Source organism: Bidens hawaiensis, unplaced genomic scaffold, assembly GCF_021521415.1.
Source record: "Bidens hawaiensis isolate Kalapana, Puna unplaced genomic scaffold, B.hawaiensis_p1.1 tig00017578_1, whole genome shotgun sequence".
Taxonomy (NCBI): domain Eukaryota; kingdom Viridiplantae; phylum Streptophyta; class Magnoliopsida; order Asterales; family Asteraceae; genus Bidens; species Bidens hawaiensis.
Window position 1 is genome coordinate 97,660 of NW_027492661.1, and position 72,089 is coordinate 169,748.

Consider the following 72,089-nt stretch of genomic DNA (forward strand, 5'->3'; position numbering starts at 1 on the left):
TTAATTTGAAACATAAAATTGCAAATAAAATAACATACCTTCCTTATTCGTGAATCCTTAGGTGATGGAAGGTTGTTCATCGATTGACATGGTAGCCAGATTCAATTCGTAACCCAGTTGTATATCCCGATTGTATTCGTTATATGATGTACCGGTGTATTGTTGAACATTGATAATCATGAGCCGTCATTTAAGAATCATGGATGAAGAATACGAATTACAACAAACATAACCCTGAGGCGTTTCTCACCTAAAAATTCTCCCATAACTCTACAAACACTGCCCCCTCTAAGCCCCCTCTAAGTGATGAGGTAAATTTTGGCAACGAGAGCTCTCCTCATCTCTTCTAGCCAATCAATTTTTTTTCCCCACATTTATTTCTTTTATTTATATTAAAAAATTTGAAAAAAATTAAAAATATAATAATTGTTTAATGATTGCTGGAGAACTCTAAGGCTTTTTATCACTACACCATTTTTTACAAAACTTTTCATTGCTGACTAGGATGACATGTGTCACACAATGCCTATATAAGAAGAGTTTTGACTACACATGGTCTAATTGTGAAAAGGCTTGGCCGGAGAATAATAATTTTATTTTATACTATTAATATTAATTAATAACCCGTAGAAATCTAAAAGTCTAGGCGGGAAAATAAAGATCCATGTCATTGAGGAGGGGACACCTGTCCAATATTAGTTTCCTTTATTATATAGGTTAGACTAGGTTAGAACCCGCGTGATACACGAGTTAGTAAAAAATATATAATAAAAAAATACATGTAGTACACAGAGTAATAATGAAGCAAAAACGATAAATAAATGATAATATAAACATTTACAAACATTTTTGTTAATATTATAAAATTACCAAGCATACACGTAATAGACAATAGTGTTTTGTAATAATTAACAAACATTACAAAACTTTAAGGTTTTCTATTGGTAAGCTTTCATGGAGACTATATATATATGTATATGTATATATATATATAAGCCATGTTGTACAAAGTTATATAGAAATTTGAATTTAACTCTTTTATTTAAAACCAAAGTAATAAAATTTAAGAAGTCCCATTCATAAATTGGATTTAATCAAAGAACCAAAAGGATATAATTAATTTATCGAAATCCATGTTTTTACCAACGAATCTCCTATGAATGTTTTAATTCTGTGTTGCATTCGATAAATTGATACCATGTTGATGAATATTGATTGAAACATATGTAAAAAGAAGAAATCAAACAGACCTTATAATTCCAATATAGAAGACGAATGCAAAAGCAGACGTCGATCGTTAACTGAATATGCATAGTCTAATCGCATTTATACTTTGAATAAGAGTATAATCATTTTAGAATTAGGGTTGAGGATTACATAGAATTGTTAGGTTTAAGCCTGAATGATGGAAATAAAATTGTTTTTGACATAGTCTGGTTGTTTACATAACCTGCTATATGTGAATTGAATTTTAATTTAATGAAAAGGAAAAATAAAAAAAAAATGGCAAAATATCATGTGACAATTTAAAGAGATTTGATGAAAAATATTTTAATGAAAATAAAAAAATGTCAAAATGTCATGTGACAATTTAAAGCAGACGTATTAGGTGTGGGAGAATAAATGAGTAATCGTCTTGTGAAAAACAAGCATGTTGGCCAGGTGAGGTAGGAAGATGTGGGATGTGTGTGTGGAGTTTGATTCGGCGGTTGTCGTTAAAAATTCGTCTGGAAACGACCTGAACCGCCGCTCGGGCAGGAAATTTTTTACTCGAACCGCGTCTCGAGCGTGAACTTCTCTTCCTTGAATCTATTTTTTGGTATAAAAATACTAAAAGATGGTATACAAATGTAGAGGATATAAGAATATAGTTAAAAGTATTATATATGTGGTGTAAAAAATTGTAGATGGTGTTCATTTATAGAATTTTTAAAAATAGTATTTTTTTTCTCCAAACGTTCAAAAGTTTGGATGAAAACCATCGGGTTGGTGAACCCCAAAGGGCAAATCTCTACCCGAGATATCAACGCCGGTGTAGCAGAGTTACCCGATGGAACCTGAGCCCTACCCGATAGTGACCCCAGATACCTATCCTGCGAGTGAATATAAATCCTTGTAACATAATCAAGTTGGTAAGTATAAAACACACGTACCCTTCAAACCTCTTGTCCTTGTACCATACATACATATATATGAGCAGTATAAAACTCTTTATTTTCACATCAAACTTTTTATAAATTACTTATTGACATAATAAGTAAAAGTCTTAAAATGGTAACTAATTTGACTTGGGACCAATCAATTTTACAGTTGTAACCTCATTCACAAACCAACACCATTTCCACCTCCATGGGCAAAACAGTAACTTAACGAAAGCAAAAACATCCCGCCCAGTTTCAAAACATTTGAAATCATCATAAAAAATTACACTTTCTCACTATTATTATTATGACTCAAAATATGATTGAATTTATTTCCAATTTTAAAAGACACTCTTGAATTTTAGTAAAACCGCCCAAATTTCATTTCAAAGTTCGCCTCTCCCAATGCTCTTCTCTTTTTCAATTCATCTTCAACCTCTACAAATTGTTGTTGTTCCATATGAACACCAATACCATCCATTCCACCTAAACTACACCCTCTTAAGGTAAATCCAACTGGGTTTTTTATATTTCGTCAAAATGATTCATTTATTGATTTACATTAGATTCATTTTGCAGATCGGAATAATATTACATATGCCGGAAGCACGAGACCGTCGGACCTCAATCAACAGCGGTCGGAGTCTAGATCTTACCCCCTTTAGGTGGGGTACAACGCCGTTGACCGGTGGTCAACGCCCAGTTGTTACTAGACCCACAAGAGGAGGAGGTGATTCTAATTCCGGAAGAGCTCTGTTTCAGACGCCAATGCCGGCGACTTATAGACGCGGTGGCCGGAATCAGAACCAGCCACCGTCGACAACCAACACTTTCCGGCGAGGCAGAGGAGGACGTGCCGGAGCTCGTAGCGGCGTGTTACCTTCCTGGTACCCGCGTACGCCTCTCGGTGACGTTACTCATGTCGTTCGGGTGCGGTTTCGTTAATCTTTTCAATTGATTAATTTATTACTGTTTTAAAGTGTTAAGATTTTGGGGTTTTATTAATTTGGTATTGATTGAATGATTATATTATTATTAAACAGGCAATGGAGAGGAGAAGAGGGGGTTTGGGAGAAGGTGCAGGCCACATTTTGGGGAGCCCGACACCAATTCGGATGAGTTGGATGAATCGTCAGCCTGCTGATCAAGACGAGTATGAACTTTCATTTGTGACTCCGAAAGCTAAACTTGGAGCGAAGACGTTGAACCAGTCTGGATTGGGGAGAATTCCGTTGATTTTAACCGCCATTGCTAATCAATGTGAAGGGGAATCCGAGTCGAAGACACCGCAGAAGAGGCTGCTAGATTCGATTGAAATCGTTGAGAAGGTAGTGATGGAAGAACTGCAGAGATTGAAGAGAACTCCCAGTGCAAAGAAGGCTGAGCGGGAGAAGAAGGTTCGAATCCTAATGTCGATGCGTTAAAGACGGATCATGGGTTGAGGTTCAATTCTTGTTGAGCAGGATGAAGATGGATGAATGATCATCTGCTTATGATTGGGCTTCTAATTTGATAACTGTTAACCTTTTTTTCTTAAAAGGTTTAGTTTTGTTTCGGTCTAGAGTCTAGACAAATGGTGCTGATGATGATATTTCTCGTATCCATATGACTTTATTTTGTATCGACATTGATTGAAAGTGTTGATTTGAGTAATAAACTTCATAAATGCCTGCCAATTATTCATTTTTGTTCACTTTATAGTTTATACGCTTTTAAAAATGTAACAGACATAGTATTGACAATTCTTCTTGTTTTAAAAGAGTGTTCTTTTATGAGGAAGATGATAGTTATCATAAGTTAATAATCTGCACTCATGGTTGACATATATGGATGGCTACACTACATCATCCTGTTTCTTGTTTTGATCATCTCTATATTATTCATCCGGTCCTTGTTTTCATTTCCCAGGCTTCCACCTGGCCCGTTTGCCCTTCCGATCATTGGGCACCTTCACCTTCTGGCACCGATCCCTCACCAAGCTTTACACCGTTTCTCAACTTGATACAGGGCCAGTTGTTGGGTTCTTTCTCGGGTCGGTACCATGTCTAGCTGTGTCTTCTTCACCTGAAATGGCTAAAGAATATCTTAAAACACATTAAGCGTCTTACTTGGACCGGCCCAGAACGCCACCACAGTTTACTTAACCTATGGGTCAAAAATTTTCATGTTTGCTCCTTAATTATGGACCATACTGGAAACTCATGAAGAAACTGGTTATGTCTGAGCTTTTAAACGGTAAAACACTTGATTTGCTCCTTCCTGTTCGACAAAGCGAGGTTAAACAGTTTGTTAACTCGTTATCACAAAAGGCTAAATTAGTAAATTTGCAAAGCCAGTAAATGTCAAAGATGAACTTTTGAAGTTAACAAATAATGTGATATCAAGGATGCTTATGAGTGAAAGCTGTTCCGAGGAAGAGACCGAAGCAAGTGATGTGAGGAAACTGGTTACCGAGATTTCAAAGATCACGTGCGAACTTAACCTTGCGGATTACATCTGGTTTTTGAAGAATCTTGATCTTCAAGGGTATGGAAAGCGGGTCCGGAGATACACCTCTGCACTAACTATAGAATGGGGTTTAGCAGAACTAATCAACCATCCAATAATAATGGAGAAAGTGGTAGCAGAATTCGACCGAGTAGTAGGGAAGTTCCGGCTTCTAGAAGAATCTGACATGCCGAACCTTCCATATCTCCAAGCGGTAGTAAAGGAAACACCAAGGTTACACCCAACATGCCCAATGATCCCGAGAACTTCAACAGAAGATTGCACGGTTGGAGGCTATCATATTTCTGCAAAAACTACGGTTTTTATTAATGTGTGGCCCTGGGTAAAGACCCAGAGAGTTGGAACGATCCACTGACATTCAACCCTGAAAGATTGAAACATAGTCATGTGGATGTTAGGGACAACATTGTCATATGCTACCGTTTGGGAGCGGGAAGCGAATGTGTCCGGGGACAACTTTAGCTATGCAAATGGTGCAAGTGACATTGGGAGTGATGGTTCAGTGCTTCGAGTGGAAGGCGGGTGAAAAAGGGGATGTGGCTCGGGTCGATACGGATGACGGGCCCGTGATCACACTTCCTAGAGCCAATCCTTTGGTGTGTGTTCATGTGGCTAGGCTTGATCCTACAATGTTTTAAATATATGTTGAAAACTTTGTATTAGTTGTTTATTTATAGGAATATGAAATGTGACTCTAAATCTCTAATATGTAATCTTAGCGTCTTATATGTTAGGTGTAAACTGTCATATATAAAAAAGAAGTACTGCAGTGCATAAGACTCTGGGTTTGGTTTTAATATGAAACCTGATATAGTCTTAATAAACATTATATAATAATAACTTGATAAGACTTACTTTAAAGGTTAAACAAACATTTTACAAAACACATGATTAGTAAAAGTTTAAGTTCAAAAGAAACATAGTGTGCAAAAATTAACATCTTCAAATGGTTATGAATAAAATAGTTGTCAATTTAAGACAAACATAACTAATGTCAAAGTCTGTACTATACTACTATGTTATAATCCACAAGTTAATTGTTTTTTTCCCCTTGGAAATTACTTAAAATCGCACAGCGCATATACGTAGATATTGCTAAGTAAATACTAGAAATGTATACCCAAACAATATAAGTAAAATAAAATTTATAAAATTTGATAATCACCATATGATCATGTGACTGTACATCATATAACACATGAGAACATTTCATTAAGCCACCTATATCTAACTCTTAAATTGACACAACACAACTTTATACAACTACGTAATTCTAGTCCAATGTGATTTGGTTAACAAAGGTTTTCATATTTGAAATCAACATGTGAATCAACTACGTAAGTGAAAAACATAGCCACACGGCCATACTCCATCAATTTTATTAGGATCCAATTTCTATACAAATATATCTGTATCCCGTATAAAAGAATACCATGCTTCTCTATGTTAAATGATAAACTCAACCTATTTAAAAATAAAATATAAACAAAACTCCAAATTTAGTCATAATATCTCCAAAAGTAAGTTTTCAACCTTAAATGAATGATACAAACCTTATGTAAAACCACTATTGATATTCAACATACCAATTTTCGAAGTGTAACCCGTTTGACCATTATAGTCACACTTTAACTTTTATTATTTAGGAATATTGGTTTTTAATACTCCCAACTTTCTCTTATTGATAGATAACACTCCTAACTTTTGATTTGTCACCCACCACTCCCAACTTTCACCATATTTTCCTGTATCATTCCCCGTCTAAATGAACACTAACCTCGTTAATGTTTTGGACTAAAAATGTCATTCAAATTAGTTGAGGGGGTAAAACAGAAATTTTATTTTTAACACACAACCTCCATTTCCGGTGACCTTGTTTTTCCGGCGACCTCATTTTTTCGGAGAATTTGAGTTTTCCGGCTATCTCGTCTTTCAGAATACCATATCCATCATTTCACCGAGCTTCACATATGAATTTGAGTTTTCCGGCGAGTTGCAGGTTTCCGGCGAACACCATATCCATCATTTCACCGCCCACCACCCCAAAACCGCAACCCCCCCCGGCCACCTTCCGGGATCGCCTGCGTGCCGGATTATCGAGTTGCAGGTTTCCGGCGAGCACCATCTTCATCATATCTCCACCGGTACACAATCTTCATGATTTCCATCACCTTTTTACACCTCTGAACCATCTCCATTTTCTGAAAGACGAGATGGCCGGAAAACTCAAATTCGCCGGAAAAAAAGAGGTCGCCGAAAAAACGAGGTCACCGGAAATGGAGGTTGTTTGTTAAAAATAAAATTTTTGTTTTACCCCCTCAACTAATTTGAATGGCATTTTTAGTCCAAAACATTAACGAGGTTAGTGTTTATTTAGACGGGGAGTGGTACAGGAAAATAAGGTGAAAGTTGGGAGTGGTGGGTGACAAATCAAAAGTTAGGAGTGTTATCTACCAATGAGGGAAAGTTTAGAGTATTAAAAACCAATATCCCTATTATTTATTATCACACACTTATATTACATAACTATTTTTAATTATATATGTACTTAGAACAAAAAATAACTAAATTATTTATTTAACGTCATATATATTTATTAAATAACTAATAAAAAATTGCCAAGTCCGGGGACAAGTCAAACTCGAGCTCGAAAACTTTCTAAGGTTATGGGGTGTGATTAAGAGGAGAAAGGGAATGATGTCCTACATGGACAAAATAGTGAAGAATGATATCATTAAACACCACCGCCCTCATCTCCACTTTACACGTGACGTGATGGGCCTGATCACCATCACGCATGTCACAAAAGCCTCACCCATTTTTTGCCTAATCCTTTTTTCCTTTTGAAGAGGTATGTACCCGCCTCAACACCGAGCGAGGCGGGTCAACCCACAAGATATAGACAAGAGGCTTGAAATCAAGACATTATGAAGGCACAAAGCCAAAACCTATGCGCATGGCGCATATAACATATGCTTACGCATATCACATATGCTCATGCATCACATGCTCAGGCATCACATATGCTCAGGCATCACATATGCTCACGCGTATCACATGCTCACGCACCATATATGCTCACGCATATCACATCTGCGCGTGGCGCATATCACATGCTTGTGCATATCACATCTGCGCATGAAACATCTGCGCGTGAGAATAAAGAGAAGACCTCGCGCATCCTCAGGATAGGCGCGTATCACACATGCACATAATCAACCTCGTCCTTATCCAAATCAGGATTAGGGCAACCTTGATTGTGCACGTCAGACAACCTTCCAGAAGGTATCTTTTTAAGGAATAAGAATATGCTGATGTTGACAGCTGCCAATGAAAGGTGGACAACTCAGCAAAACCCATGTGCTACCACGTGATTATAATCAATGAAAAAGCACCAGGTGTCCCAAGGACACGTGGCGCAAAGCAATTGGAGGAGGCCAAAAAGGCCCTAATTGGGTCTGAGCCCAATCATTGGAAACCCTAGCACTATAAATACCACATCAACTCCACAAGGAGAGGTATGCCCTATTACACAGTATTCAGCTATATTAAGCAATACACTCCAACTTCCTTACTCTCAGATTATTATCTTCTCCTACAAATTCTTATTCTCACACCGGAGGGTTACCCCAAAGAGGACCCCTCTGTCCCTTTCTGAGGGGTAAGTTTACGGTGCTGTTCATTTTGTAGGTGGAAGAATCCAGATCCCAGAGAACCATCGGTGAAATAGCATAATCACACCCGAGGAAAGTAGATCGTCTACCAGTGAGTCGATCCACGTTTCTTCATTGGCGCCATCACCTGTTACAACGGCAACAAAATCTCATCAGATCTCTAAAAAAAAAAAAATTTTCACCATGGCTTCTGGTGTTCGTAACAGCGATCAAGTTATGGAGGATATTGAACGTGAGGATGTTAATGAGGGACAGCAGTTTCTGAGGGTGCCGCGTGATTCTACGCGCACCACCAGTAACCATCCCTTCATCACAACTCCTCATGGCCAGACTGAAACTCCTCCAGACGATCTCACGTTCCAAAATCTTACCGGCGCGAAACAAAAAGGACCAATGGGTCCTGAAGATGAAACCAATGACCCTAAAGAATGGCTCATAAACGAGCAACGACGTCTAATGGACAAGTACAATAAGATGGTCAAACAAAAAAAGTTAGCCGACTTAACACAAAGGCTAGCGTTTGATAAGCAAACCGTTCATGGAACAAGAAGGGGGCGCGCGCCGGAAGAGGGTCACTCTGTTCACACTGAACACGCTGAGTTTAGTGATGAAGAAGTGCACAGCATGAGGAGGACGCGAGATACTCATGTAGGAGGCTCACAGCTCCGCGCGCACATGAACATGGCGCCTGGAGCCAAAGCCGATCTGGATCTGCACACACCATACAGCCCACCAGTGAGAGGGCAAGTGGATGTAACCACACCGTATAGGCCAGCCATCTTGGTGAAACATTCAAAATTCACTGAGCGCATCACGATGGCCCCCATTCAGCACAAAACCAAGATGCCAAGTGGTTTGGGCAAATATGACGGCACAACAGATCCAGACGATTTCTTACAAGGTTTTTACAACACCGGAAACCTAGAAAGCTGGACGATGCCAACATGGTGTCACATGTTTGCTCGCTGCCTAACGGGCGCGGCGCGTGTCTGGTTCGAAAGCTTGCCCACTGGGCAAATCGATGGGTTCGAGGAACTATTGGAAAAGTTCCAAGCTCACTTCGTACAACAGCGCAGACACACGCGCGACCCTGATGACATCATGCACTGTGTGCGCAGGAATGATGAAACGATTGAAGACTACATAACTCGTTTCAATCAGGAGTCTCTGGCAATCGGAGGTATCACTGAGCAACTATTGCGCGTGGCCTTTATACAAGGCGCGCGCAGTGATCAACTCCGCCGAGCTCTCGTAAGCAGAGATGGCATGCCAACCACTTGGGCCAAGCTAATGGAAGCATCGCGAGTCTTCGCGAGAAATGAAAAACAAATTGCCCAAGATAGAGCGAGAGAAAGAGGGCATCAAGCAGAGGCACCGCGCAACAATGAAAGAAGGGGCAAACAGAACTCTGTATGGTCCAGGTTGCAACAAACCAGTTTTTCTTCCGCAGAAAAGCAGGCGCAACCAAGCTCACCCCAGCCCCAAAAAGACATTCGTAATCGCGGGGAGGGTGACAAGAGGGAAGGCGGCAGAGATCCTAACAGACCTCTGCCAAGAATTTGGACTCCCCTCACTAAAACGCCTTCACAAGTGTTGAGCACTGAGAATGTCCAGTTCAAAAGCCCCAAGCCACTACACTACAAGGGACCATCAAACAGTGGCAAGTACTGTGAGTTTCACAAGTCCACAGGACACAACACTGATGCATGCCACCACTTGAAGGATGCAATTGAAAAAGATGTGAAATCAGGCAAGCTGGCTCACCTGGTGAAAAACTCAAGACCAGAAAATGAACAACCAGAAGGAGCCTCTGCCAGCAAAAAGTTCAAAAGAATCTGTGTAGCCGAGGGGGGAAATCAAGGGCAAAGATCAAGAAAGAGAAGCGCGCAAATCCAAGGAGATTGGCGCGAGCAACAAGTAATCTTCCCAAGAATCAGGGGAGGCCCTTCTATCAGCAGTCCTCTTGTCATCACTACACACATTGCTCATTATGAAGTGTCAAAAGTCCTGGTAGACACTGGCAGCGAATCAGACATCATGTATGAGCAATGTTTCAGAAAACTGGATCCGGCAGACCAAGCAAGGCTTGAAATTGTGAATGCACCAATCTCTGGTGTTTCAAATGAAATCATTCATCCCCTAGGTCAAATACAATTTGAACTAACCATGGGGGATGAGAAACACAAGCGAGCCGAAGTTGTCAACTTCTTGGTCTTGCCCACCACTTCATGCCACAATATGATCTTGGGTAGGGGAACGATTGCCCAATTCAACGCCATACCGTCGCCAGCGCACGGCGCGTTGGGGTTCCCAACACCAACAGGTGTAACTTTTGTATACCGAGATCATTTGTGTGCAGTGACAAGTACTCCGCGGGAAGGGAGAATGAAACTTCCAATGGCAGACAACGCGCCAGAGGAATGGATTCTCAACCCAAAATTCCCGGAGCAAACAATTACAATTGGCGCTACGATATCAGACGACACGAGGTTGAGAATGAAAAGATTGCTCACAGCATATATGTCGGTCTTCGCGTGGCAACACTCTGATATGACTGGGGTTCCGCGAGACCTGGCGCAACATTCTCTCAACACGTTCAAGTCTGTAGAGCCAATTGCTCAAAAGAAGAGAGTCTTGGGGGATGAGAAGGCGAGGGCCATGAATGAACAGGTTGAGGATCTATTGCGCGCAAATATCATCCGCCCGATACGATACCAGACATGGGTAGCCAATCCTGTGATGGTAAAGAAAAGTAACGGGTCATGGAGGATGTGCATTGACTTCAAGGACCTCAACAAAGCATGCCCAAAAGATTGTTACCCCCTCCCAAACATCGACGCAAAGGTGGACTCCGTGGCGCCATTCAAGCTCAAATGTTTCCTGGATGCCTACAAGGGCTATCACCAGATTCAAATGGCACCACAAGATGAGGACAAGACCGCCTTCAGAACCGACAAGGGTGTTTTTTGTTACACAAAAATGCCCTTTGGTTTGAAGAATGCGGGAGCCACCTACCAAAGACTTATGGATGCCGTTTTCAGCGAGCAAATTGGAAGAAACCTAGAAGTCTACGTGGATGATTTGGTGATCAAAAGCAGGGAGGAAAAACAAATGCTCAAAGACATCGAAGAAACCCTTGGGCGCCTAAAGGAAGTTAACATGAAGCTCAATCCGAGCAAATGCACTTTCGGCGTACAAGAGGGAAAATTTCTAGGTGTAATGGTCACCAAGGATGGTTTCAAGGTGAACCCAGAAAAGGTGGAGGCCATCCTTGACATGCCCTCGCCATCCACCATGAAAGAAGTCCAGAAGCTGAATGGTAGATTGGTATCAATCAACAGGTTCCTAGCGAACCATGCAAGCAAATCTACCCCATTTGTCAACACATTGAGAAATTGCTTAAAGAAAAGCCAATTCAAATGGACTCCTGAGGCCGAGCAAGCTTTCAGTGAGATAAAAGAATGTTTGATAAATCTGCCCGCGCTCACAGCTCCACTTCCTGGTGAAATTTTGACATTGTACCTATCAGCAGGAGAGCGCGCCATCGGCGCAGTATTGTTGGTGGATCGCAAGGGAATCCAAACGCCAATATACTATGTGAGTCGGGTGCTGACAGATCCTGAGACGCGCTACTCCATCATGGAAAAGTTAGTTTTGTCACTAACACACGCGTCGCGCAAGCTTCATAGATATTTCAATGGTCATCCCATTGAAGTTCTGACTGGTTACAACATCCAGCAAGTCTTGCGGCGTCCCGCGCTCTCGGGAAGGCTGACAAAATGGGCGCTGGAATTAGGAGAGCACACGATCGCCTATAAGCCCCGTCCAGCAATAAAGGGACAAGTCTTAGCTGATTTCATCGCGGAAATTCCAAAAGGAAAAATTGAAGAGGCTCAGCGCGAGGTAGACCCACCGCGAGCCAATGATGAAGAAAATGTTTGGAGATTGTTCACTGACGGAGCTTCAAACAACGAGGGGTCCGGCGCAGGCCTCAAACTGGTGGATCCAGAGAATCATGAATATACTTACGCCATCAGGTTGGACTTCAAGAGCACCAACAATGAGGCTGAGTATGAAGCCCTGCTGGCTGGCCTGCGCATCGCGCACAAATTCGGAGTTAAAAAGCTAGAGGCCCATGTTGATTCATACTTGGTAGCAGCACAGGTCAATGGCCTTTATGATGCCAAGGAGAAACCCATGCCTCTATATCTAGAGCAGGCGAAAAAGCTCATCGAGCAATTTGACTGCTTCAGAATCATTCATATTCCGCGCAGTGAAAACAAATCTGCCGACGCGCTGAGCAAGATGGCATCAACCAGCTTTGATCACTTTGGCAAAGATGTCAGGGTAGAAGTAATGAGCAACCCGTCGGTGGGAGCGAAATCTGTTCTTGTAACGCATACAACCCCTTCATCATGGATAACTCCAATAATGGAATTCTTGAAGGAAGGAAAGGTACCGGACAATCGCGCACAGGCGAGGAAGATAAGTCACAAGTCGCAGAACTATGAACTGCTTGATGGTACATTATATCGACGCTCTTATCTTGGACCGCTTATGAAATGCCTAGATGCTGAGGAAGCAAGCTATGTGATCAGAGAGATACACGAAGGAATCTGTGGAATACATGCTGGCCCGCGCATGGTGGTTGCCAAGGCAATGAGCGCAGGTTACTATTGGCCAGGCATGTACTTGGACGCTTTAAAAGAGATCCAAAAATGCAAAGCATGTCAGAGCTATGCGCCAAACACCATGCGGCCAAAGAACAACTTGATTCCGGTGACCTCCGCATGGCCTTTACACAAATGGGCAATCGATATTGTGGGTCCCCTACCGCAAGCGCAAGGGCGAGTAAAATTTTTGGTAGTGGCAGTAGACTATTTCACAAAATGGGTCGAAGCCAAGCCACTAGCAAAAATCACAGCCGAGGCGATGAAGCAGTTTATTTGGAGCCACATCATACGCCGTTTTGGCCTTCCTATGAAAATTGTGAGCGACAATGGCAAACAATTCACTGACAAGAAGATATCCAGCTGACTCAAGGAATTGCGCATCAACCAAATTTTCACTTCGGTATACCACCCTCAGGGGAATGGCCAAGTGGAGCGCGCGAACCAAAGCTTGCTAAATGGGCTGAAGAAAAGGTTGGAGGGAGAATCCCATTCTTGGGTCGACGAGCTACCTAATGTCCTGTGGGCGCACAGGACATTAAGCAAAACCAGCAATGGCGAATCCCCGTTCAGCCTAACCTATGGAACGGAGGCAATGATTCCAGTAGAAATTGGATGCCCATCCCATAGAGTGCTCATGATGAACAAGATTGATAACGAGCGCGAAAGGAGGTTGGATCTCAACTTACTTGAAGGGCGCAGAGAGGCGGCTATCATCAGTGAAGCCAAATACAAGAAAAAACTGGAAAAATATTACAATCAGCGCGTGAAAGAATGCCACTTCAAGAAGAATGATTTTGTCCTTCGAAACAATGAAGCTAGCCGCGCGATACCTCCGGGAAAGATGTCCCCCAATTGGGAGGGACCTTATCAAGTCTCGGAAGAATTGGGAAAAGGCGCATACGCTTTAAAAGATTTGAATGGAAAGAAGATCCCGCGCGCATGGAACGCGGCACAGCTCAGAAAATGTTTCATGTAAAAATTGTCAAGTTTGTAATCAAGGCTTTTTAAGCCATTATGAATAATGATATGCGCTATCTTCTCTTAATGTGGATTCTATTACCTTTTGCATACATGTTTCACACTTCCCTTTATTAATTTTGAGCAATATGACAACATTGTATTGACATCAAAACAAAAATAAAACGAAGTAAAACATACATGCGCGAGCTTCAAGCTCAAATGCGTTAACGAGTCTTAACTCTAAAACGTCAGGGCCTTAGCCCAATAATATGAGCCTTAGCTCAGGGCCTTAGCCCAATAATATGAGCCTTAGCTCAGGGCCTTAGCCCAATAATGTGAGCCTTAGCTCAAATCACTCACTACATCCATCCAACATGCTGCGCAGTCTGACCATAAAAATACCTAAGCACAACTAAGGCAAAGCAAATGCCAAAACATAGTTGTTAAGGTCTCAGGTCGAGGTCGCGCATGAAATTGTAATGGATATCTGAGTAACACATACTGACACGTAAAGGCTAAAAAACTCATAGTTCCCTATAATAAATGCGCGATAACGTCGCGCCAAAGAGGAATAATGAAACGCCAAAGCACGTGTCAACATAGTCAGGATATTGCAAAATCACTTACAATATGACAAGGATTAAGTATAATAATTTCTTTGCAACCTTGTTCTTATTTCAACGTGCAAGCATATCTTATATTCAACAAGCAAACATGCAATATAAAGAGATGAATGGGGAATGCGCAAGATTCGAATAAGGGAAAAACAAAATTTCATTCCAAAGCATTGAAATTTACAAGTTTACAAGATGATGTGATACAAACTACAAATAAAAAAAAGGGCTTCTCAAGTCTCCACGTCGACGTCAGCCTCTTCATCATCCTCATCACCGCCCTCAGCATCTGGCGCAACCCGCTCCTCGTCATCTCCAAACTGACCATAGTCAAGTTGTTCGTCCTGAATGGAGTCTTCTATCACAATAGTGTCAGGAGCGGATCCTTTGGCCACGCCAGAGCCGCTAGCCGAGGCAGCATTCCCCGTGCCATCTTCGCCGCCACCAGCCCCTTCGCACTCGTCAAGTAATTTCTTTAGCGCGCCGAGATCGGGCTGGTCAGCAAGCGCGGATATCTGCAAACCATAAGGAAAAATATGAGTACAAAAAGACTTGGAAAATAAATCAAGGTAATCTCATTAAGGTTAAAATACCTGCCCAAGGATGGGAATGGGAGTATTCAAATACTTCTCTCCCATCTCGGCCATATCCGCGAAGACAACGTCGAGCTGGTAAGGGTAGTCGGATGGGTTCTTCTTCAGTGCGCTATATTCACAACCATCCTTGAACCCTTCAGCTCGACCCACCAAGCGCGAGCCAGCGTTGCAATCCATCACAAGGGCCTGAAACTCGTCTGAATATTTCATCGCATAAGCGCAACGAGTCATACCCTGTGAGACTAGCCATTGGCGATCCTGCGCGAGAGAAGAAACAGTCGTCTCGAGGGCAGGAATCTGAGAGTTTAACAACTCAACAGTTTCCTTGGTCTGTTTCAGCTCCTCTTTGTCGGACGCTGCTGCCGCCAAGGCTTCTTCCTTTTCTGCTCGCGCAGCATCAAGTGCTTCTTGGCTAGACGCTGCCGTCGCCAAGGCTTCATCTTTCTCGGCCCGCGCGGCCGCCAACTCCTTCTTCAGGCACGCAACCTCACTCTCCAATGATGATTTGTCAGTTATAGACTGGACGAGAGCTTGGTCATGCGCCTCCGCATCAAGCTCCAAGTCGCGCACTCTACGCACGTACTTGGTCGCGTCCGCCTCGGCCGCCTGTAGCTTCTCTCGCGCAGCCTGTAGCTCATGCCCGCGCTTCACGAAGGCGGTGTTGGCACTTGCTCTGTTCTCGCTGAGCTCTGCTTGGAGCTTCTCAGCTCTCTCTTGAGCATCAGAAAGATGCCAAGCAGACACTTTAGCCTCTTGCTTGGCTTCCGCAAGAGCATCACGTACCTTTACGTAATCATAGCGAAGCTCTTGGGAGGCAGCAAAGAAAGCCGACCCAGCAAACAGATGATCGTTGAGCAAGTCATCGCGAGCGCGGTCCTCCTGAAACCTCCTTTCAGCTGGAGGCACAGAATGAGCCCAGAAGTCCTCACACACACCCATGGATTGAAATGAGCTGTCCTCAGTAATATTCCATCTCGGGCGGTAAATGTGATCGGCTTCCTGCAAACACAAAGTAATGATCTAAGTCATCAAAACACTAATATGGAAGTCCGCGCAGCGGAGCAAAAACGAACCTATACCTGCGGGGATGAAGCAGAAAAGTCAGCGCCAGCCCCACGAGAAGACTGCGCCACGAAACCTCGTGGCGCTGCAGGGCTGGCGCGGCTGCTGTCGGAGCCTTCAACTTGAACCTCCTCATCCTCCTCTGAAACATGCCTTTTCTCCTGCGACCTTGAACCAAAATCAGTCTCGCGAGGAGGGCTGCGCGCAGGAGGAGGTGAGGGAGGTCTCGACGCTGCCAGGTCGGCGCGTAAAACGGCCTCCTGCTCCTTAGTAATCCCGATGAGGGGAGATTCAGCGCTTGCAGGAGCAGGAGCAGAACCAACGGCGCTGGCACCGGCGCCAGGAGTGCCGCCAGCAGCTTGTACGCCAGCTATGACTCCTATGAAAAAATCAACAAAAATAAATGGTTCATGACTTGATCTAAAAGGAAAAAGTCAGAAAATAAAAGCGCAATACATACCTTGGCGCAACGCCGTTCGCGAGTCAAACATCGCCATGAAGTCCATTCTCCCCTTTTTTGAGGGTAAAACAGGGGACTTCAAAGCGACCTCCGGCGCAGCCTCGGCATCTTGTTGCGCTTGAGGTTGATCCACCAAGGTCGCCGGCTCTACAAACATTTGAGTGAGCAAAGATTCATTAGTAATTCTATCAGAATCAAGCTCATAGAACCATAAAGGATAAGCAAAGTATACCTGTCGAAGAGGAAACGGCAGGCGCAACGCCGCTTCCCTTTTCCGCCGCGCGAAGGGAGGAGGTAGTGGCACCATACCTCGTGTGGACAGGAGGTCTGCCCACTTTTTGAGGCAGGGAAGACAAGGAAAACTTGGTGATAAACCCCTGGGTTTTCTCAAGTCCCTTCGCCTGAGTAGGAGGATCCTGAACAACAGGGGCATCATCTTTCTTCTGTTTCTTACTGGCCCCTGCGCCAGTTTTCCCTTTAGCCTTACGCTTTAATTGGGGCGCCTCAGCCTCCTCCTCTTCCTCCTCTTCCGCGAGCTCCAGCTCGTAGTTCTCAAGCGCGTCTACAATACACGCAACAGAAAGGTTAGCCAAATCTGGTATTATAAAGGCATAAGCATAAGTACAAAGGCTTACCAGGCGCATCGCTGTCAAAGAGAAATCCCAGATCAACAGGGATGAACATGTCATCGAAGCGATCGGGGAAGCCAACCTCCCCAGCGCCCAGCGCGACGGAGCCACCCTCCATATGCTCATCATAGGCGGCGTGGACATACTCCTTGCTGACTGCACAAAACAAGTCAAATGATATCAGCAAAACGAATTATATTCGCGCAGAAGTAAGGCAATGAGATTAACTTACACAAGCCGTCAACTTGGATAACGGGCTCAGTCGCGCTGTCGGCCCACCTCCTGCTCATACCAACCCCCACCAGCGCCTCCTCGCAAATGTTCTTGGCGGGGGATGGTTCGGCAGTCAACTTTTTTACCCAGGCGCCAGTTGGGTTCTTGAAGACACCCACATCCGCAGGCGCAGAAGAGATCGCGCGCATGGTCATGCGGATGGGGATCACACCAGCCCTGATATAGAAAAATCTCTCAGACCAGTCATGAAGGCTCTTGAATGAAACAGTGCAGCACTTGACCTTCTGACTGCGAGGAATAAATGAGAACCAAGAATCTTGGATCTTGGGCTTATAAAAAAAACTGAAAGCGCCGAGAGGTGGGCTCCTCGCGCTGAGATTTGCACATGAACTCAAAGGGAGTCATGCGCACGAGTCCAAACGGATGGACTTGGGATATATGAATCCCATAAAACCTAAGCAGCGCACCCACAAACCTTGTCATCGGGAGACGAAGGTTGCAGTGGGTGAAAAAATGGCAATAAAGGGATATATAGCCGGTAGGCGGGTCCGCCGCCGTTTGCCCGGCCGCCGGCAGCATGCAGCCATACTCAGGGAGAAAACCCTGAGAGGCGATAAGGCTGTCAAAATCGGACTGCCTCAGTTTGCAGGGGATCTCATCCCACTTCTTCACTGTCTTGGTCTTCCCTACATCCTCCGATGAGGCCTCAGCAGCCCTCTTCCCCTTGCCGGTCTTCTTCAACGTAGACATCACTAACGATTTTACACGGCGATGGATGGGGGAGATTGTGTTGTCTGAGCTATCAGACATACAACTATAAAATCGGACAAAGGATGCTTCTGAAGAACAGAGATCTGGAAGCAGAAGACAGGTAATCGGAATAGAATGAAAGAAAGGAAAGCTTTGAATTAACAATAAAGAAGATGAAGGATAAAAAACTCAAAAGGGCTTGCTTTTATAGGCCCAGGAGAGAGAAAATTTGGTACTGATCGGACTTCACGCGCCACCACTCGCAGGTGTAAACCAACGCGAGCGCGACACGTGTCCCTGACACTGTGTGAGGGGACACGAAAAGAAACGATACAGGTGCTGCCAGAGTTCACGCGCCACCACTCGCAGGTACGGACCAACGCAAGCGCGACACGTGTTCCTGACACTATGTGAGGGGACATGAAAGGCAACTGTAGCACCTCGAGCACACGAAAAGTCTGACACGTCTCCATCACTGACGCATGTCAGCAATAACCAACCACGTACAGGGACGATTCGTTTTCAACCAAAAGGATAGAATTTCGCGCACCGATGAGTAATAAGAAGAAAAGACAAACCCTATTAAAAGAGCAAACTATTAAGTCTAATATCTATCTTACCTCGCTCGCGCGAGACAAGACACACATTAGACTGGGGGGGCTTGAAGAGGTATGTACCCGCCTCAACACCGAGGCGGGTCAACCCACAAGATATAGACAAGAGGCTTGAAATCAAGACATTATGAAGGCACAAAGCCAAAACCTATGCGCATGGCGCATATAACATATGCTCACGCATATCACATATGCTCATGCATCACATGCTCAGGCATCACATATGCTCAGGCATCACATATGCTCACGCGTATCACATGCTCACGCACCATATATGCTCACGCATATCACATCTGCGCGTGGCGCATATCACATGCTTGTGCATATCACATCTGCGCATGAAACATCTGCGCGTGAGAATAAAGAGAAGACCTCGCGCATCCTCAGGATAGGCGCGTATCACACATGCACATAATCAACCTCGTCCTTATCCAAATCAGGATTAGGGCAACCTTGATTGTGCACGTCAGACAACCTTCCAGAAGGTATCTTTTTAAGGAATAAGAATATGCTGATGTTGACAGCTGCCAATGAAAGGTGGACAACTCAGCAAAACCCATGTGCTACCACGTGATTATAATCAATGAAAAAGCACCAGGTGTCCCAAGGACACGTGGCGCAAAGCAATTGGAGGAGGCCAAAAAGGCCCTAATTGGGTCTGAGCCCAATCATTGGAAACCCTAGCACTATAAATACCACATCAACTCCACAAGGAGAGGTATGCCCTATTACACAGTATTCAGCTATATTAAGCAATACACTCCAACTTCCTTACTCTCAGATTATTATCTTCTCCTACAAATTCTTATTCTCACACCGGAGGGTTACCCCAAAGAGGACCCCTCTGTCCCTTTCTGAGGGGTAAGTTTACGGTGCTGTTCATTTTGTAGGTGGAAGAATCCAGATCCCAGAGAACCATCGGTGAAATAGCATAATCACACCCGAGGAAAGTAGATCGTCTACCAGTGAGTCGATCCACGTTTCTTCACCTTTCCTTTTCATTAGTTTTGGTTTTTAAATAATATAAAGAAACGGAATATTAGAAAATGATGTAACATGGTTTGAATAATGAAGTTGAGTGATAGAGAAAAGCTAATGTGACGAATGGTGAAGAATGATGGGAGTGAGCCATGCCGTATAGCCTAACAAGCCAAGCTCTAGCTCAAGTTCTTGATATAGAGCTTGATGTCACCACACGGAGTTTGAGAGGTAACTCCGTGACACTTGAGCTTTGCTAAAAGTCTAAAGTTTAGTGAAAAAATAGTCTTAACTCTCCCCATCTAACTGAGCTAGCAAGCTAGGATTGGGCCCTCTTCATAACTGTAAAGTGTGTAACCTGTTAATTGCATAGCCCAATGCACTTAGTAGTTTCTCGGCCCATAAGCGATAATAAGATTTCCTTGTGTTGCAGGCAGAGGTGAAAAAAAACCCGAACCCGAAACCAGACCCGAAATAAAAACCCGGAACCGGTTTTTTAAATACCCGGGTTTTTAATACCCGAACCCGTACCCGACCCTACCCGTAGGGTACGGATAGGGTATGCATTTCGGTACTAAAACCCGAAGCCGAACCGGACCCGATTTGTACCCGGAAACCCGAACCGGTTCCATACCCGGAACCGGGTTTTTCCAATACCCGAAACCGGGTATTTCAAATACCCGATGTATACCCCAAAAATACCTTAAAAATACCCGAAAAAGATCCATAAAAAGTGCAACATTTTAAAAAATCCAATCTATACCTGATAAATACCCGGAAAAAAGCTCAAAAAAACCCACAAATAGGGTTTTTTCAATACCCGAAAAAAGGGTATTCAAATACCCGGACCCGAACCCTACCAAGTTATTACCAATACCCGATTTTCCAATACCCGCTCATATCCAAACCCGGGTATTTAAAAAACCCGATTTATGAACCTCTAGTTGCAGGCTTACAAATTACAACTAATATGATTTTTTATGTAATTACAAATTAAAAAAGTTTAGCATATCAATAATATAAAGTTTATTATTATTAAATTTTCTCTAAAGTTTTTAACATCTAAGGCATACAGGTTAGCTTATTTTTTTTCATTTGCTTAGTTAAGTTTTTACAAAAGTATATTATTATTTTTCTTAGACTGAAATGACTTTATATGTGTAGGTTGAAGGATTTGTAAAGCAATTAAAAGGTGTTGAAGATCATGATATTAGTAAGTAACTATACATTTCTATTCTTTTAGTTTGGTGCTTGTAATTATTATGAGTAACTAGGCGTCCAAAAGCACATCATTAGTTTTAAGATTTTCTATACTGTTTTCTGTTTGTTTGTTGTTACATTATTGATTTATGTACTAATTCTTCATATCTAAAATCATGAATCTTAGTACATAATATTACATGCCCCCAAAATATTAAAGCCCATTACTTTTATCGTTTTTAATATAATTCATTTGAAATATGTACCTTGGGATCATATTTTTTATTTTTATAGTATAATAGTTTTTAGTTTAAACAACCGAAAAAAAAAGACTGTATGCTCAATTGGTAGCTTCATTTTCATGACTATTTGGTTGGCATTTAGTTATACTATTTTCTTATGTTCATATTTATCACATTTCAAAATCAGCATGGTTTTGACTTTTGAGTCAAATGACTAAAGTTTACACTTCAAAATCAACACGATTACTTCATAGAACCTGGAAATTCTTAGTTACAATATTTTAACATCACGATACGCATCTATTTTGAGAATATTGAGGTGCAGGTTTTTGCTATATAACAATTAAACTAGACGAGTGCCCGCGCGATGCAGCGAGAAACACAGATCTTTGTAATTATGTAACAAGTTTATGAGTGTTCGTTGATCGATTTGAAACCAAAAAACGTTCAAACCGGTCATTGGTTTGATTTCACCATTGATTTTTTCATTTACTTTTGGCCGGTCGTTTACCCTTTTCAAATGTTCGTTTCAGTTTTCGACGACAAAAACCGGTTAATAACGATTTAACCCACGGTTTAATTTAAAAACCATCAAAATCAAACCAGATCGCAAATGCCTCTACGTAAAATTTTATTTTTTTTAAATTTAAAAAACTATAACAATATGATAGTCAAATTAAAGAGAAAAACATGCTCGTTTTTATTCTGTAATTTCTTTAAAAAAATATTAGCGCATGAAAAAGTTATTAATGTTTAAAAATCACGAGGGAAGTTGAGTTAAAAATGAAAATAAAAGTCACATCCAAGAGTGAAAGATCAAGGATCATAGTTGTAACAAATTTTAAAATTTACAAAAATTAAGTAAAGTGAAGGGGTTAATGTTGTAAATATTACTTAAGTAACCGCATTTAACTTTTTAGTGGACAAGTTTGCCCATGCTCTAGATGTACTAAAGGTTGTATCATATCTTGAATAATTTGTAAATCCCTTAAATCTAAAGTGTCTTAATTTGCCCTCTTTCATACATTATATATAGTATAGATAGTATACTCTTGATATAAAAACATTTTTCATTATGATCTCTATTTAGATTTTTGAACATTTTGAACTTGCAGGTACTATTTTAAACATAAATTTGTGAACGACCTAGCGAAAGAAAATCTCCAACAATGTTTGTGGGGTGAAGTGAACCAAGTTTGTAAGGACATGCAAGCCATTAGAGTTTTATGAATTATAATTGTAATTACATGTTTCCTATTATATATAACTTTAAATATAATTTATAATAAGTATTTATAGATTTATGACATATTTGTTGTTCTCATTATTCAAATAGTGTAATATGCTGAACTATACAAAATATCATAACGTCGTATACAATAAAATCTTAGATTTATGAGTTATTTATATGTTTGTGAATTATAATTGTATCTTAACATTTTATTTAATTAATCTAATATAATTTTGATTTTTTATAGCGTTAAAATTGTTCTACCTAACCTAGTTAAATAATATAGCGTTTACTTTTCACATGTTTATTGAAATGAAATTGATCATCGATTCATAAGCCAAAACTCTCTTTTTTTTTAAACAAATTTTATTTTCATTAAAATCCTCTTAACTTTGTATAACTTTGTACATTACAGGGATTTAAACTCACCAATCACCATCTCATTTTGTAAGGTCTTGAGTCATAAGCCAAAACTTGATGAGTTGATGTGGAGAAGACATGTGTTATAACACTAGCCCTGTATTTTTATAATATTATTATAACCAGATTATAATATTTGATTTTTTTGGAACGACAAGTAACGCTGGATGCTCTGTACACGGCCCCCCATTGGTTAAAGGTAGCCCGAGCCAGCCACTAGTCCGGACGAATGGAGCCCCTAGCGGTCCACCTATTAAGGGATTCACCGGATAATACCCGAACCCCACGCCCACCAAATGGCACCACAGGCCGGTAAAACCGGGTGAGATCAGGACTCGAACCCTAGCAAGCCATGGTCATCTCTCATATCTCCCATATAAATTAGTTATATAAATTGATGATAGTGAGATTTAAACCCCTATCTCTCACTTGTAAAAATGAGTGCTCTATGGCCACAACCAATTTTAGAATTTTAGATTGTAATATTTGATAAAACTGACTTTAGGTCTACATCTATTACTTTTGATAAGATCAAACATTAAAAATTAGAGTTAATGGCCATTTTCGTCCCTGTGGTTTGCTACTTTCGCCACTTCAGTCCAAAATTTGTATTTTTGTCAATTTAGTCCTCATAGTTTTAAATATTAGCCATTTACATCCTATCCGTCTAACGGCATCCAGCTATGCCGTTAGTTTAAGGGTATTTTTGTCTTTCTCCTTTTTATTTTGAGTTATTGGTCATTTTCGTCCCTGTGGTTTGATACTTTTGCCAATTCAGTCCAAAGTTAGAAATTTTGTCAATTTAAGTCAGTTTTTTTCTATAACCCTAGAGAGCATTATCCAAGCCCAAAACAAGTCTGCATTTACTCTGTCGACAGCAGTAATCATACCCCCTCCTCTCGTATTTAGTTTCTAGACGGTTCCTAAACTCTCCCCCATGGTGGAATTCAATGGTAAAGTGGTCAAAGCAATTCCGTGAAACCGAATTGTACGGAAAAAACTAAAAATCGTTTCTTTGATGAATGCATAATATTTAGGGTTTAGAGATTAACATATCATAACGAAAATCTAGGTCGTAATCAACTATTATACATTAATCAACAAAACAATTTTTAGTTTTTTGTGTATAATTCGATTTCAGGGAATTACCTTGACCACTTTACCATTGAATTCCACCATGGAGAAGATTTTAGGAAATGTCTAGAAACTAAATATAAGGGGGGGGGGGGTATGATTACTGTTGTCAACAGAGTAAATGCATACCAGTATTTGAGGTTGCTCGATGGTTTTGGGCTTGAATTATGCTCTTTAGGGTTATAAACAAAAAACATAAAAAATATAAAAAACTGAATTAAACTGAACATTAAATTGACAAATTTTCAAACTTTGGACTGAATTGGCAAAGATATCAAACCACAGGGACTAAAATGACCATTAACTCAAAATTAAAAGGAGAAAGACAAAAATACCCTTAAACTAACGGCATAGCTGGATGCTGTTAGACGGATGGGACGTAATTGGCTAAAATTTAAAACTATGAGGACTAAATTGACAAAATTAAAAACTTTGGACTGAAGTGGCGAAAGTAGCAAACCACAGGGACGAAAATGGTCATTAGCTCTAAAAATTAATATAAAAATACAACAAATAAACCACCCAAAATAAAAAATGAATTATCCAATGATTCCAATCCACCCTGTATATCCTCGCCCACAGTTTCCTCAATTTCCACCTTCTTTCTTTTTCTCCCATCAATTTCTCCAACCATATATTCAAATTCTATTGCTTTCAATTCCAAATCATAATCCCTTCAAATCCACTCAGCCTCTTCTATTTCACTCAATTTCTCATCTGGGTTTCTCTCAAATTTATCCAATTTGCTCAAAACCCGAACCAAAACGTAAAATTGATGCAATTAATCTATTAATTATGTCAATTCACATCTTCTGATTGGTGGGTCTGCTTCCAAATTGATGTAAATCAATAAAAGTTCAAAATTTTTCTAGAAATTTGTTGTTATTATTATTATTCGATTTCAAGATTTGGGTATGGTGGCAATAAAGATTGAGATGCTTCACTATGTATTGGACCATGTATATGGTGCATTTATGCACAGAACAAAGATAAGCCCACCATTCTTTTCTAGAGGTTGGGGTGGGCCCAAACTTGATCTTTTAGAGAAAACTATTAAGCAGATATTTCCAGCTGCAGCTGAAGGACAGAACTGGCCTCCAAGATTGATTCAACCGATGTGGAAAACTGTTTGGGTGACTAAAAATGCTTGCTTGAGAGAAGGGGTTTTTAAGACTCCTTGTGATGAACAGATTATTAATGCATTGCCTCCTGAAAGTCACATTGCTAGAGTTGCTTTTCTTGCCCCTAAGTTTGTGCCACCTCATAAAATGGCTTGTGTTGTTCATCTTGCAGGTACATTATAAAAAGTTTAATTTTTTATACTTTTATTGGGTATGATACTATGATTGGATTAGGTTACTAGTTTGTTTATTTATAGTGGAACATATATGTGTTGTTTTATGATATTGTAGTACTTGATCTTGGTGTTAGAAGTAGAAACATTAAAAGCACAACAAGCATGTTCATTCAATTCAGTCAATAAGTTCTTAGGTTTGTATAGTGAAAGGAAGATTTAATTGATGGATTTATTCAAGGCTAGTTGGTATATAGCTGCACCTAGATATGTGATACCAAAAATATACTTAATGGGAAAAGCGAGCTATACTTTAAAGATTGTTGCCACTAATAATGATGCCGTTTTGAGTAACTGGCACCATTAACAACCAATCTTGGTTTCTCTAAGCCTAAGAGATAAATAGCAAGATGCTTGTTTTAAAGCATAAGAATGGACTTGTGTGGCTTGATGAAACTATTAATTGAAAGGGAGTAAAGGACCAACATAAATGGTTGTATCTATGATGCCAAGTTGATCAAATTCACAATCTTGAGGCTCACGGAAGTTCTATCTTCCAATATTCTTGTTAGTAAATAAAAGTTGCATGGACATTCAGATTTCAGGCTGGTTGACTTCCATTTAAATTGTCAAACTGTATCTTAGCGGATAAAATAAAGGAGGGAGATTGAAATGGTTTTGGTCATGTGCAGAGGACGCAAAAGACAACACCGATACGAAGTGTGGAGATTCTTACAGTTGATAGGAGGAGGAGCAGATTAGGCAGGCTTTGGTACACTTGTGCATCTTCGAGGACATGATCAGGGACAGGAGTTTTTGAGACGTTGGATAAAGGTTATGGATTCTTAGGAAGGAGTGTAGATTTGTCGTGGATTGTCTAGGTGTCATGACTTCGTCTTCCTCGTTAGTTACTTTCTAGGTGGATTATCTTCTCTTTTTCTGTCCCTTTTCTGTCGTCTTCCTTTCTTATCTCTTCTACTACTAGTATGCAACTATGCACATTATGTTATTTTTTTGTATGTCAAAAAAGAAAAACTAAAGCTTTGTTGAGTCGGGGATTTCTTTTGGGTGCAGTCTCTCTATCTCTTGGGATAGAGGTAAGGTCTGCCCCGTCTCATTCCCCAAACTCGTACCTTATTACACATGTTTGTTAGTTTTTCTTAGCAGATAGACACCATGTATTATTTCTGTAATGTTTTGGGTTGCTGAATTATTGTTGATGGTTATGAACCCTTGCTTATATTTCAGGTACGGGGGACCATAGTTTTGAGCGAAGGTTACGTCTTGGTGGGCCACTTTTGAAGGAAAATATAGCAACCATGGTTCTCGAGAGGTAATAATAATCAAAGCCATAACTGATTCAAGTGCACACATATTATTTTCTTTAACTCTATTTTAATACCATACAGCCCGTTTTATGGACAAAGGCGGCCATTTCTGCAAAGCGGGTCAAAACTGTTGTGTGTGAGTGACTTGCTTTTATTAGGAAGAACCACAATTGAAGAAGCGCGCAGTCTTCTACATTGGTTAGATTCTGACGCGGGTTACGGGAAAATGGGCGTTTGTGGTCTAAGCATGGGTATCTTTTCAATTCTATTGTCTACACTTTCATATAGGCTTGTAAACGAATTGAACAGCGTGTCCGTTCTTCTGACTTTAACCAAACAAACGATCGAACAGGGACAATTAAACGAACAAAGGTCCTTGTTCATGTTTGTTCGTTAAGAAATGAGCGTGTGCGATTGTGTTTGTTCGTTAATAGTAATATTAACGATTCACGAACGTGAACAAACACAAACGAACGAACATAACTGAGCATTGATAAGCGAGCATAACTGAGCAAAAACTAAAAGTAAACATGAACATCAATATGTTGGACCTGAAGTATTAAAAACTACAGTAAAATAGTAAATTGTACTTGTGATACTTAAATCATATAAAACTACTGAATTGTAAGGCACATAAATTTTCTCAATGAATGTATAAACCAAAAGAACATGAACGATATAAATGAATGATTGAGACATGTGTTCGTGTACGTTCGTTTTAACAAAATGAACAAAAAAACTGTCATGTTCGTTTGTTAAACAAACTTTAATGAGAATCACTCAAAATTTTAAGTATACTTGTCAAGATTTTTATGGCATTTAAAATTTGATTCTGTTTAGGTGGAGTACATGCAGCGATGGTTGGATCGTTACATCCTACACCGATTGCTACATTCCCGTTTTTATCTCCACACTCGGCTGTTGTAGCATTTTGTGAAGGTGTATTGAAGCATGCAACTGCATGGGACGCATTAAGACAAGATATTTCTACTGCCATGACACTTCATGAAGTACAAGAGCACATGAGACATGTTTTGTCCCTCACTGATGTCACGCGCTTTCCCATTCCCAAAAACCCAAATGCCGTTATTCTCGTTGCTGCTACTGTAAGTACCAGTTACCTGTTTATAATGTAAATGCATTTTGGTCATTTTATGTATTAATATTGTATTTGGTTTGTTAGGATGATGGATACATCCCTAGGCACTCGGTGTTGGAGGTCCAAAGAGCTTGGCCGGGATCGGAAGTGAGATGGGTGACTGGTGGGCATGTGTCTTCGTTTATTCTTCATAACGGTGAGTTTCGTAGAGCGATTAAGGATGGGTTAAACCGATTAAAGTGGAAGGAATCTCTTAATTGATTAAGCATAATGAGAAGATGCTGCTAACTAACCCTTGTGACTTCCTGTAAAGTTGATACAGCTGTACATCTTTTATTTCATTATATGATTTAATTCTGCAATGATTGTTTTGCATTTTCTGATACAACCGTGTCACCATCATCATATCGTTGTTCGTTCAACATTTGATAATATATATACGTGCATCATTGTATATGATATAAGTTAGGCACTTAGACAATTAGACTTAGTTTTTACTTCCTTGGGCTTGGTAGAAACCAGTGGCTTGAACCGTGCCAGCCTAACCAAGTACCCATGGTCAGGTTATAGGTCTCAAATTTTGTAGAAAAGCGATACATAACTGGACATGAAGGGCCAAAGATTTAGATAGATAACCGGCAACCCAGAAGGTTATGCAGTCTGTATTTCTGTGTATACCAAGATTTATAGACAGATATTGCTTGCACGGTTGGTGTTGAACGGGCTAGCCGAGGTCATGTTAACATGTCCAGCTGGTCCTTCATGTCTGGTTATGGAATAAACCAGAAAACTGATGACTGGATCACATGTGGCCGGTAATTTGTTAGCATGGCGTTATAACATATTGTTATAACACGGTGAGGTTGTTTAAATAGTTTGATTTCATATTCTAGTAATTAGTAATCACTTGATTTAACCTTATTGGTTTAGTTTGTCATGCCCGCCAATCGGTCCTATGGCCTACATTAGAGATGTAAATTAGTGTCACAAGATAGTTTGATGGTGCTTAGGTGGTCTGATTTTGTTGGTCATTAGCATGTTAATTGAGAATGTATATGTTTAAAAGCCTGTCCATTCTACTGGTTTACTGTTCAAATCGATAGAGTCCTGATCATTTAAAAAAATCAAGAAGACATAAGACCGTATAAAAGTCGAATAATACATTAATCGTTTAAACAATTAAACATAAACATGAACAAATCCATAGTCATGGATGTATGTATAGTCATAAACATCAAAGAAATTAAAAATATATACCTTACTCAAGGAAAGAAAAGCATGTTATATTTAATAGTATAAATTACAAGGATCATACATTTTGTTGCATATTATAAAAAATCATTGTTTGCTTGAATACCGTTGCACAACCTAGTTAATCTACATAGCTCTTTAGTGTGCACACCTCTGAATATCTATCTATAAATAGGATTCTTTTAGTTTACATGTCATGCAAAGATGAAGACCTCTTTCTTCACCATCACCATTGTCCTTCTATGCTCAACACTCCCTCTTTCTCTATCGCAAAGTTGCAACGTAAAAGACCAAATTACCCTCCTTCGACTCAAAAACTCCCTCGGTAACCCAAACGTGTTGGCCACGTGGACCAGCAGCTCCGACTGCTGCAAATGGCATTTTGTAGAATGCGACCCTTACAACGACCGTATCAAATCCCTTACCATCTTCTCTGGTGACATCTCCGACACCATCCCCGACACCATTGGCAATCTCCCGTACCTTGAAACGCTCATCCTTCGTAAACTAACCAACCTCACCGGCCAAATACCCGCAACAATCACTAAGCTCACCCACCTCAAAACACTGACCATCAGCTGGACTAATCTCTCTGGTCCCATTCCTTCTTTTCTCAGCCAACTCAAAACCTTAACCACACTCGATTTGTCCTATAATAATTTCAACAGCTCTATCCCGCCAGAGCTCGCTACGCTTCCAAATCTTGAAAGCCTTCACCTTGACCGGAATGAGTTAACCGGGCCCATTCCTGACTCGTTTGGGAACATCACAGGAAAAGTACCAGCCATTTATTTGTCTCATAATCTGCTGACCGGAACTGTACCCAAATCGCTAGCTCAGGTTAATAAGGCCGACTCTAGGCACACAAAAGTACATATAAGTTACCATTATGGTTGTTCGTTTTGACGAAAATTTTAAACCGAGCTTAAGTAGGAGAGTAAACGAGTTGAGCCGAGCTCGAGTTCGACTCATTTCAAGCTCTATTTATAAAGTCCGAGCTCGGCTCGGGCTATAGTCTATTAATCGATATATATACATTTATAGCTATTTTATACATATAGTTATAAATGTATAGTATAACATAATATATATTATTATAAAAAAATATATATTAAATATATATTTAATATAAATAATAGGCTGGTTTATGCTCACAAGTCAGCTCAAGCTCAATAAGCGAAGCATGGGATCGTCTCGTCTGTTAAACAAACTTATTTTTAGTCTCGAGATCGAGATCGTTTAAGTTCGTCTCGATTCAAACCTTTAGCCAGACAGGCTCATTACACCCGAGAGAAAAAAATATAACCCTAAATGGGCCAGTTTTCACGGTTTTATATTTGACTCTTTGGTTTTTGCGGTTTTAGAAAAAGGAATACTTTTCTTAAGGCATAGTTTTGGATTATATTATAAGAATCATAAGGATTATCTATGAATAATATACATACAGATAACTTTACATTTCTAAGGTAAAAATAATTAAATATTAAATCATAGATGTTAAACGGCTGCTGCCGGCTAAAACTGTCGGTTCGAAGTCGCAAACTGTTAAAATCGAACAGTGAACCGGACTGTATATATTTCAAACCGGCCGCATTCTTCTGTTTGGACGGTTCAGTTGGCAATGTTATTTTATTCTGGTTCGGGTAGTGCGCAGGTAAACTTTACTTGGTTAGACTTGTCCAGAAACAAGCTGCAAGGAGACTTATCAGTCTTTTTTGGTACCAACAAGACCATCGAAACAGCTGACTTTTCACGAAACATGTTCGAGTTTAATTTCTCAGCGATGAATGAGTTTCCGGCTAGCTTGTCAGTGTTGGACTTGAACCACAACAGTATATATGGGAATTTGCCTGAGGCATTGACTAGCCTAAAACTACAGGCATTGAACGTGAGCTATAACAGACTGTGCGGTGAGATTCCGGTTGGTGGGAGGTTGCAGAACTATGATAACACAGCTTACTTTCATAACCGATGCTTGTGCGGGTTTCCATTGACTGCATGCCTTTGAAATCATCAACACCTTCTTTAACTTAGTTGTTGTATCTGTTTTATGTTCCTCATTACTTGTGTACTTTTAGTTTGTTGCAGAAATTAATCAAAATTAGCTAAAACATTCAGGTACTGATTTGTTATTTGTTATGGAGGTCAACTTTTGATTAAGTTATGCATTATTACTTAATTAAATGATTGATCAAACATTTAATTTAGGCCTATGATGTTTGGATGACATTATTATTTACTATATTCTTGTAAAATACTTAACATTCAAATATGAAGATGAGAAGCCATAAATTTAATAACTAACATTAAAATAAAACGTTTTGATCACATTCATTCAAACAAAACATAATCAATTAACGTAAAAAAACAAATATGTTCAAACAAAAATTTATCCAACAAAATCGCGTAACAAAACTACATATTCATTCAAAGAGTTTGTTTCAATTCCACATTTGGTCACAATCTTCATTATTCTAAAATTAATGTCAAATTCTTCTAACTGTAGTTCGTGAATGTGAGAATCTTGTACATCCGTTGACGCTCATAAAACTCACAGATGTACACGTGTCAAATATAAATGTCATGGTGCTTGATTACATACTAATTATAATAATATTAATAATAAGATCACAGTTTAACAGCTATATAAAAGCTAATAATAATTATAATAATAATAATAATAATATATGTAAGGGAAATACCATTATGGTATGTGACATAAATAAGTTAAGTCTAAGCCCTAAGATATTCAATTCTCTCTAAAAATCCTTAACTTTAATTCTACTTCTCCACGAATTCCTATCCTCAACCATGTCCTCGGAGAGGTTTAGGTCTATCAAATCACGCCTAATCCTCTCATCCCAGGTTAATTTCGGTCGTCCTCTACCCCTTCTTGAGTCTGTGAGAGACAATATCAACACCAAGAATAAAGGTGAAAGTTGAGTTTATCTTGAGAATATATGCTGCAATGGAAAACTGGTATATATATATAAAGGAGAGAATAAAGATTAAATTAGCATCTTTCTACATACCACTGCTTTTGCTTTTCTTCATTTTATAATAAACTGTATCACCAAAGAGACAACGTTTCATCTTCTGGCTAGCTAGTCTGGACTTTTGTTCTAGCACACCATAATTATTAGTCAAATTATAACTTTAAAAAGCTTAACTTTGTCACAATTTTTATGTAAATATAATAATATGCTGTATGACTTTTTATATCAATGATTATACATAAAAAGCCATAGACTAAATATTAAGAAAGGTATCAATTTACAATGTGGCTTCTAAATAAAACAACTTTAACTAGGTTCTCCTTCCACTACATTTTCAATGGTCTCATATTACACAAAAGGCAAAGATTCACAAGCAACAACTACAAAGCTTGAGTTCACATCATATGTTTCAGTTTACATAAACCAAAAAGAATACTAAAATTGTACACAATTTTGCAATAGGTACTCATCTTTACATAAATGCTACTTACAAATTTATTATCTTCATAAACAATAACTAGCTTTGTTTTTTTTAGGAGGATAACACAATATGGGTTCTAAACCAGCTGCAAAACCGGATGACTACAAAATCAAGGACACGAAGCCACAGCTAGGTGAGCGGTGGCCACATGGTGGCGTACGGGGTGGTAGTGGTTGGATAAGCAGTGACAGAGTCACAAGCACTTACGACCTCGTGGAACAAATGTATTATCTTTATGTTCGGGTCGTGAAGGCCCGTGATCTTCCCATAAACCCGTTAACCGCAAGTTGTGACCCGTACGTTGAGGTTAAACTTGGGAACTATAAAGGAAAAACGCAACACTTCGAAAAACGAACTTATGCCGAATGGAAACAAGTGTTCGCGTTCTCGAAAGATAAGATCCAATCGACGGTTCTTGAAGTTTATGTGAAAGATAAAGATATGATCGCACGAGATGATTATTTAGGGAAGGTAGTGTTTGATATGAATGAAGTCCCGACGCGGGTCCCACCCGATAGCCCGTTAGCGCCACAATGGTACCGGTTAGAGGACCGAAGGGGTGACAAAAAGCACAAAGGAGAGATAATGCTTGCGGTTTGGATGGGAACGCAAGCGGACGAGGCGTTTTCGGAAGCGTGGCATTCGGATGCGGCTACGGTTCATGGGGAGGGTGTGTATAGTGTGAGGTCAAAGGTTTATGTTTCGCCTAAACTTTGGTACCTTCGGGTGAATGTGATCGAAGCACACGATGTCGAAAGCGAAGATAAATCGCAACCGCCTCAAGTTTTCGTCAAAGCGCAACTCGGGAATCAGATTCTCAAAACCAAATTATCCGCAACGAAGACCACGAACCCGTTGTGGAACGAAGATTTGGTGTTTGTCGCAGCCGAGCCGTTTGAAGAGTCGTTAGTGCTTACACTCGAGAACAAAGCCGGGTCGAAAGAAGAGACCGTGGGTCGACTTGTCTTGCCGCTTAACGTGTTCGAAAAACGGTTAGACCACCGGGCCGTTCATTCCCGATGGTTTAACCTTGAACAGTTCGGGTTCGGTTTGTTAGAAGGCGAAAGAAGAATGGAGCTTAAGTTCTCAACCCGAATTCACCTTCGGGCCTCACTCGATGGCGGGTACCATGTGTTAGACGAGTCCACTATGTACATTAGCGATCAACGCCCCACGGCGCGTCAACTATGGAAAAAAGCGATCGGGATCCTCGAGATCGGGATATTAAGCGCGCAAGGGTTGCAAGGAATGAAAACGAAAGACGGGAAGAAAACAACCGACGCGTATTGTGTCGCTAAATACGGTCAAAAATGGGTTAGAACCCGAACCATACTCGATAACTTTAACCCGAAATGGAACGAGCAGTACACGTGGGAAGTATACGACCCGTGCACGGTTGTCACTTTAGGCGTGTTTGATAACTCGCATTTAGGCGGTGAACAAGCGGCGACAGTTAAAGATGCTCGCATCGGCAAAATAAGAATCCGGTTATCCACACTGGAAACGGATCGAATCTACACGCATTCGTATCCGCTTCTTGTGTTACAACCATCCGGGTTAAAAAAAACCGGCGAGTTACAACTAGCGTTTCGGTTCACATGCTTATCTTTAGCCAACATGATCTATTTATACACCCAACCATTACTGCCCAAAATGCATTACCAACACCCGCTAACCATACACCAGCTCGATAGCCTGAGGTATCAGGCTATGAATATTGTGGCGATTCGGCTGGGTCGAGCCGAACCGCCACTAAGAAAAGAAGTGGTGGAGTACATGCTAGACGTGGATTCTCACATGTGGAGTATGAGAAGAAGCAAAGCTAACTTCTTTCGTATAGTTTCGGTTTTTTCGGGTGCGATATCGATGAGCAAATGGCTCGGGGACGTTAGCAACTGGAAGAACCCGATTACTACGATTTTGGTTCATGTATTGTTCTTCATATTAGTTTGTTTTCCGGAACTGATCCTCCCTACGATATTTCTCTACATGTTCTTAATCGGAATATGGAACTTTCGATCACGTCCCAGACACCCTCCGCACATGGACACTAAAATGTCATGGGCGGAAGCGGTGCAACCGGACGAGCTGGACGAAGAATTCGACACGTTCCCGTCGTCGAAAGCGCAGAATGTGACGCGGATGCGGTATGATCGGCTTCGGAGCGTGGCGGGGCGGATACAAACGGTTGTTGGGGACATAGCGACGCAAGGGGAGCGGTTTCAGGCGCTTTTGAGCTGGAGGGATCCTCGGGCGACATGTTTGTTTGTGTTTTTCTGTTTGGTTGTGGCGGTGGCGTTGTACGTGACGCCGTTTAGGATTGTTGTGTTGGTGGCCGGGTTGTTTGTGTTGAGGCATCCTAGGTTTCGGAGTAAGATGCCTTCGGTGCCGAGTAATTTCTTCAGGAGGTTACCGGCTAAGGCTGATAGTATGCTTTGAGTGATCAGTGTTTTATTGTTTTGGTTTGGTTTCATGGTTTTGTTTATATTATGTTTGAGTTTATATACATTAAAATAAGTAGTATCTTGTTCACTATCATTCAGGATTAACATGTGATTGGTTTGATATGAGTTGCCACACACACACTTACTGGTATCTTGTTGAAAGCCCGAAATCGGATTGATCGAATTTGGTGCTCATCAGTCGTACGGTACCGAACTGAGTACCTTAGGTACAACATGTTGAGGTTTCCGGATCGGTACGGTATGATTCGGTACCTTCTATTTTATCGAATTTTTTGTCTTCGGTACTATACCATATTGAACATTTTCAATACTGATACGAGTACTCATTTTTTGCGAATTTTGTACCGGTTCTTTTGATACCGACCCTAGTGGATTGGTAAACAATGGATTGTGTTTGTGGGTTGACTAGTCAAACAAGACATGAACCCACACACACATGTATGTTGGACTTAATTGGATCGAGCAACACGAACAACACCAATATTTTGTGAGAACTCCTCACGACTCTTTCAATATTATTAAGAACGAAAACCACACAAAATATAATAACCCAAAACCATCTATTTATACTAAAACCTTAACTTGCTCACCAAGAAACCTAATTAGACTCAAACTATGAAACTATATAATTTAATAATAATAACCAAAACTTATTCCTAATTTAATAAACTAAACCGACTCAAACTCAAACTCTTTAAACTTTAAACCTTTATCAAGATTAATCCTTCATTCACCCCCTTAATCTTGATATGGACTCGTTACTCTTCAAGATAGTGTTGGATCCAAATCGTCACGAACCAAATTAGTAGCTTTTTCTTTCGGTTTTGGCCCGGGGCACTCATATGCAAAATGACCATACTCAAGACAATTATAGCATCTGATATGAGCTTTACCTCGACCCATACCTTTCTCCTTTTGATTTTCATTGGGTTGGAACCGACCACCTCTACCTCGTCCAACGCCATGTCCTCTACCTCGGCCACGTCCATGGTCACTTTTCCCTCGTCCACAACATTCACAAACATCCTCTTCATTCTTTGAACTTTCCTGTCCATCAGTTTTAGTTAGCAACAACTTACTTTGACCGCTATCACCCGTCTCATCTTGCTCTCTGATTTGTTCCTCATAGGCCTTCAACCTGCCTATTGCTTCTTCGAATGGCATGGTGTCAAGATCTGAATACTGCTCAATAGAAGCAACAATCTGAAGATACTTCTTTGGCACCGAATCTAACAGCTTTCGCACTAATACTTCATCTTCGAGTTTTGAACCAAGACTAGTATACCTTGAAACAAATCCGGCTAACTTTCCAGCAAACACTTCAATCATATCTGTCTCCTTCATTTGGAGTTGCTCAAATTCTCTTCTTAAACTTGCTAAACGTGCCCTTTGGACCCTGTCAGCACCAAGAAACCTTACACGTAAAGCTTCCCATATTTCTTTCACACTTTGGTTCCTTGCAACTTGAAGGAGTATATCCTCTGGTAAGGCTTGATAGAGAATTGCTCTTGCAATCTTGTTCTTCTTTTCATCAACGGCCCCACCGGTTACCGGCTTAATTATCTCCCACAACCCTTGTGCATCCAAAACTGACTCCATTAGAATTGTCCAAGTGTTGTAGTTCGTTGTTGTCAACTTTGGTACTTGAAACGAGGTGTTGTTGTTATCTCTAACCAGGACATTCCCTGCATTGTTTGCATTATTAGCCATTCTTTTCTTCTAATCTTCTTAACGTCACACAGATCGTCCTCTTTGATTGCTCACACAGATACAATCACAGCGAATCACACAGATTTACGCTACTGCTTCTTTCAACGAATCACACAGATTAACGTTGCGTCTTCTTCTTTCAACGAATCACACATATTGACGTTGATTTTTCTTCTCGATCGTTCACACAGATACGACCGTCTTCGTCTCTTCTTGATCGTTCACATAGATACGATCGTCTTCTTCACTGTTTGATTGCTACACTATTGAAATCCGTCTTCTCGGGTGGGTTCGATCTTATTCCTTGTTTCTCTCATCTTTGGTTCGGTTGCTTAACTCTCCTGGTTGCTCGATTAAAAGTGGACTTTTAAGGTTCTTTATTATAATTTTCTTCTACCGAATAAAGTCACATACCTTCTTGATTATTACCCTTTTCTCGATCACCAATCGCACCTACCAACTTTTTTTTAATGCAAGATCAACAGAATATATATTAAAAAAAACAACTTTCTTTAATCACCTTTTCTTATCCTTGGTAATTGCAACTAATAAAGAAAACGTGAACTTTTCTTTTTTTCTTTCTACACAACTTCGAATGATAAATTCTTCACAAGCTTTGATGAGTTGATCTTCATACAGAAAACTTTCTTATGCGCTCTGATACCAATTGTTGGACTTAATTGGATCGAGCAACACGAACAACACCGATATTTTGTGAGAACTGCTCACGACTCTTTCAATATTATTAAGAACGAAAACCACACAAAATATAATAACTCTAAACCATCTATTTATACTACAACCTTAACTTGCTCACCAAGAAACCTAATTAGACTCAAACTAGGAAACCATATAAATTAATAATAATAACCAAAACTTATTCCTAATTTAATAAACTAAACCGACTCAAACTCAAACTCTTTAAACTTTAAACCTTTATCAAGATTAATCCTTCAATGTACATATCAGTTTTAAACTCAAATTGGTTCGGGTTAAAAACCAGACGGGTTGCCCAACTCTTAGTCAGAATTGGTTTAGGATAAAACGAGTCGGGTTGAGAATTGTTTTGGAGACAAGAATGATCAACACGATCAAACTGGTATGGATAAAAAACGATGTTTTTTTACAACTCCAAACTCACACTCAAGGATTCAAAAAGGCAGAAATGATACGTGTATAGAGGTAGGGTACCAAAAAGACCCGAATACCCTTAAGTACCATCCGCGGGTGGGAGAGGAACTCCCCATATACCACCCGCGGAACATATGGATCACCCACACAACATGGTAGAGGAAAAACATCCTTGCACCACACGCGAAAGCATCTAGGCACCCTCAGGAGTCATCCGCGACACAGGACATCTGTCCGCCAAATTGACCGAAAGGCAATGCCAACAGGGCAGCTGTAAATAACTAATTACCTTCTAGAAGAATAATCACGATTGTTACTTGAAGAATACGTGACTCGCTAACCAATGAGCGAAGGACACTTGCCAGGTTGTTATAACCGTGCACATGGCCAAAGTTTGATCCGTCCTATCATAAGGTGACGCGTGTCCAGGTTGTTATACCCATGCACACGGGACGTATAGCTCAACCTATCACAAAGTGACACACGTCCAGGCGGTTATCAAGATCTTCTAGAAGGGGACAGCTGGCCCAATCACCTTCCTACATCCTTCGGCTATAAATACCTTGTCAACCTGCATGAGGTATTCATTCACATTCATTCGCATACTCTCACTGTACTTACTCTGTTTGCTTAGTACTTTCTCTCAAGAACTGTACTGATTCTCACGCCGGAGGGTGGTTACGGGAAGACCCCCCCTCTTGTCCTTCCTGTAACGAGACTCACGGTGTCTGTTTTGCAGGTTTCAATCACTAGACTTTGGGAAGTTATACTTATATTGTGTTGGTTGTTATCATATCCTACCCTGTGGACTCACTAGATCTAGGACCCATATTGGGGATTGGATCGGTGCTTCTTCACTGGCGCCATCCATTTTGGTGTTAGAACAGCATAAGTTTTCGTTGGTTTTTTGGTTCGTTTGAATATGAGTAAACTTCCTGAAGGGCCAACGAAAACTCCTGCACATACTTCACGTGTTACTAATACCGGAGCACCTGAAGGTTTTGCTTCGAGTGTTTTTGCACGTGTTACAGCTCTGGGTTCACGAACTACCGATACAATACCAGGTGGTCGTACCCTCGAGCGTATCGTTGCACCAGTTGAGCCAACTCCTACACGTGTTACTAATACCGGAGCACCTGAAGGTTTTGCTTCGAGTGTTTTTGCACGTGTTACAGCTCTGGGTTCACGAACTACCGATACAATACCAGGTGGTCGTACCCTAGAGCGTGTCGTTGCACCAGTTGAGCCAACTCCTACTGATTTAGGACATGTTACGGCTCTAGAATGTTCTAATCTGGGTGACCCCGGACGAATTATGAGGGAGACTCGCCGAACTCAATCAGTGTTAGATCTGGAAGATGACTCAGGTGATTCTGATATGGCGAGGTCTCACCGTCATAATTCCAGATCTAGGGGACTACTGTCTCCGGAAGAGTGGCTCCGCATCCAGTAAGAGAAATTGACAGCTGAATATGAGCGTAGAGTGCGGAATGCACATTTCCACGCTCGCACTCTGACTTTGAAGAATCTCCCCGGAGATCTCTTTCTCCTTTGCCAACAATGAGAGGAAGTCAGGTCCTTTATAGTCAACAAACAGAACAAGAGTTTGGTGAACTACGAAGGTTGTGCCCTCGTCCTCGTATGGACATGCGGATGCCATCCTACGTAGATGACTATGACAGCCACGATTCAACTTATCACCCGGGAGACCTCAGTTTTTATACGGGTGTCAGCAGGATGAGTTCGCGGGCAAGAAGCAGTCGTCCGCGAGACATAGTCCGCCACACTGAATATCAAAGCGATACAGAGGAGGATTTCACTAAACTATACCGTCCGGCAGCTTTTGCCAAGAAATCGAAGTTTATAGCAAGCATTACTACAGCACCTGTAACATCCCCAAAATTTCAATCAAAATTTGACAACTAAGTAAAGTTGAAGGATCAAAATTATTCCCTAAAATAAGTGTTGGGAAAAATTTAAAGAAAACAAGATCATTCTATAAGGAAATAAAATATCCCATAAATAAAGTTATCTTATGTTAAGGATATGGAATAAAGAAATTTCATCCCACATTGAATGAAATAAGAAAGTGGAAGCATTCCACATGAGTATAAATAAGGAAATTAAAACCCATCTCACATGGAAAGTGGTAAAGAAATGAAAGCTCTTTATAAGGAAGAGATTTTCCATAATAATATTTTTATATGCCTAGCATGCACCCAGTGGTCCTAGCAGAGGGTGCGAAGCACCCGACGCGCACGTGCACTGGCTCGGGCGAAGGGCGTTGAGCACAATGTGGCGCTTTGATGGCGCACTTTGCACTTCACCCGCTTGAGAGCCGCCTTAGTATTTTTGGACAATGGGAGTTAGGCCTAGAAGTGACAAGCTATCAAAGACAAAGGACTAAAAGCGAAAATTTGAGTTCAGGACCCATCGAGCTACGCGACGAGCCCAGAACTCAGGTCATCGCGTATCGCGATGGACCTTGATGAGTCAGCGGACACGTGGCAGCCTCTAGTATGGCGGCGTAATTATTGCGGCGCCGCGATATGCGACGGGGTTACCAAGACCCATCGCGTACCGCGACGGGGTCCAGAATCAGCTATAAAAGGGGGGTGAACGGCATCTCATTTTCTCACACCAAAACCTTTCTCTCTCTAGATTTACTCTCTCACTACCTCGGTTTCCGTACCGACCCGACAATCGTCACCTCGTAATCCGTGCCATACACCGACGATATCTCGAAGTGCGTGCCACCCGAAAATAACCCGACAATCTATATCGAAGTACGTGCACAACACGACGGCCACCATATGTCGCCTTGATTTACGTGCCAAGTATCGTAGTGCGTGCCAAGCTCTAAGGTTCCGACAGTTTAAGCTCCAGTACGCGAAATAGAGTAGAAGTGCTGCTCATACAAACTTAGGTATCTAACTTTGAATACCCGTATAAGGTAAGGGTTCTTACCTAAGTCATTATGGTGTTATTATTATATGGCTTGGACCATAGTCGGAGGTATAGCCCAAACCTTGATCATAATTATGTTTACATAAGCTTTAAACATATAAAGGATTATAATAGTGTTTCTTTACAGTTAAGAAACATCAGTTTTACATTCATAAGGAAATATAGTTTCTTCACGATTAAGAAACATAAGATTTTACATGCATAGCAGTCAATGAATGTTTCTTCTTAAAGAAGAAACAGATTATAGATGTTTCTTCATGAAGAAGAAACTCATCATATGATTTAGTAAATAAACAGAAAGACTACAGATCTAAATATTTTATTCAAACAAATGATCTATCAAGGTTTAAAGCTATTTAAACCAGACTAAAGGTCTATAGCCGGATCAAGAGACGATCCGGATATTTATATACCTATTTTATTATAGGTCAATCAATCAGTCAGTCAGTCAATCAATCATTCATTCACAGTCAAGGTTTCAAACGAAATCACCATATCATTCAGATCAATCACAGGTGAATACGTTCAAACCTTTTATAACGTGAATACGTTAACCTTTTCAATCAGTCAAAATATATTAATACTCAATGAGACGAACGGGTGTTTGTCTTAACGAGTCAATCAATGTCTACATGAGATCATGTGATCTCTAAAACGTTATAATACAAAGTAGAGAATAAAATCACCTCAGACCGAATACGCATGTGTTTGGATCTAAACATAACTGTTAAAGCCCAATCAATCAATCAAAGGCAAAGAAGCCGCGGGATACAACGGTCATGACCAGTTCTCAGTTCAGGGCTGTTTGGCTCGGGGAATACCGTTATGTGTGTAGGGTAGTGGTACATATACCGGAAGTAGAAATGCTTCCGCTGAGATTGTCAAGAAAACTATGTTTGTATTATAATGTCATTCAAATGTTTTATAGAGTCATACGTGTTCACCAGCATATAGTTGATGTATTTTTCCCCACATTTCAGGGAAACATATTAGCACAGGTAGCAAGGAACATAATCATTCATGATGATAGACGATCGCAAGGTATAGATGGCTCAATTTTAAATCATTAAAATATTATAAACAAGATTCAAAATACGATTTATAAATCAAAAACTCGAGTATTTATTATCCGAGAAGTTTTTCAAATAAATTAATATTATATTCAAACCAGGTACCAACTATTGGTCGTCCGCTAAAATAAACCGCAACTCTGATGTATTTACAAAACAGGTACCAACTATTGGTCATACGCCTAGGCCCTAAGCCGGGGTGTGACAGCACCTTTTCCCGTCAACGCTAAGATACCTACATCGGTGGGTAAATACAATGGAATGACTGATCCAAGTGATCACCTTCAAAACTTCGTGGCGGTAGGTGGTGTGAGCGGATGGACGCTCCCCTATTGGTGTCACATGTTTGCATTGACACTAACAGTAGGGAGCGAGAGAATGGTTTGAAAAGTTACCTGACGGTCAAATCTCTAGCTGGGATGATCTGGTGAAGAAATTTTCACAACTGTTCAGCCAGCAGAAGAAGCACACACGTGATCAGTTAGAAATTCTGGACGTTATTCGCCGAGATAATGAATCCGTTGAAGACTTTATTACCCGGTTCAACGACGAAAGTGTGAACATTGGGGGAATCATCAAGGACATGCTTCGTGGTCCCTTCTGCAAAAATGTCAAGTGTGACGCGTTAATCCGCACACTCACTGGTAGGGATGGAATGCCACAAGAATGGGATGATATCATGACCACGGCAAAGTTGTTCGCCAGGACTGAAAAAAACATTGGGATACAATAATTCAAAACAGAAATTTAAGGTTGAGTTCCAAACTCCACGACCCAATAAACAGGCAAAGGGGCCAATCTGGTCAAGACCTCAGCCAAACACGGAGGTATCAAAGACATTCGATGCAAGATCTCTCATTGGTAATAAGAACAAAGGGGGACCCTCGAATCGAGGTCCCAACAGTTGGACTCCTATTTCAAAGACTCCCGCTGAACACCACAGAGAATGTGAATTTTCGGAAACCGCAGCCACTCACAAGGAGGTCATTCCTTGATGCTAAAAAACATTGTTCGTTTCATAATGATATCGGTCATAACACGAATGAATGTAATGCTTTAAAAAGCGAGATTGAGGCGGCTGTGAAATCCGGAAAACTTGGACACTTGGTGAAAGATGGAAAACCCGGGACTAGTAAAACACCCATGCGGGACAACCAGGGCCCGTCCAAAAAGCAAGTCAAAGACTTAAACGTTCATATGATCCAAGGTGGACGTAGGGTTGGGAGAAAGAGGCGAGAGTCCGACGAAGAAGAGTGGAAGAATGAGCCAGTGATCTTTCCACGAATTAAAGGAGGTCCTAGTAACAAGAACCACTTGATCATCACTGCTCTCTTCGGCCACTATCGCTCCCAATATGTTTTCTTTGACACCGGTAGTACATCTGACATCATGTACGAACAGTGCTTTGAACAACTTTATGAGGAAGATAAGGAGAGGCTGAAGCCTATTCATGCTCCTGTATCTGGATTTGGAGGGGAGGTAATGCACCCGCGAGGGGTGATTTCCTTCCCAGTCACTTTAAGTGATGGGATCCACTCAAGAACCGAGGAAGTTGAGTTTTTGGTTCTTCCAGCAACTTCCAAACATGACATCATCTTAGGGAGAGAAGCAATCGATGACTTTAATGCTCACCCATCCACAGCTCACGTCGCGGTCGGAGTCCCAACCCGCATCGGTGTAGCAATAATTCATGTTAATCGACATTGCTTCGCAACAGAAAGCTCAAAGCCAAGTAAGATTCCAAAACAATCTCAAAGGACTGAACCGGAAAAATGGTTTATGAACAAGAAATTCCCTGATCAGACAGTCATAATTGGACCCGCTATTTCAGAAATAGTAAGGACTTTCTTAAAACAACTGTTGACCAAAAATATGGACATTTTCGCTTGGCAACCTGCAGACATGACTGGTGTCCCGCGGACTATTGCGGAACACAAGTTAAGGGTAAACCCGATGTTTACACCAATTTTCCAGAAAAAGCGAAAGATGGGCCCGGAACAGACGAAAGCCATGAATGATTAGGTACACGATTTGCTCCATGTCGGAATCATTCGTCCAATCCAATATCAGACCTGGGTCGCCAATCCGGTTATCGTCCCCAAAAGCAACGGGACGTTGCAGATGTGTATAGATTTCAAGGATTTAAACAAGGCATGTCCCAAGGACTGCTATCCGTTACCTGAAATAGATCTCAAGGTTGATGTTGTGGCCCCATTCAAATTCAAATGCTTTTTGGAGATCTATATGGACGACCTTGTAATCAAAAGTATCGAGGAATATCAAATGTTGAGGGACATCGAAGAAACATTCAAAACTTTGAGGGGTATCAACATGAAGCTAAATCCAGCCAAGTGTTCATTCGGAATGGAAGAAGGGAAATTTTTTGGAGTAATTGTTACTGGTGCGGGCTTCAAAGCTAATCCGGATAAAGTCCAAGCTGTAGCCTGCATGCTTTCTCCGTCCTCCCTCAAAGAGGTTAAGACACTTAATGGTCGATTGGTTGCCCTGAATCGCTTCTTGGCGAATCACGCAGCCAAATCTTATCCGTTCGTTTCAACATTAAGAAACTGCCTCAAGAAAGCTCAATTTAAATGGACCGCGGAAGCAGAACAGGCTTTCTTGGAAGTTAAAAAATGTTTGATGGAACTACCCATATGACAGCAACTTATGCGGGGAAACCTTTAACGTTATACTTGTCAGCATCAGACATTGCTATCGGGGCTCTATTCCTGACAGATAGAAAAAACGTTCAGACGCCGATCTATTACGTCAGCAGAACATTGTCAGACCCAGAGACTAGATATTCAATGCTGGAAAAACTTGTCTTCGCATTGGTCTATGCCGCCCTACGCCTCCGCAGGTACTTTCAAGGGCACCCCATTAACGTGTTAACCGGATACAAACTCAAGAACGTTCTCAGTAAGCTGGAATTGTCTGGGCGACTGGCAAAGTGGGCCATCGAGCTAGGTGAACATGCGATAGAATATAAACCTAGGCCAGCAATCAAGGGGCAGGTGTTTGCGGACTTCATCACCGAAGTTCCGCAACACAAAGAGAGAGAATGTTTGATCGAGCAGCAACCCCAAGCACCTCCTGAGCAAGGACAAATTTGGTCATTGTTCACGTACGAGGCTTCAAGCAGTGAGAGATCTGGCGCAGGCCTCAGGCTAGTCAATCCCGAAGGCCATGAGTTTACATATGCCATAAAGTTAGACTTTAAGAGTAATAACAACGAGGCAGAGTATGAAGCTTGGCGGGCTTACGGATAGCCAAAAAGCTTGGGGTGAAACACTTGGAAGCCCGCGTGGACTCCATGTTGATTGCGGGACAAATCAATGGCACTTACAAAGCAAAGAATGACGTCATGGTTTCATACGTGTCACAGGCGAAAGATTTGATGCTTCAGTTTTCCTCGTGCAAAGTAATTCACATAAAACGAAGCGAGAACAAGTCAGCGAATGCCCTTAGCAAACTGGCTTCAACAAACTTCGAGCACTTCGCTAAAGACATCCGCATTGAAATATTGGATCGCCCATCTGTCCCGCAACATCAAGTTCTGGTAATCCAAACCGGAGTGCAATCTTGGATGACACCCATTATAGCATACTTGTCATCAGGAGCCCTTCCGGAAGGAAAAACCGCGGCCTGGAAGATAAAACACAATGCCTTGAACTATCAACTGCATGACGGTGTTTTATACCGACGTTCCTTCCTCGGACCACTACTTCGATCTGTGGATGCCGAGGACGCGAACTATTTAATCAGAGAAGTTCATGAAGGCATCTGTGGTCTTCACGCAGGCCCGCATATGGTCGTAGCAAAACTAATGAATGCCGGATATTATTGGACAGGAATGCATCTGGATGCTGTGCATGAAATCAGAAAATGCGATTCATGCCAACGTCATGCTCCTAACATGCTACGACCAAAGAACGAGCTCGTTCCAGTCACTTCAGCTTGGCTGTTCCAGAAATGGGCTGTCAACATAATGGGACCTTTCCCCGAAGCCCCGGAACGCGTCAAATTTAATAGTAGCAATCGAATACTTCACGAAGTGGGTAGAAGCCAAACCAGTTGCTTCCATAACAGTAGCGAGCGTTAAAAAATTCCTTTGGGAATTCATAATCTGCCGGTTTGGTCTTCCGCTGGAACTCGTTAGTGATAACGGTACTCAGTTCGCGTACAATGGGCTACAGGAATGGTTGAAAGAGTTACACATTTCTCAGATTTTCACATCGGTATCCCATCCGCAAGCAAATGGTAAGGTTGAAAGAACCAACCGGACAATCAAGGAAGGAATCAAAGCAAGGTTAGGAACTAAACGGACGGGATGGGTTGAAGAGTTGCCCCATGTACTTTGGTCCTTTCGCACCCAAAAGAATTCTAGTAATTCTGAAACCCCCTTTAGTTTAACCTACGGCACGAAGGCCATGATTCCGGCCGAGATTGGGATTCCATCCGCAAGAGTTTTGTTGATCGATGACAATGATCATGAACTCCGGATGAATCTTGACCTCCTTGAGGATAGGAGAGAACTAGCATCGATCCGCGAGCACAATTATAAACGCCAATTGCAAAAGTATTATAACTCGCGGGTCCAAAAATGCGAGTTCGATGCGGGAGACTTTGTCTGCCGCAACAACGAGGCCTCTGGGCAAGTTGGCCTCGACTTGGGAAGGACCTTATAAAGTTAAACAAGTATTATCTAAAGGTGCCTACAAGTTAGAAAAGTTGGACGGGACTGAGATCCCTAGAACTTGGAATGGGGCCCAATTGAATAAGTGTTACATTTAGTACGTTTTTTATTTTTTGGCCTGCGTGCCTAATAAGATACTTACAAATTATGTAATTTCATCTTTTGTAACTCGGCTTATGCCTCATCTATGGAGATTTTGTTTCAGTCATTTATGACATGTATTGTTATGTAATCCTTTATTGACAAACAAGAAGATCCTGCAAACACTTATATTTTGAGGAATAAGACAAAGTGTATCGGACAACAAATACTTCTTATTACTTATCAAAAGGGATTACAAAAAGATATAAATTACAAAAACGAGGAAAATCTATTTACAACGCCGCATCTTCATGTTCCGTGATTCTTGCCTCCCGCGTCGTTTGAATTTTCTTCATCTTCTTCATCAAGGTCAAGAAGGTCTTTTAACTATTCAATATCATCCTCCTTGTCCACAAGATCAGATATCTGCTCCGCCAGAGAAAACTTCAAAGTATCAAAATCTTTTGTTTTCTGGACAAGGATGGCAGCAGTATCTTGGCCGTACAAAACATATTTTTCCGGATGCTTAGATTCTGAAGAAAATTTATAGCCTTCCTGGAAGCCTAGTTGACGGCCAGCTTGCTTGAATGCATTCAACTGAATGGCAACACAATTCCCAAGTTCATCACTCGCTCCGAACATCGGGGATGACCTGTTAAGATAATTAAAATATAAATAATCATGAGAAATTTGTTAATTCACAACAAGTTAAGACACATACCTTGGGAATTCCTTCCGCTAGCAAACATTTCTTGTCCGCCGTTGCCCGAACAAGCTCCATTTTATGACCAGCACACTCCAAGGCCTGATCTCGGCTTTTGGTGGCAAGGTCGGTCAAACGCTTGTCTTTCGTTGCCGATTCTGCCTGGAGGGTTTTTATCAAAGCCGCCTGTTCGTCCATTTGCTTTTCGAGAACGGTGTTGGCTTCATCAGCAGCGAGACGGTTAGCCCTCTCGGCTTCTAAAGCTTTACGGCTCTCTCTGGCCTCATCCATAGCCTTCAGGGCTTCCCCTTGACATCAGAAGCCGCAGCCGCCAGTTCATCCCACTCCTCATTCATCGCCAACCAATCCTGGATTATTTCCTGATTGGTGGAAATAATATTCGCCATATGATAAGAGTTTGAGTTTAGTAACTCCTGGCGAATACGACGACGTTGTCGCTCCTTTTCAGCGGGAGGAAGACTTTTCCGCAGGTATTCAAAGCATAAATCCACGTCGCCAAAAGTTGAATCCCGGCGTAGAGACCAATGCGGATGATGTGGAGAAGCGTTTTCCTCATGAGGAGATGGGGAGGTCTGATGCCCATAAGCGACTGTACTAACACCCCTTGATCCCTGAAGTGATGAACGTTGAAGGAGGGTGATATATTTGAGAAATCAGTATCACCAACTTCCTTATTCTTCAAGGGGGAGTCATCCGCTACAAAGATTGGATCTTTGGCGGTGTTAGATGATGGAGGCGGTGGTGCTGTCGAGCTCTTCAGACCTGAAATATCTTCAGAAAGATCCGTCAGGGCCACTGTAAAATAACAAACATCCATTGAGGAAATATGTCGGACATAATGTAAGAAATCAGAGACTGTTAAGATTACCTAAGGAAATATCTTTAGCAGAAAGTTCTTCGAGGCGGGCTTCCAGGTTTATTGTTTTTTGTTTCTTGGATGGGGCGACCTTGGTGTGTTTAACCTTACGCTTGCCAGCCGCCTTAGAAATTCCCGCGTCAGCAGCTTGTGGTCCCGCCTCGACGTTAATATCCCCAGAAATGGGATGATCGCCCCCGGCAGCAACATTAACGTCGTCATGGTTAGCCGCCTGGCTGGTAGTTGCTTTCTGGTGGGTCAAACCTACAGTTGAATGCACGGCATTTATAGCATCAACTGGAAGACTTCCTTCGCAGAGTGACGACTCCTCACTAGACGAAAAGAGTACAATCACTCCGCTGGAAGTAATAGCAGTCTCGGGTCGGGGTTGTAAAATGCCCTCACCTTTCTGAATAGATTCTCAAACATAATCCTCACCTTTAGCGTACATCGCTTCGGAAACCACAGGTTTCGAACGAAACGCAGTGGGAAATAGAAAGTTGACACTAGTGCGTTCCAAAAAGGGCACATCCCTTGGATCGATTGGACGGTGAACCATCATGCCCCCTTCATGGTCCAGCAGGGTATCGAAGGCGGAACTCTCACCTGTACAAACAATAATAAAAAGTAAGGAGCCAGACACTTATAAATGAGAAAATTGAAGTAACACCAAGCTTACTTTTGTTGGTCCTCTCATAATAAGGCTCCAAATCAGAGAATGGCCACAGGCGGCTCATTTTAGCACTCACCATTGCCCTTTCGTGTATGGGGTGCATGGGAGTTGGTGTGGCAGTTAGTGTCATGAACCACGGAAGACCCTCATGAGCAGCAGCCGAGACCACTACATTGCGTCCTCCGCTTTGCGATGAGTCATCGTGAAAAGAATAACGTCCTCCGGATCCAGAAGAATTTCGGCTTCCAGCCATGAAGGCTACGGATCCACTCCGTACCAATAACTTTCTTCCCGGTGGTGGCAAAGGTATACCACCCATCGCGGAAGGTCATCTTGTAAAAAACGGCAAACATGCCAACAGATGGTTCGAAGTCGCGAGCTTGACAACAGAATTCGAAGTGTCGAATCCTTAACATCTCAAAAGGATGGACTTGCGATATGTGAATCCCATAGGTTTTCAAGATCGATTGGACAAACTTCGTCACCGGGATCCGGAAGTTTCTCGTCCTAAAGTGGTCCACATAAACAACCATCTTCTTCCGGGGTGGACTGGTGGCAATAGAACCACTCGCTGGACGTTCTGGTTCCCATTCCGACGCAAGACCATATACGTTAACAACGTCTTCATAGTCCTTCTTCTTGTGGTTAACAACAACCACATTAATAGCAGGAGCACTCTTCTTATCTCCGGCCATTTGAATAAGATTGGTATACTACAATCTTGGTAAAGAACTTGAATCAAAAGTTAGTAGTAATAGAGATGAAGAAATCTCAGATCTGCTTTCAATAAGAAAAATGGAGAACTTTGCAATGGTAAAGATTGAATGAAGGATGGATACGATGTATTTATACTCATCGCAATAAATGCATCCGGCTGGTTGTCAGAGGAGAGAGAAACCGCGGACCGTCAGATGATTGACACACCAGGCGGGAGATTCAAGAGAGTGCGAACACGCTGTCGAAGGCGTTATACATGTCTTATCAGTTGTCCCTTTAAATTCCTCTCTCCTCCACGTCATCAAAGTTATCCGGCTTAAAAAATTTCAAATTTCAAAAATATCTTACAAAGATATTATTGCACAAAATATTAAAATATTCAGAAAGACAAAAAGTTTCTTTCCATTAAGTCAAAAGACGGTTACAAAATATGGAGAAATAATTACAAAGTCTTAAAAATCTAGTCTATCATATTCTATGGATTGGAAGTTGTTGTGTCTTCCGGAGCCTTTGGTGAAGTATCCTCAGACGAGGCTTCCTCAGACTCATCATCCAAGTAGTTCCTCAATTGTCGCACGCCATCACTGGCTGAGGCAAACTCCAGGAGCATATTTTGCAGCGGGAAGACCAGGTCATCATGTTCCTTAATCCGCATATCTCGCTCCTGCTTGACATCAAGGCCATGAAGCGGATGATCCCTAAAAGAAAGATTACTTTGAGCATAGGCCATCCCTTCATTGAAACCTCTCACGCAACCAAGCTGGGATGAGGTGGTCATTTAGTTAGCAAAGCTATCAGTTAGCTCTGCACTTCCCTTAATATGACGAATGACCTGACAAAGGCAAAAAAGTGATCCATTAATATCAATGGCATCAAATACATAATGATAACAGACGTAAGGAAAACTTACGGAGTCAAGTCCCCGCGTGAGGAACTACTGACGCTCTTGCTCCGCCCTGCTCTGAAGCTCCCGCGTCTCGTCGGTCATTTTTTTATTAACTGCAGAAGCTTCATGTAACATCCTAAAATTTATAATGTTGAATAAAGAAAGTTATGTTTAGTAATTTCACGTTTTAGTTATTTAATGTCGAGTAAGGAACGGGTCTTGGGCTTAGTTATTTTATGAACTCGGCCTGTCTCGACCCGTAGGAAGCCAACCCGAGCCTAACCAAACCCGTAGTATATAAACGAAAGTTCTTGACACTTCCACCATTTTCACCATCTTCCTTCACTTACACCCACCCAAACACTCTCATTTCTAGAGAGAGAAGCTAGAGAGAGAAAGTTCTCAAATCACAAATCCGAGTCCACAATCTTGTTCCTAATCGTTTTTGGTAAGTCCCCCTCGAAAATCATCCGTTTTCATAACCATTTTCGACCTCAAATCGAGCAAAACTCCCATTTTCGTAACTTGAGTTTTCGGGTCAAAAACCGCCTTGTTTTGGTGTCAAAATACAAGCTTTTGTGTTTAAAAGTACTAGGGATCGATAGCCCTTTCAATCCCGAGCATTTCCATGTCAAAAACTTCGATTTTGGGTCAAAAATCTGGAAAACCCGTGGGTTTCTCCGTCGCCCAGCTTGAAGGAGTCGAATCAGACTCATTCGATCGAACCAGTCGATCGAATCAGTCCATTCGATCGAATGCGTAGATCGAACAAGTCCAGTCGACCGAATAGGGAAGCAACCGAATGGTCTCCAACTCATTCGATCGAATGAGTTTTGTATTCGATCGAATGAGTGTTGTATTCGATCGAACGTGTTCCTATTCGATCGAACGTGTTCCTGTTTGATCGAACGTGTTCCTATTCGATCGAACGTGATGTATTCGATCGAACGTGTTCCTGTTTGATCGAACGTGTTCCTATTCGATCGAACGTGATGTATTCGATCGAACGTGTTCCTATTCGATCGAACGTGTTCCTATTCGATCGAATCAAGCCAGAACCAAGCTGTTTCCAAGTTCGCCTAAGGTTTAACTTCGCCTGAAGCGAAGTTCGTCTATAAAATAAATTAAAAACCTAATGGAAAATGTGTTAAGGCAGTTATCGAAAATAAAATTTTTCCAAGCTGACCTGGCAGCTTAACCCCAGCCAGGGGCTCTGCCCCTTGGACCCCGCTAGGGGCTGCCGCCCCTAGAACCCCGCTACCAGGGGCGCTGCCCCCGGACCCCCGTTCGTTGTGGGTCATATAAAGATAGAAACGCAACATAAGTAGTAGTAGCTAATTGATACGTGTAAATATTATACAGTTAGCCGTGCGCAGCTCAAGAGGGGAATAACTATTAACGGAGAGCGTAACAGTATTCAGGTGAGTTTCTAGCCCCATTTATGTGTTATGTTTTCGGGGCTGTGTGCATACTCGATGTGTTGTTAATACATTTATCCTAAGTGATAAGTGTATGCCATATGTGATATATGTGATGGATATGAATGGTTGCTTGTCGGTACGCGAACGATCTTCGGATATTGCGCGTACTGTCAGGTCAAAAATAAAGGTACGAATATTATACATCGAAGATGTATGAACATTACAAATGAATACTTGTCGGGGCGTGAACGATCTTCGGATATTGCACGTATCGACAAGAGGTATGGTTGTTAAATGAATGATGTAAAGAACGCCTAGGGTGTTCTTATGCTATGATGTAATTATTGTATATGTGAAGTAGGTGTATGCAGTTACACGAATGGTATGTGAGTTCTACGTTCGACATAGTAAGTTAGGATGGCAAATCCCTCTAGCTTTTGTCGGACATAGACTCGGCTGGTGATGGCGTAGTTAAGGACTGCGGGCCTTATACGTAAAGTAGATGATAGATGTAAACGTAGTTAAGGACTGCGGGCCTTATACGTAAAGTAGATGATAGACGTAAACGTAGATAGGGACGGTGGGCCTTATACGTGTTACAGATAATAGACGACAACGTAGTTAAGGACTGCGGACCTTATACGTATTATAGATAGGCATCAGCATAGGAAAGGACTGTGGACCTTATACGTGCTGTAGTTGTATTGTGGTAGCATAGGGGAGGACTGCGGACCTCGTACGTGCTATGGTTTAGGTTGCAACATAGGGGAGGACTGTGGACCTTGTACGTGTTGTGGATGTAGGATGGTATAGGGAAGGACTGCGGACCTTGCACGTACCATAAAGGGTGAACATAGGTAAGGACCGCGGACCTTTTACGTGTTCACGACCTTGAGTACAGGTATAGACGGCGGACTATGAACGTACTCACGGTAGACTGAGGTTAGTGGTTATAAATATGTGTGTATGTATGGTAGTAAGTGTGTATGTAGAACAGAAGGGTAACTAGTGAAGTATGGATATGTATCTACGGATATGTATGTATGTGTATGTATTGTATGGCGTTCGATTAACTAGAACTCACTCAGCGTAGCTGACTTTTAGTATGCACGCAGGTGAGCTGATTACAGAGTTAGCATGAGGACGACACACGGCATGGATTGAACGGCTGGCATCTGAAGAAAGAAGTAAAGATGTTTTAAATATAAAGTTTTGTGTTATGGTATCAAAGAAAAAGTTTAACGTTTTGTAACAAATGATTATGTTTTATATTCCGCGAAAAGTTTTAATAAACTCTGATTGAAGAACTGTGTTTATGAGTAAATCCGACGCTAAAGTAGGGCTACCGGGTTCGGGGCCTTACACTTCAATGGCGCGAGATTCTGCCTCCTCATGAGCTTGCAAAAGGAAGTCATAGGCAGCTTGTATTTCAGCAGCACTTTTGTCCTTAAGCTCGCCTTGCTCCCTTTGCAGCTTTAGCTCCGCTTCAAGCTCTTGAATCCGGTTGCCTTGGCAGGATACTTGGTTTTCTAAAGCCGAATTTGCGTTAAAGGCTCCCGCCAAGTCTTCCCTTTTCTTTTGAGCCTCAACCCGGGCAGCTTCAAGAATGGAATTTTGCCTTTCACAGGCTTCTTTCCATTGACGGGCCGCAGCAGCATTTTGATCTTGTTCACCCCTAAGGGCATTATCTGCGTCCGCCTGTCTCCACTTGGCTGCATTGGCTGCCAAACGATTGTCCTCAGCTTCTTTCTTCGCGACCTCAACAGCTCGAGAAGCTTCACCCAGTTTCCCGCCCATGGTACGCCATTCGCGCAAGATTTCCTGGCTACAAGCTAAAGTGTTAGCCAAGGAAAAAGATAAATCGGTGTACAAATCATGGCGGGAACGTTCACGCTGGTGCGCCATTTCGGCAGGCGGCACGCAATGTTTAACAAAACTCATACAGGTCCCGGGATCAGAAAACCGGGACCCATTGATAATATCCCATGGAGGGACAAATAGATCAAAGTCATTCCCTAGGTTCGCATCCCCGTAGTAACAAGAACCTGAAGCTTCAAGGCGAACAGGGATTGAAGTTGATTGTTGAGGAGCATCTTGTGTTGCCGCCTCCCCGGTACCCCGGAATGCTTGCCCAACCTGAAAACCTCCTCCCCACCAGTAGTTAAAAGGGAAGAAGTAGCAAAAAGTTACGGAGGAGGACGAGGTGGAGATTCATCGGTCCTAAAACCCTCCGCATTCACAGCCGGGCCGCCCTCTTGGAAACCAGTAATAGTCTCAGTCTGAAAAAGATAGTTAAAAGAACTATCATTCCCAGACAGGACGTTTGATTCCTCCGTCGTAGTCTCAACCGGAGGAGTAGACGGCTTATCTTCTGTTGTCTTCTCAAGAGGAGGAGACGGTTGTTTCTCGGATATGGGGGTTGGCGATGGTAACTTTTCAGACACATCGTCCCCAAAGATCAATGGATCTGCACGAGAAGATCATGCTTAGCTAACATTCTAAAACAATAAAGTACAAAAAATGAAATGCATACTACCGTATCTATACGCTCAGCAAGACTATACTGTGGCTTTTTGGGACGATGAGTCTTCCGCCTCTTCTTAGAGGATCCTTCTCCGGCGTCCGCGGTACTTGCACCCGCATCACCCGCCTGAACGGACGAGAAAGCCCTCTTCTTCTCCAATTCTGCCAATAGGAGCGAGACAAAGGAAAATTCAGAGGCGTCGTCATCAGAGCTCCCCTCTTCTTGAGTGGCGGAATCGTCACTTGATGATAGAATGGCGATCACCCCATCATAAGTGAGGGCATTAAGTGGAGGAGGGTTTAAAATATACGCACCTGATTCAAAGGTCGCGTCCGAAACTAAGGGTTCGGCCCGCACCTTCGTTGGAAAAAGGAATCGATCCTTGGTCTTTTCAAGAATGGGTTTAGCACCCGCATCTCGGATGCTTCTGCGGGTACAACCCCTGTCCTCGAAAAGAGCGTTTATCAATGGACCCCGACCTGAAAGGGAAATAACAAAAATCAATCATCAAGTTTTAAGAAAAGAGAAAAGTCGGAGAGGGTAAATTACGTTCGTCTAAGCCAATAAAAACAGGCTCCAGGAACTCCATCGGCCATAGGCGGCTCATGCCCGCCCAGACAAGTGCTTCCTCAGGTAATGCCCGCATCGGCGTAGGCTCCGACATAAGGACGCAAAACCAATCACGACCCTCATGGGCGGCTGTAACAACTTCTGGAAGTGGCCCAGTAACCGGACGTCGGACAATGGTAACGGGCACCACGTCCTCAGATGTCCAAAAGAACTTGCAACGTCAATTGGTGGACCCTTTATCGACCTCGTAGCCGATACTCCTATCGGAAACCCTTGGCACGTGAACCAACCATCACGGTTGGCAAACCGGTAAAAGACCGGAAATCGGTCAAGATGAGGTAGCATTCCGTGTGCTGTACACACGAATTCGTAATGGCGAATTCGCATGACGGCACGAGGATGCAACTGGGATAAATGGATCCCATATGCACTCAGTATCTTCATGAAAAATTTTGTTATGGGAAAACGGAAATTCCCATAGACAAAATAATCAGAATATACAGCCATTTTGCCAGGCGGTGGCAGGCTGGCTATTGAACCAGGAGAGGGAAAGTTCGGTTCCCATTCCGGTGGGATACCATACGTCTCAATCAACTTCTGTTAATCGGCCAGATCCCATTGAACTTCTATTTCATCAACCTCAGACTGCATAGTCGCCATTGCAGTAAAATCTGGTGAAGTGGCAAGCAGTTAAGCGAAAATTCAGTGGGAAAGTCAAAGGTTCAAAGAGAGAAAGCAAGGTGATAATCAGAAATCAGAGGCGATAAAACTTCGAACGGAAGATAACTCCCACTATTTATACCCATCGCAATTAATGCAATGAGATATGAACAGTGGAGAGAGAAAGTCATCGCCCAATCAAAAACCGCCACGTCACGCAGGAAATTCGAAAAAGAGAAAAAGTTGCACAGTTGGGTACAGTGACAACCATCATAAACATTCCATCATCTGTTCACGCACCTGCGAGTGGTTAACTTGTCTTTTTTCATGATTATCTACACCAACAGAAGATATTTTCTACCAAAATTCAAAACCCCCCCAAATTCACCTTAAGTCCAAAATTTCACCCGCATAAAAACTTCACGCGAAAGAAACACTGGACTGCGGGGACTTATAGAGGTAGGGTACCAAAAAGACCCGAATACCCTTAAGTACCATCCGCGGGTGGGAGAGGAACTCCCCATGTACCACCCGCGGAACATATGGATCACCCGCACAACATGGTAGAGGAAAAACATCCTTGCACCACACGCGGAAGCATCTAGGCACCCTCAAGAGTCATCCGCGCGACAGGACATCTGTCCGCCAAATTGACCGGAAGGCAATTCCAACAGGGCAGCTGTAAATAACTAATTACTTTCTAGAAGAATAATCACGATTGTTACTTGAAGAATACGTGACTCGCCAACCAATGAGCGAAAGACACCTGGCCAGGTTGTTATAACCGTGCACATGGCCAGAGTTTGATCTGTCCTATCATAAGGTGACGCGTGTCCAGGTTGTTATACCCATGCACATGGGACGTATAGCTCAACCTATCACAAAGGGACACGCGTCCAGGCGGTTATCAAGATCTTCTAGAAGGGGACAGTTGGCCCAATCACCTTCCTACATCCTTTGGCTATAAATAACTTGTTAACCTGCATGAGGTATTCATTCACATTCACTCGCATACTCTCATTGTACTTACTCTGTTTACTTAGTACTTTCTCTCAAGAACTGTACTGATTTTCACGCCGGAGGGTGGTTACGAGAAGACCCCCCCCGGTCATTCCCGTAACGAGACTCACGGTGTCTGTTTTGCATGTTCCAGTCACTGGACTTTGGGAAGTTATACTCATATTGTGTTGGTTGTTATCATATCCTACCATGTTGACTCATTAGATCCAGGACCCATATTATGGATTGGATCGGTGCTTCTTCAACGTGCATTCCTATGTTGAGGGCCACAAGACTTGTCAAGCCCATTATTATTATTGTGTATAAAATGTGTTGATATTTGAAATGGGAAATTTTCTATAAACTAAACATTTCCAAGCGGGTTCAAGTGCCTGAAGAGCGTATTTACCAAAACAAATATTCTTACCTCGATAAGACATTCCCTTCATTCTTCCTCTATGTTGTTTACGGAATCTGGTTCTTTTGGGGTTATAGTTAAAACTAACTATTGATCTTATCCAAATTCTCTTGTTTTCATCTCAATCTTACCGAGAATTCTCTCTAAAGAAAAGGGATTCTAAATAGAATTCTCATTTTTTTTTCGAATTTTGAATTCTATTTATAATATTTTTAAGATTTTGATACGAAAGAACTCCTTTTCTATCATTATATAAAAATAGCTAACATTTCTAAAAAATTTAACTGACTATGAGTAGTCAGGGATAGAATAATTGAGGGAATTTTCTGAAGAATCTTGTGAAATGAAAAAGGGTGGCAAAAAACGACAGAAAGAAATTGGCTAGTTATCATTATAAGAGAGGGCTAATATACAATACACATTTAATGATATCTACTATGGTTAATGTCTTGTCAAATGATGTCGTGGTTAGAGAATTGAGTCTATGTTGCCAAATTTATTATGTGATAAGCATCTACGTGCGATATGTCTTGCCAGTATTATACTCTAATTATTCAAGATGGTTGAAAGCACACAATAAACCTTTTGAGTGTGTTTGCAATGTGGTTAACTACTTAAGACAATTATTTACAAGGCTTACTATGTTTAAAAACACGTACGTGCTAGTAATAAAAAGGAATCGAGTCGGAATCTTTGTTATCTCATTAGAATCATGTAAAAAGAATTATAAGTTGTATTATTTTTAATTTAAACTTTTCTCTTTTACAAATCCATCTCACAATAACTTTTCCATATAAGCATTAAAAAAATAGAAAACATAATGCATCGTCAAGTGGTAATTTGTTAAGCTGGTAATTCCGGAAGATCGGAACACCAACTGAAACTGAATGACTTTAAAAAGATGAAAAAGTGTTTGTGACTTTAATGTAACATATGGAAAACTTGATTGCTACAACGTGAAATATCCCATACAAAAATGTATATGTTTATGTGTCCTGCCAAGGGATTGTCTTGCCGTGCCGTTATCACATTAGCGGCTATCATGCACCAACACCCCCGTTGAAAGCATTTACCCTTGTCTTTGGCATGGATATACCACTCCAACCTCAAACTTCCGGTACCATATGGGGTGGGGTGGTGTTCCCGCTTGTACCGTTGTTTCACCTCACCTTTGTCGCATTGTCGGCCTGCTGACACTCCATAAACCCTAGCAGCCGTTGATGTCTTTTTTTTCTCATCTTCGTAAGTGTGTCAACATCTGGCTTCCTTTCATTTTTTTTCAACTTAGTGCACCAGCAAAGAGGCTGTTATCAGGTCCGTTTTCAGGTTATTCAAGTTATTTAGATTTAAAATTTGAAAATGAATTTGAATTTGTTTCAGAAAACTGATTTCGAAAAAACTTATTAGAATTCGGGTCTATTCTAATAAGCCGAATTAACAATACAAATACAAAGAGCTAAAAATATTTATAAAAAAATATATAAAAACTGTTAGGATACGCCATATCGATAATCTTGTTGGCAATGGCCAAAAACTGCTGAGCCTCCATTTACAAATTGATCCACCGATTTTTTTAAATGCCCGAAGTCCCGAACTATCCCATTATGGGCCATATGTTCAATTATTTCTCAGCCCAAAGACTTCGTCCTTTTCCTTTTATTTGTTTCTTTCCCGCGTAAATAAATAAAAAAAAAGTCAATTAAATTCATATATTTGTCTAGCCCAGTTACTTTTATCTTGAAGCCCACTTAACATATTAGATTACGAAATACTTCGTAAATAATTGTCTAACTTGATGCAAGTTTCAATAAAATATAACGTGATAGGAAACGATTAAGGTGCAAACACGAATAGTTTTTTTCATGGAAACGGCTAAATGCTGCACTTTACATGAATTAAAACCTTGACATTCTATTCTATACACTAACCGCCTTACGATACCTAGAGCCGGCCCAATCTTTTTGGAGGCCTAAAGCAGTCTCTGAATTTGGGGCCTTTTTACTATCAAATAAGTAAGACAAAACAAGTGGGTCGGTCGGGTCGGGTGATTTATCATACGGGCTCAGAAATACACTTGAGTCATTAACAAAGATCATGTACTTTAGTCAACTAGCAACATCAAAACGAGTAAATCGGACTCAATATCATCACATAGTTTTGCATAAATGGGCACGATTAATGAATACATATTAATTCATAAAATAGACCAAAATATCACATTTTACCAACCATCTATATGCAAATATTAAAACATTAAGTGTACTGGTAATATAGTATTACTAACAATATAAATGTGATGCTTTAATATCAACATAGTTTACAAAACTGTATATCACATACCACAAATTAAAATACATTAAAAGGCTAGATAATGGAAAAAAAGAATACAAAATAGTATAAAAGATTGATTAAATGAAAACCTGTGGGTTCGTCTGATCATAATATTGCAAAAGGGAAGCAATAAAAAAAATTGGTAGATTTGTGAAAAAAAATGCAAAAAGTGTAGAAAGAATGGTTGCAGCATGGACTCGAGCTTGAGCGTGGAAGTTATAAGTGCCAAACCTTAACCAATTCACTTCAATAACAATATTTACTAATTTTGGGAAAGAAAACATAAATATAGACTGTATAAATAGCTCTTGTTTTAAACGAACGGAGGCCCTAAAATTTTGGAGGCCTAAAGCGTTCGCTTTACCTTAATACACATAAGGGCCGGCCCTGACAATACCCTATCAAAGTGGAGAGGACTACAATTACAAATACTAACATAAACTTGTATCTTGTCTAGATAAATGATTTCTTGACATGGTGTACTTTTGCTTAAAGTCTGAACTTATGTTTGGATCCTACTTTTAAAACATTGATAAAAAGTTATAATTTAAAATATAGGTATTTGCCAAAAATGATTTATAATTTCCTTTATCATTTTCCTAGTTCCGAATGTTATGGATTTCAAAATATGAAGCAATAAATATTATTTTAAGGCATTTCTCTTTGTAACATTTGTGAGAATTTAACTCAGGTAATATGTCATGTTGGATAGAAAACCGGGCACATGGCTATAGATTCTGAAGAGGTATGTACCCGCCTCAACATCGAGCGGGGCGGGTCAACCCACAAGATATATACAAGACATTAGAAATCAAAGATATTATCAAGGCACAAAGCCAAAACTTATGCGCACAGCGCATATCGCATATGCTCAAGCATCACATGCTTGCACATATCACATATGCTCAAGCATCACATATGCTCACGCATCACATATGCTCATGCAGCACATATGCTCGCGCGTATCACATGCTCACGCATCATATATGCTTATGCATATCACATCGTGCGTGGCGCATCCGCGCGCGGCGCATATCACATACTCGCGCATCATACATGCCCACCCATATCACAGTTGCGCATGGCGCAGCTGCGCGTGGGGCATCCGCGCGTGACGTGTATTACATGCTTGTGCGTATCACATCTGCGCATGAAATATCTGCGCGTGAGAATAAAGAGAAGACCTCGCGCATCCTCAGGATGGGCGCATATCACACATGCACATAATCAACCTCGTCCTTATCCAAATCAGGATTAGGGCAACCTTGATTGTGCACGTCAGACAACCTTCCAGAAGGCATCTTTTTAAGGAATAAGGATATGCTGATGTTGACAGCTGCTAAATGAAAGGTGGACAGCTCAGCATGACTCATGGGTTACCACGTGATTATAACCAATGAAAAAGCACCAGGTGTCTCCAAGGACACGTGGCGCAAATCGATTGGAGGAGGCCAACAAAACCCTAATTTGGTCCCAGCTCAATCAGTGGAAACCCTAGCACTATAAATACAGCATCAACTCCACAAGGAAAGAGATACAAAAACACAGTCACACAATCATACAGAGTAACATACAGTATTCAGCTATTAAGCAATACTCTCCAGATTCCCTTACTCTCACATTATTATCTTCTCCTACATATACTTATTCTCACGCCGGAGGGTTACCCCAAAGAGGACCCCTCTGTCCCTTTCTGAGGGGTAAGTTAACGGCGCTGTTCATTTTGTAGGTGAAAGAACCCAGATCCAGAAAAACCATCGGTGAAGAATCGTAACCACACCCGAGGAAAGTAGATCTGCTACCAGTGAGTAGATCCACGTTTCTTCATTGGCGCCATCCACTGTTACAAACGGCAATCAGATCTCATCAGATCTACATAAAAAAAATCAATCACCATGGTTTCTGGCGTTCGTAACGCTGATCAAGCTCTGGAGGATATTGAACGTGAGGGTGTCAATGAGGGACAGCAGTTTCTGAGGGTGCCGCGTGATTCTACGCGCACCACCAGTAACCGTCCCTTCATCACAACCCCTCACGGCCAGACTGAAACTCCTCCAGACGATCTCACGTTATAAAATCTGGCCGGCGCGAAACTGAAAGGACCAATGGGTCCAGAAGAAGAAACAAATGATCCGAATGAATGGCTCATAAACGAGCAGCGGCGTCTAATGGAAAAGTACAATGAAATGGTCAAACAGAAAAAGCTAGCCGACCAAACACAAAGGCAAGCGTTTGATAAGCAGACTACAAAAAGGCCGCGCGCGCCGGAAGACGGACATTCTGTTCACACTGCACACACTGAGTTCAGTGATGAAGAAGTGCATAGCATGAGGAAGACGCGAGATACTCATGCAGGAGGCTCACAACTCCGCGCGCCTGTGAACATGGCGCCTGGAGCCAGAGCAGATCTGGATCTGCACATGCCGTACAGCCCACCAGTGAGGGGGCAAGTGGACGTAACCACGCCGTACAGGCCGGCCATCTTAGTGAAGCACTCAAAATTTACTGAGCGCATCGCTAAGGCCCCCATCCAGCACAAGACCAAGATGCCAAGTGGTCTGGGCAAATATGATGGCACAACAGATCCAGATGACTTTTTGCAAGGTTTCTATAACACGGGAAACCTAGAGAGCTGGACGATGCCAACATGGTGTCACATGTTTGCCCGCTGCCTTACGGGCGCGGCGCGTGTCTGGTTCGAGAGCTTGCCGACTGGGCAAATTGATGGGTTCGAGGAATTATTGGAAAAGTTCCAAGCCCACTTCGTACAGCAGCGCAGGCACACGCGCGATCATGATGACATCATGCACTGCGTGCGCAGGAATGATGAAACGATTGAGGACTACATCACTCGTTTCAATCAGGAGTCTCTGGCAATCGGGGGTATAACTGAGCAACTCCTGCGCGTGGCTTTTATACAAGGCGCGCGCAGTGATCAACTCCGCCGAGCTCTCGTAAGCAGAGATGGTATGCCCACCACTTGGGCAAAACTAATGGAAGCATCGCGAGTCTTCGCGAGAAATGAAAAACAGATTGGCCAAGATAGGGCAAGAGAAAGAGCGCATCAGGCTGAATCACCGCGCAGCAAAGAGAAGAGGGCCAAACAGAACTCTGTATGGTCCAGGTTGCAACCAACAAGTTTTTCTTCCGCAGAAAAGCAAACGCAACCAAGCTCACCCCAGCCCCAAAAAGATGTTCGTAATCGCGGAGAGGGTGACAAGAGGGAGGGCGGCAGAGATCCTAGCAGACCTCTGGCAAGAATATGGACTCCCCTCACTAAAACACCTTCACAGTGTTAAGTACTGAGAATGTCCAATTCAAGCCCCCCAAGCAACTACACTACAAGGGACCGCAAAACACTGGCAAATATTGTGAATTTCACAGGTCCCCGGGCCACAACACCGACGCATGCCATCATTTAAAGGATGCGATCGAGAAGGATGTAAAATCAGGCAGGCTGGCTCACTTGGTGAAAAACCCAAGAATAGAAGATGAGCAACCGGAAGGAGCCTCTGCCAGCAAGAAATACAAAAGAATCTGTGTGGCTGAGGGGGGACGACAAGGGCAGACGTCAAAAAAGAGAAGCGCGCAAATCCACGGAGATTGGCGCGAGCAGCAAGTTATCTTCCCAAGAATCAGGGGAGGCCCTTCAATCAGCAGCCCTCTCGTCATCACCACACACATTGCTCATTACGAAGTGTCAAAGGTCCTGGTGGACACTGGAAGCGAATCTGACATTATGTATGAGCAATGTTTCAGAAAGTTAGACCCGGCAGACCAAGCGCGGCTCGAGATGGTGAACGCACCAATCTGTGGTGTTTCAAATGAAATCATCCATCCCCTAGGTCAAATTCAGTTTGAGCTAACTATGGGGGATGAGGAGCACAAGCGAGCCGAAGTTGTCAACTTCTTGGTCTTGCCCACCATGTCATGCCACAATATGATCCTGGGTAGGGGAACGATTGCCCAATTTAATGCTATACCGTCGCCAGCGCACGGCGCATTGGGGTTCCCTACACCAACAGGCGTAACATTTGTTTACCGCGATCATTTGTGCGCAGTGACAAGTACGCCGCGGGAAGGGAGAATGAAACTTCCAATGGCGGACAATGCGCCAGAGAAGTGGATTTTAAACCCAAAATTCCCAGAGCAAACGGTCACAATTGGCGCTACCATTTCAGACGAAACGAGATTGAGAATGAAAAGGTTGCTCGCAAAATACACGTCGGTCTTCGCGTGGCAATACTCCGATATGACTGGGGTCCCGCGAGACTTGGCGCAACATTCTCTTAACACGTTCAAGTCGGTGGAGCCAATTGCTCAGAAAAAGAGAATCATGGGGGATGAAAAGGCGAAGGCCATGAATGATCAAGTTGAGGACCTGTTGCGCGCAAACATCATCCGCCCGATCCGATACCAGACGTGGGTAGCCAATCCTGTGATGGTAAAGAAAAGCAACGGGACATGGAGGATGTGTATTGACTTCAAGGACCTCAACAAAGCATGTCCGAAAGACTGTTACCCCCTCCCAAACATCGATGCAAAGGTGGACTCCGTGGCGCCATTCAAGCTCAAATGTTTCCTGGATGCCTACAAAGGCTATCACCAGATTCAAATGGCACCACAAGACGAAGACAAGACTGCCTTCAGAACCGACAAGGGTGTTTTTTGTTACACAAAAATGCCCTTTGGTTTAAAGAATGCGGGCGCCACTTATCAGAGACTTATGGATTCGGTTTTCAGTGAACAAATCGGAAGAAATCTAGAAGTCTACGTTGATGATTTGGTGATCAAGAGCAGGGAGGAGAGACAAATGCTCAAAGACATCGAGGAAACTCTTCAGCGCTTAACGGAAGTCAACATGAAGCTCAACCCGAGCAAATGTACTTTCAGCGCGGAAGAGGGGAAATTTCTTGGTGTAATGGTCACTAAGGATGGTTTCAAGGTGAACCCTGAAAAGGTGGAAGCCATCCTTGACATGCCTTCACCATCCACCATGAAAGAGGTTCAGAAGCTGAATGGTAGATTGGTGTCAATCAACAGGTTCCTAGCGAACCACGCCAGCAAATCTACTCCATTCGTTAACACTTTGAGGAACTGCTTGAAGAAGAGCCAATTCAAGTGGACGCCTGAGGCTGAGCAAGCTTTCAGTGAGATAAAAGAATGTCTCATAAAGCTGCCCGCGCTCACAGCTCCACTTCCTGGCGAAACCCTTACATTGTACTTGTCAGCTGGAGACCGCGCCATCGGCGCGGTATTATTGGTGGATCGCAAGGGGATCCAAACGCCAATATACTATGTGAGTCGGGTGCTGACAGACCCTGAGACGCGCTATTCCATCATGGAAAAGTTAGTTTTGTCACTAACACACGCGTCGCGTAAGCTTCATAGATACTTCAATGGTCATCCTATTGAAGTTCTGACAGGTTACAACATCCAGCAAGTCTTGCGACGCCCCGCGCTCTCCGGAAGGCTGACAAAGTGGGCGCTGGAATTAGGTGAACACACGATCACCTATAAGCCCCGTCCAGCAATAAAGGGTCAAGTTTTAGCGGATTTCATCACGGAAATCCCAGAGGGAAAGATTGAAGAAGCTCAGCGCGAGGTAGACCCTCCGCGAGCAAATGATGAAGAAGATGTTTGGAGGCTATTCACTGATGGAGCCTCCAACAGCGAAGGGTCCGGCGCAGGCCTCAAACTGGTGGACCCTGATAATCATGAATATACTTATGCTATTAGGTTGGACTTCAAGAGTACCAACAATGAGGCTGAGTATGAAGCCCTGCTGGCTGGTCTGCGCATTGCGCGCAAGTTTGGAGTTAAAAGGCTAGAGGCCCATGTTGATTCTTACTTGGTAGCTGCACAGGTCAATGGCCTTTATGATGCCAAGGAGAACACCATGCCTCTATATCTAGAGCAGGCAAAAAAGCTCGTTGAGCAGTTTGACTTCTTCAAAATCATACACATCTTGCGCAGCGAAAACAAGTCCGCTGACGCGTTGAGTAAGATGGCATCAACTAATTTTGATCACTTTGGCAAAGATGTCAGGGTGGAAGTGATGAGCAACCCGTCAGTGCAAACGCAATCTGTCCTTGTAATTCATACAACCCCTTCATCCTGGATAACTCCAATAATGGAATTCCTGAAGGAGGGGAAGTTACCGGACGATCGCGCACAGGCGAGGAAGATAAGACACAAGGCGCAGAACTATGAACTACTTGATGGTACATTATATCGACGCTCTTATCTTGGACCGCTCATGAAATGCCTGGATGCTGAAGAAGCAAGCTATGTGATTAGGGAGATTCACGAAGGAACCTGCGGAATACACGCTGGCCCGCGCATGGTGGTTGCCAAGGCAATGAGCTCAGGCTACTATTGGCCAGGCATGTACTTGGATGCGCTAAAAGAAATCCAAAAATGCAAGGCATGTCAGAGCTACGCGCCAAACACCATGCGGCCAAAGAACAACTTGATTCCAGTGACCTCCGCATGGCCTTTCCACAAATGGGCCATTGATATTGTGGGGCCCCTGCCGCAAGCGCAAGGGCGAGTGAAATTTTTGGTAGTGGCGGTAGACTATTTCACAAAATGGGTTGAGGCCAAGCCACTAGCAAAAATCACAGCTGAGGCGATGAAGCAATTTATCTGGAGCCACATCATTTGCCGTTTTGGCCTTCCTATGGAAATTGTGAGCGACAATGGCAAACAATTCACTGACAGGAAGATATCCAGCTGGCTCAAAGAATTGCACATCAACCAAATCTTCACTTCGGTCTACCACCCTCAGGGGAATGGCCAAGTGGAGCGCGCGAATCAAAGTTTGTTAAATGGGCTGAAGAAAAGGTTGGAGGGAGAATCCCATTCTTGGGTCGAAGAGTTACCTAATGTCCTGTGGGCGCACAGGACATTAAGCAAAACTAGCAATGGCGAATCCCCGTTCAGCCTAACCTATGGGACAGAGGCTATGATCCCAGCAGAAATTGGATGCCCATCCCATAGGGTATTCATGATGAGCAAGACTGATAACGAGCGCGAAAGAAGATTGGACCTCAACTTGCTTGAAGGGCGCAGAGAAGCGGCTATCATCAATGAAGCCAAATACAAGAAAAAGCTGGAAAAATATTATAATCAGCGCGTTAAAGAATGCCACTTCAAGAAAAATGATTTTGTCCTTCGAAACAATGAAGCTAGCCGCGCAATACCCCCAGGAAAAATGTCCCCCAATTGGGAAGGACCTTATCAAATCTCAGAAGAATTGGGGAAAGGCGCGTACACTTTAAAAGATTTGAATGGAAAAAAGATACCGCGCGCGTGGAACGCAGCACAGCTTAGAAAATGCTTCATGTAAAAATTCAAATATGTAATCAAGGCTTTTAAGCCATCATGAATGATGATTCGCGCTATCTTTCAATATTTGTTCTATTACCTTTGCATACATGTTTCACACTTCCTTTATTAATTTGGAGCAATATGACAACACTATATTGACTTCAAAACAAAATAAAACGCAGTAAAACATACATGCGCGAGCCTTAGCTCAAACGCGTTAACGAGTCTTAACTCTAAAACGTCAGGGCCTTAGCCCAAACCTACGAGCCTTAGCTCAAACACGTTAACGAGTCTTAACTCTAAAAACGTCAGGGCCTTAGCCCAAAACAAAGAGCCTTAGCTCAAAACACTCACAAACATCCATCTTATATCCCGCGCAGCCTGATCATAAAAATCCCTAAACACAACTAAGGCAAAGTACATGCCAAATCATAGTTGTTAAGGTCTCAGGTCGAGGTCGCGCGCGGAATCATAGTGGATATCTGAGTAACACATGCTGACATGTAATGGCTAAAACTCATAATTCCATATAAAAAACGCGCGACAACGACGCGCAAAAAAGGAATAGTGAAAAGTCATCGCGCGTGTCAGCATAAACAAGATACTGCGAAACCACTTACAAAATAGGACTATGGTTAAGTAAATAATTTCCTTACAACCTTGTTCTTATTTTAACGTGCAAGCATATCTTATATCTATACAAGCAAACATGAAGAGATGAATGGAAATGCGCAAGATGTGAAAAAGGGAAAACAAATTTCATTCCATAGCATTGAAATTTACAAGTGTGATGAGTTACAAATTACAAGTATAACAAAAAACAAAAAAAAAAATTAGAAAGATGAAGGGCTTCTCAAGTCTCCACGTCGACGTCAGCCACTTCATCACCCTCATCATCTCCCGCAGCATCTGGCGCGGCCCGCTCCTCGTCTCCAAACTGACCATAGTCAAGTTCTTCCTCCTCAATGGAGTCTTCTATCACGACGGTGTCAGGAGCAGATTCTTTCGCCGCGCCAGAGCCGCTGGCAGGGGCAACATCCCCCGCGCCACCATCATCGCCACCAGCCCCCTCGCATTCATCGAGCAACTTCTTTAGCGCGCCGAGGTCGGGCTGGTCAGCAAGCGCAGCTATCTGCAAATCATTAGAAAAGTATTTAGTACAAAACACTTGGAAAATTAATCAAGAAAAACTCATTAAGGTCAAGGTACCTGCACAAGGATGGGGATGGGAGTATTCATATACTTCTCCCCCACCGCGGCCATGTCCGCGCAGGCCGCGTCGCTCTTGTAAGGGTACTCGGATGGGTTCTTCTTCAACATGCCATATTCATAGCCATCCGTAAACCCTTCAGCTCGACCCACCAAGCGCGCGGCAGCATTGCAGTCCATCACAAGGGCCTGAAACTCGCCAGAATATTTCATCGCCAAAGCGCAACGAGTCATGCCCTGTGACACCAGCCATTGGCGATCCTGCGCGAGGCCAGCAACAGACGTCTCGAGGGCAGGAACCTGGGAGTTTAATAACTCAACAGTTTCCTTGGTCTTTTTTAGCTCCTCTTTATCAGACGCTGCTGCCGCCAAAATTTTTTCTTTCTCCGCCTGCGCAGCATCAAGTGCTTCCTGGCTAGACGCTGCCGTCGCCAAGGCCTCATCTCTATCGGCCTGCGAGGCCGCCAACTCCTTCTTCAGACGCGCAACCTCACTCTCCAGTGATGATTTCTCAGTGATACTCTGGACGATAGCTTGGTCACGCGCCTCCGCCTCCAGTTCCAAGTCACGCACTCTACGCGCGTACTTGGCAACTTCGGCCTCCGCCACCTACTGCTTCTCCCGCGCAGCTTGGAGCTCATGCCCGCGCTTAATAAAGGCGGTGTTGGCACTTGCTCGGTTTTCGCTGAGCTCTGCCTGGAGTTTCTCAGCTCGTGCGCGAGCATCAGAAAGGTTCCAGGCAGCCACCTTAGCCTCTTGCTGGGCTTCCACAAGAGCATCGCGTACTTTAATATAATCACGATGAAGCTCTTGGGAGGCAGCAAAGAAAGCCGACCCAGCGAAAATGTGATCGTTGAGAAAGTCAGCGCGGGTGCGCCCCTCCTGATACCTCCTTTCAGTAGGAGGCACGGCATGAGCCCAGAAGTCCTCGCATACACCCATGGATTGGAAGAAACTGTCTTCGTTAATATTCTATCTCGGGCGGTAAACGTGGTCACCTTCCTGCAAAACACAAGAAATGTTCTAAGTCATAAAAACATACTTATATGGAAGTACGCGCAGCGGAGCAACAAATTAAAACATACCTGCGGGGATGAAGCAGAAAAGTCAGCACCAACCTGACCAGAAGTCTGCGCTGCGAAGTCTTGTGGCATCGCAGGGCTGTCACGGACTCCGAAGGAGTCTTCAGCTTGAGCTCCCTCATCCTCCTCATCTTCTTCAATCGGCCTCTTCTCCTGCGACCTGGAGGGCTCCAAACCAGTCTCGCGGAGAGGGCTGCGCGTAGGAGGAGGCGAGGGAGGTCTCGACGCCGCCAGTTCGGCGCGCAATACGGCTTCCTGCTCCTTTGTAATCCCAATAAGGGGAGACTCAGCACTAGCAGGAGCAGGAGCAGAACCAGCGGCGCCGGCAACGGCGCCAGGAGTGTCACCAGCAGCTTGTACGCCAGCTACAACTCCTATGAACAAATCAACAACAAAAAATGGTTTATGACTTGATCAAAACAAAAAATTCAGAAGACAAATGCGCAAAACATACCTTGGCGCAATTCTGTTCGCGCGGCGAACATCGCCATAAAGTTCATTCTACCCTTTTCTGAGGGTAGAACAGGGGACTTCGAAGCAGCCCCCGACGCAGCCTCAGCACCTTGTTGCGCCTGCAGCTGATCTGCTACCGTCGCCGGTCCTGCAAACATTCAAATGCGAAAAGATTTAATTATAATTCAATCAGAGTCGCCCTCATCGAACCATTATGGGTAAGCAAAGTATACCTGTCGCAGGCGCGGCACTGCTTCTCTCTTCAGCCGCGCGAAGGGAGGAGGTGACGCCACCATACCTCAAGTGGACAGGAGGTCTGCCCACTTTCACAGGCAGGGAAGCTAAAGAAACCTTGGTGGTAAACACCTGGGTTTCCTCATGTACCTTCGTTTGAGCATGGGGATGAGCGACAGGGGTGTCATCTTTCTTCTGTTTCTTACTGGCCCCTGCGCCAGATTTCCCCTTAGCTTTGCGTTTTAATAGGGGCGCCTCCTCTTCCTCCTCCTCCTCTTCCGCGAGCTCCAGCTCGTAGTTTTCGAGCGCATCTGCAAATACAAGCAACAGAACTGTTAATAAACTTTGGTATTCTAAAGGAATAAGCATAAGTGCGAAGGCTTACCAGGCGCGTGGCTATCAAAGTCAAATTCCAGATCCACAGGGATGAACATGTCATCGAAGCGATCTGGGAAGCCCACCTCCCCAGCGCCCAGCGGGACGGAGCGACCCTCCACTTGATCGTCGTATGCGGCGTGGAAAAACTCCTTGGTTACTGCGCAAAAACAAGACAAATAATATCAGCAAAGGCAAATTCTATTGGCGCGGAAAGAAAGCAATGCGATAACTTACGCAAGCCGTCCACTTGGATGACAGGCTCCGCCGCGCTGTCGGCCCACAGCTTACTCATGCCGACCCCCACCAGCGCCTCCTCGCGAATTTTTTTGGCGGGGGATGGTTCGGCGGTCAGTTTCTTAACCCAGGCGCCGGTTGGGTTCTTAATAACATCTGCATCCGCGGGCGCAGAATTGGCTTACACCTGCGAATGGGGATTACACCAGCCCTGATGTAGAAGAACCTCTCAGACCAGTCATGAAGGCTCTTGAATGACACGGTGCTGCACTTAACCTTCTGACTGCGAGGAATAAAGGAGATCCAAGAATCTTGGATCTTGGGCTTGTAAAAAAATTGAAAGCGCCGAGGGGTGGGCTCCTCGCGCTGTGATTTGCACATGAACTCGAAATGAGTCATGCGCACAAGTCCAAACGGATGGACTTGGGATATATGAATCCCGAAAAACCGTAACACCGCGCCTACAAACCTTGTCATCGGAAGACGAAGGTTGCAGTGGGTGAAAAAATGGTTGTACAGTGAAATATAGCCGGGAGGCGGGTCCGCCGCCGTTTGCCCGGCCACAGGCAACATGCAACCAAACACAGGGAGAAAACCCTGTGACGAGATGAGGCTGTCGAGATCGGCCTGCCTCAGTTTGCAGGGGATTTCATTCCACCTTTTCGTGGCCTTGGTCCTCCCTACTTCCTCCGATGTGGTCTCAACAACCCTCTTCCCCTTCCCCTTTTGCTTCAATGTCGACATCACCACAGATTTCACACGGCGTCTTCGAGAGGCAATAGAGGTGATTGAGGGGTTAGAGGAGTCTGAGCTATCAGACATACAATAACAACAGCAACAGATAACAGGGTATCTGGAAGCAATAACCACAAAATCGGAAAGATAGAAGCTTTGGAGTACACAACAATGAAGATGAAGATAAAAATTTTTCCTAAGGGCCTGCTTTTATAGGCCCAGGAGAGAGAAAATTGGCAACTGATCGGATTTCACGCGCCCCCACTCGCAGGTGTAAGCCAACGCGGGCGCGGCACGTGTCCCTAACACTGTTGAGGGGACATAAAAACGTAACGGAACTGCCACGGAGCATAGACGCGCCCCCACTCGCAGGTGCAAACCAATGCGAGCGCGACACGTGTTCCAGACAGCTGTGCGAGGGACATGAAAGGCAACTGTAGCACCTCGAGCACACGAAACGTCTGACACGTTTCCGGCGCACGTCACCACCAACCAACCACGTGTTTGGACCCTTCGTTTCAACCAAATGGATAGAACTTCGCGCAACGATGGAAACAACCAAGAAAACGACAAAATCCCATTAAAAAGACCAAATCAGTAAGTCTAATATCTATCTTACCGCGCTAGCGCGAGATAAGACACACATTAGACTGGGGGGGCTTGAAGAGGTATGTACTCGCCTCAACATCGAGCGGGGCGGGTCAACCCACAAGATATATACAAGACATTAGAAATCAAAGATATTATCAAGGCACAAAGCCAAAACTTATGCGCACAGCGCATATCGCATATGCTCAAGCATCACATGCTTGCACATATCACATATGCTCAAGCATCACATATGCTCGCGCGTATCACATGCTCACGCATCATATATGCTTATGCATATCACATCGTGCGTGGCGCATCCGCGCGCGGCGCATATCACATACTCGCGCATCATACATGCCCACCCATATCACAG

The 72,089-nt window shown here is 42.6% G+C and overlaps 5 protein-coding genes across 5 annotated transcripts; all 5 read left to right on the forward strand.

The window, feature by feature from the left end:
- The first annotated feature begins 2,585 nt into the window (after positions 1-2,585).
- LOC143554288 (protein POLYCHOME-like) lies at positions 2,586-3,827 on the forward strand. The gene is made up of 3 exons (XM_077044079.1): positions 2,586-2,647; positions 2,721-3,071; positions 3,185-3,827. Exons 2-3 carry the CDS (start codon positions 2,739-2,741, stop codon positions 3,563-3,565), a joined length of 714 nt encoding a protein of 237 aa, XP_076900194.1. The 5' UTR covers positions 2,586-2,647; positions 2,721-2,738; the 3' UTR covers positions 3,566-3,827.
- A 515-nt stretch (positions 3,828-4,342) lies between these two features.
- LOC143554300 (cytochrome P450 93A2-like) lies at positions 4,343-5,341 on the forward strand. Its single transcript, XM_077044090.1, has 4 exons — positions 4,343-4,476; positions 4,527-4,971; positions 5,048-5,245; positions 5,327-5,341. Exons 1-4 carry the CDS (start codon positions 4,343-4,345, stop codon positions 5,339-5,341), a joined length of 792 nt encoding a protein of 263 aa, XP_076900205.1.
- Positions 5,342-24,688: 19,347 nt separating this feature from the next.
- On the forward strand, positions 24,689-28,267 carry LOC143554293 (uncharacterized). The gene is made up of 5 exons (XM_077044084.1): positions 24,689-25,413; positions 26,663-26,747; positions 26,824-26,993; positions 27,583-27,848; positions 27,926-28,267. Exons 1-5 carry the CDS (start codon positions 25,035-25,037, stop codon positions 28,100-28,102), a joined length of 1,077 nt encoding a protein of 358 aa, XP_076900199.1. The 5' UTR covers positions 24,689-25,034; the 3' UTR covers positions 28,103-28,267.
- A 985-nt stretch (positions 28,268-29,252) lies between these two features.
- On the forward strand, positions 29,253-31,100 carry LOC143554301 (polygalacturonase inhibitor-like). The gene is made up of 2 exons (XM_077044091.1): positions 29,253-29,932; positions 30,747-31,100. Exons 1-2 carry the CDS (start codon positions 29,297-29,299, stop codon positions 31,098-31,100), a joined length of 990 nt encoding a protein of 329 aa, XP_076900206.1. The 5' UTR covers positions 29,253-29,296.
- Positions 31,101-32,523: 1,423 nt separating this feature from the next.
- On the forward strand, positions 32,524-35,052 carry LOC143554294 (FT-interacting protein 1-like). The gene is made up of 2 exons (XM_077044085.1): positions 32,524-32,550; positions 32,625-35,052. Exon 2 carries the CDS (start codon positions 32,639-32,641, stop codon positions 35,006-35,008), a length of 2,370 nt encoding a protein of 789 aa, XP_076900200.1. The 5' UTR covers positions 32,524-32,550; positions 32,625-32,638; the 3' UTR covers positions 35,009-35,052.
- The last annotated feature ends 37,037 nt before the right edge of the window (positions 35,053-72,089 follow it).

Bases quoted from the DNA above. Each gene is read 5' to 3' on its own strand.
- LOC143554288 (XM_077044079.1), top strand. From the start codon at position 2,739: ATGCCGGAAGCACGAGACCGTCGGACCTCAATCAACAGCGGTCGGAGT. The intron at 3,072-3,184 runs GTGCGGTTTCGT...ATTATTAAACAG, and splicing joins ACGTTACTCATGTCGTTCGG to GCAATGGAGAGGAGAAGAGG.
- LOC143554300 (XM_077044090.1), top strand. From the start codon at position 4,343: ATGAAGAAACTGGTTATGTCTGAGCTTTTAAACGGTAAAACACTTGAT. The intron at 4,477-4,526 runs GTAAATGTCAAA...TGTGATATCAAG, and splicing joins TTAGTAAATTTGCAAAGCCA to GATGCTTATGAGTGAAAGCT. The intron at 4,972-5,047 runs GTAAAGACCCAG...TGTGGATGTTAG, and splicing joins TTATTAATGTGTGGCCCTGG to GGACAACATTGTCATATGCT.
- LOC143554293 (XM_077044084.1), top strand. From the start codon at position 25,035: ATGGTGGCAATAAAGATTGAGATGCTTCACTATGTATTGGACCATGTA. The intron at 26,748-26,823 runs GTAATAATAATC...AATACCATACAG, and splicing joins GCAACCATGGTTCTCGAGAG to CCCGTTTTATGGACAAAGGC. The intron at 27,849-27,925 runs GTAAGTACCAGT...TTGGTTTGTTAG, and splicing joins TTATTCTCGTTGCTGCTACT to GATGATGGATACATCCCTAG.
- LOC143554301 (XM_077044091.1), top strand. From the start codon at position 29,297: ATGAAGACCTCTTTCTTCACCATCACCATTGTCCTTCTATGCTCAACA. The intron at 29,933-30,746 runs GTTAATAAGGCC...GGTAGTGCGCAG, and splicing joins TACCCAAATCGCTAGCTCAG to GTAAACTTTACTTGGTTAGA.
- LOC143554294 (XM_077044085.1), top strand. From the start codon at position 32,639: ATGGGTTCTAAACCAGCTGCAAAACCGGATGACTACAAAATCAAGGAC.